Consider the following 60809-nt stretch of genomic DNA (forward strand, 5'->3'; position numbering starts at 1 on the left):
ATGTGGGTTTGTGTCTGTCCTTGAGATAAACCATAAGTGTTAACCATTCCTTAAATTTCCAACCAATATTAACTCGAGAGACGAGCAGTTTTTCAGCTGTTGTGTTCCAAAGCATTTACTTTGCACCTTGTAGCATTTTAAACACAGAGAGCTTTTTTTTTTGTCAGGTGTAGTAGGAGGCTCTGATGGCAGTCCTCAACAGACCTGCAAAATTCAGGGGGTCTGCTATCCCCGATAAACACACACAAAACAACACTAAGGCACAAAATTTGAAGGGATTCAAAAGGATTTTTTTAATGATGTGATATTTCTGTAAAAATGGTTTTCCTTCTTGATTCTTATAAGAAAAGTTGCAGAACCTGATTTTGACCTGGCAGACACTCCTTGACTCAGAAAACAACAGTGAGGCATATGTCTAGGGAACTGCCTTGAGGGGACAGCTGCTTACAACATACTGTAGAGAAATTCTCATATCAGTGTAAGCTCATAACAGCATTACTGTGTGTTGTCTGTTTTACTGCTCTGTGTCAGGTAGTTTTATTACCTGTCTTGCATCCTGGACATGCTTCCGGATCACCTCTTTTATAGTCAGGTTGTTCAGTCTAGGAGGGTGAAAGAGTAGATCTATATTTGTCTGGGGGTTTTCATGCAGAACCTCCGGCCACCCCAAATCCAAATTTGGGGTTTCCACATCTGAGTGTGTGGGCCAGTAGGTCCCTGAGGATGAGTGGGTGTCTGGTAGACTTGTGACTTCCTCTGTATGGTTTTGTGATGGCAGCTGTTCCGCGTTTGCTGTGATAAAGAGGATTTCATCTTCTGAGAGGAAGCTCCCAATTTGTTCTCCCTTCAGGAAATCATGGTAACCATTCCTGCCATCTTGCACCAAGCAATCAATTGCCAAGCGATATGATTCCTTATAGTGAGGCTGGATATAATCCTCTAATCTAAACTCTTCTCTCAGTGATGACAACGGGGAAAAGTCTGGAAAGTCCATCACTCCAGACTGTTTCTTAAAGACCTGCAAAGGATAATGGAAATCAATGACATGGTGTAAGAGGATCAAAGAACAAACACAGCAGAGTGGAACATGTTGACATTTAGTAAGCTTACTGTAATGAGGCAAAGTAAACTGCAAAACACACTTGTGGTTTTCATGGTATGAATTATATTTAAAGTTGTCAGGCCTTCACTTTAATTCCAAGTATTTCAAGGCGTCTAAACAACAATTTAGCTGAGATTTTTCTGCAGTATTTGGGATTTGAAACAAAAATTGTTGCTGCACAATTTTAATAAATAAGGCAGGTTATCAACAGGCAATAAAAAAGGGTTCACCCCTGACACATAATAAGAACTGTGTGTTGAGTTGACAGCTGATAGGCATTTCCTGAGTAGCACTGATTTACAAGGTGTGATAAGTTACTGGAGAACAGACTGACAAATATCAGTACAAGAACAAAATCATGTCAGTATTTGAATGTACATGTTTAAATGTGTTGGTAGTCAATTCTCAGTTAGCAGTTCCAGTAAATGGCTCATGACTCTGTAGATAAGCTGGTTCAGTTCCTCTTGGACTGATTGATCTGCAGTCAGTTGATGTATTATTTAGTTTTCTTTAATATGTAAACAGAACTTTGTATACTTTCTGCTTAAGCTTTCCCAAAACAAAACTGTAAAATTATTTAAATTTCTAAATGTGAAGTTTTAGATATCAAATACAAAAGATACACTGCAGCAGCTTTTACAGCATATCCAACCATAACACATCATAAACTTCTACAAACAGCCCATTTATGCATATGTTGTATTTCAAGCCTACTGTTTTGAGAATTAACATGCAAGGCGTTTGCTATCCTAACTTTGCTGCTTTTGTTGAACACTTGTTTGAGATTTCAAAAGCACAGTCAGCTATTTGTAACGGCATTATCTCATAGTCAACAACAGTTAACTTACATTTAGATATGGACCTTTGTAGAAATCCTCTTGACTGTTCCTAAAATATCCCTTTTCCATTTCTACACTGTTAGCTTCTGTTCAGTATTTGGAACAGCTGCTGAGAGCCTGTTTGAATAGACAAAAGACAAGGAGGTGTCTCAACAGGATAAGCAGTCTGCAGATGAAGGGTGTGGATTCCAGTTTTGACATGCAAATGTTCCGACTTGAAACTGGCTCACAGGCAGACATAAACCTGTTTGAGACTTTTAGCCACTCCCTCCCTCCTCTCCCTGGGAACAAAGTTCACACTGACGAAAATCAAGATAATGATGACATAAAGAGGCTGTGATGAATACTTCAGCATTACTGGATCTGGACTTGTCTGTGTTGTTTAGTGTTGTGAAATTTCCCACAAACTAAATCAATAGTGTTTTCCTCCTTTGTTTTTTTTAACTGTTTAAGTGGGAAAATGTTTACATAATCATTTCAACTGAAATATTTAATTGCAGACAGATTTTTCTCAAGCAATTACAGCCAGCTCCAATTAAAATTAGATAAATAAGAGATATTTATCTAAGTCTAACCTTAAAGGTGGCTGAAATATCTAGGTAGAACTTTTATAATTTAGCTTACAGGAGTCTATACGTGCAATCATGAATTCTCATCTGGCATCCTTAATCCTGTCTTATCAATACGTGTGATGGAGAGACTCATTAAATAGAAGCTTCATTCTTCCAGGGAAGTCTGAAATGGGTGTAACCATGTTCAGTAGCTGTTAGATATGTCTAAACAAACTGTGTATCCTAACAATAAATCCTCAAAGCATGAGTTGGATTTCTGGGCATGAAGTAATGGCTTTTTTCTTTTTCTTTTTTTTTTTTTACAATTATGCGCAGGCTTTTAAAATCTACAGTATGTTCCTGGCTTCGGGGACCACTAATATATATATATATATATATATATATATATATATATATATATATATATATATATGCTTTGGGGGAAAGACTTTCCACTTTTAAACACAGTTTGAATACAATCATGGGTCATTTTCTTAAAGGGTTGCACTTTGTGGAAACTACTTTACAACACAATTGCTTCTGATTGATTAGTCAGTGGCTTTTTATTACTTTCATATTCACCCTTGATTCAGCTTGTTGCTCCCATGCTACATTTCCTTCAGTTACAAACAGAAAAGATTACTGATTAAATTATACTGAAGCATGAGGGGAGGTTTTGTTAGAAAATTAGAGGGGATATGTCAAGATATTGTTTCTGGTATTCTCTACAGAATTCAGAGGGTTATTCATGTAATTCTCACCACCGTGGTCCTTTTTTTTTTTTTTTTTTTTTTTTGGCTCTAGTTTGAGTTTATTATTCATATTTTTTGGTCATTGAAAACAAAAAATTCAACCATGACAATATCTTATTCAAATTTAATTAATTTTCTTGCACTAAAGTGGATTCTGAACTGTTTTCAATGATATTTTTTTCCATATTCACTTTTTCATATCACTGCTGAGTTTACACTCGTGATAATCTCTTACTTTGTCAATTTTGTTTAGTTTTTAAAAAGGTTTTCCTGTAATATGTATGTTGTATATTTTATTTAAACGATTTATTAGCCCAATAGTTTAGTTGCCTTGGTCATTGTAAGGTTTTATAGGCCATGATGAGCATGAATCAGCAGTGTTATGAGTGTAAATTAAGGCAGATATCACAATTATTGCCAAAATATGGCAGTAATGCTATTGTGCTAAGCAATACAGAGGACTGAAAGCAGCAAAAGCAATGACTCTGTAATGTCATCTCATAGTGTTGCATATAGAAGTTACTAAATTACATTTTTAATTTCACCTGCTATTCAAACTTCTCTATTTAATACCACTTGCAGACATTAGAGTCAGTTTAAAGAAGACATGGTGTCATTTCTAAGTTCATTTCCAAGTACTTAGTGTACTTGGAGACATATAAAGGTTTGGTGTGTGTGTGTGTGTGTTCAGGTGGTAAAGATTACTACACGCATGTGGAAATATACATGTATGTACATTTTAAATAGCTTCTATATCTGAAACAGTTACTCAGATCATATAATATTATGATAATGTGAAATACTGGATTTTTTACATCCATAGCTGGGATTAAATGTTTGATGCCTTTATAGATCTATTGTGATCTGGAAGTTGTAATGCACATGGAAATGAGTAATTAAATAAATATGTTAATATGTCAAATGAATAAAATGTGAAAATAAAATAAATGAAAGAACTATATAGATTAAAAAATTATAAAATAGAAATATCATGTATATAATAAATTTAAAATATATTTCACATATATGACATTAATATTTATTTTTAAAATATTTAAAAAGGATCAATTAAATAAATAAATGGTTAAATTTGCATAGATTTTATATTTTACAGAATATATATATAAAAATATAAAATAATATAAATAACAATATTATATATGTAAAATAAAGTGACAAAATGATGAAAATGTGCAACTAAGTTAAAATATTGTTGAATCTGCACTTATGTTTCTCCAGAAATTTCAGGTTATTCATAAAATTTTCTGAAAAGATAGATGATCAAATGCAAACATCTTGGGGGGTGGCGTGTCTCAGTGGGTAGAGTGGCCATCTTGTAGCCTGAGGATTACCGGTTCAATCCTCGGCCTGTCGAGCTCACGCCGAGGTGTCCCTGAGCAAGACACCGAACCCCAAATTGCTCCTGATGGGTCATGGTTGAACGCCTTGCCTGGCACCTTCTGCCATCAGTGTGTGAATGACTAAATGTGATGTATATTGTAAAGCACTTTGGGTAAAAGCGTTATATAAATACAAACCATTTACCATTTGATAATGTATTTGTGTTTATTTTCACCAATGTGGAGTGTTTTTTATTATTCATAGGTTATTATGTTGTTTTACTGGTACGACACACTGGAGATCAAATTCTACTGAATGTGGCCCCTGAACTAAAATGAGTTTTACACCCATGCTTTAGGGGGTACTTGAGTAAAAAATATTTTATAGTGGAAACAATGTTAAAAAAAAAAAAAAAAAAGTTTGAGTGGCACTGAGATAGAGTATGCAATATAGAATTAACACAAATATCCACAAAAATTACACACGACTGTAACATGACTTGGCTTGTCATAGTTTTTCTGGAGAGGCTGCTCTGCGAAACAGGTGTTAGACTTAAATAATGTTTTCACCTGCATGTGGTAGATACACTTATAGTGTAGATGTCATCATCCCTAAAGCATTTTACAGATCAGTACAGGTTTGCATATCAAACTCTCCAGAAGCTCTAAAATTACACTGTAGCATTAGCACACACACATACACACACGTACACACTCTTACCTCACTGGGTTCAGTTATCAAATGACTGAATTCCCTCATGCACACGTCATTCAGCTCTACAGAGACCTGGTAATGAGCCATTAATTTGATTCAGATATATTGGAGAATGGATGCATCTAAGAGCTGCAGTATAGTAGTTTTGAGAACTGGATCTATATGTATTAATAATCAAAAGCATTTTTTCTTATAACAGGCCAAACTTAGCTTTGTGCAAATAATTTATTTTATGCCTTTTGTAGTACCTCTTTAAACTTAAACATTTTAGACATTTTTTTAATACTTGTTTGAGCTTGAAATGTTTCCTCATTTCCATTCAACCCAAGCATTCCTTCTAACACTTAGCATCTGGTCTTCAGAAGTTCTAAATAAGAGTTCTGCTTCTGAAGCGTCCCTGGTTGCATTCATTTAGCAATAGGCACCCTCCTGTTGCACAGGCAGAGCAAATTCTAGTCCTCTGCATGACTTTCACCTTTTCTAATTAATATTTAAAATCATACTTTGCATGTTAATAGTTTAAGCAAAAAGATATCTTTTTGTTCTTTCTCTTGTATCATGTGTATCACTGAATCAGATAATTAAATACCATTGTCATAACATGATAAATATTCTTTTATTAAGATTATATTAGAAAAAATTCAAAAGGCTTTTGATGATATTTGTATTTAATTCACAACTATTTTGTGCTTTGATTGGTAATAAAACACCCCAAAGTAGGTTCCTTCATTAAAATCAAAAGATCTGTGGTATGCCTGTTCTTGGCCTGACAAAAGCCACGAAGAATAAAATATCTGCCTCATTGTTGAGGTGCATCTTAAATCTGGGTGTTTGTTCTCCTGAAGCGCCTCCCAGTGAGTCACCCTCAGTGACACTCAATCTTTGTTGTCATCAGTTCTTCAGGCGGTTCTCAGCTTCCAGTGGACAAGTCTTAGCATGTGGTATGTAGAGAAGTGCTTTCTGTTGGTTTACTTGCAGCACTGATATTTGGGTAAAGAACAGCTTGAATCAAATCAAAACAAGGAGATTTGTTACTCTCAAAGGCATAATAATTTTAATAATCATTTTCATGACAGTAGCGTTTTGTTCTTTTGGTTCTTTTTGTGTTTGACACTGAAAAGTTAAATGTTTTGTATAGCTATTGGTGCTGAAAAATGTCCCTCAGAGTTTTAGTAACAGCCTAAAAACTGTTGATATTTTTTTTTTCCATTATGATAAACTTAAATATTTTCTATAATGATAGTAATGTTTACATTTAATTGTTGCATGTTTAGTCTAAAGGCTTAATGAAGGGTGTCAGCAAACTTCTGATTTGACAGTTGCCACCGGGACCCAACTATTATACTTAAACCTGTAATTAAGAGGCCAGATCTGCATCTCTTCACAGAGGCAACCATTTAAACCCAGGAACAAGACTTGTTTAACCAGTTTATTACATGTGCTTGATCACACCTTACACAGTGCTTTGTACTTTGAGTATCTTGGTTTGTACAATGTGTAAATGTGGGTAGATCACAGCTTTCAAACACTGCTGAAAACCACAGCTTAACATGCCACATCATAAAATTAACATAAAAAAAAATCCATAAAACAGGATGTGTGGTTTCTTGTTGACTTTATTATCTGTCTTTAATCACTCTCCTATATCCTGTATATTTTAGTAAGCAACCTAATTTGGAGGTTATTACTGACCAACAAGAGCTAGCTTAGCATTAGCTATTGTGACTGCACATAGGCTTATATGTGCATTTTCAAAATGTGTTTTCATGAAGTTTTAGGTTTTTTTTCTCATTGTTTCACTCATTTCTTCATATTCTTCAATAAACTAATGAAACAAAGACGTGTTCTTAAGAGACAAAAAAGAGACTTCAGTCTTATTGATTTTTAATAGTTAAAGCTTTACCTAGGAATTTGTATGATTAGCATCTATTATATGGTATAATTAACTCTAACTTAACTTTACATTAAACAAGTTAATGGATTCAAAAATTAACTTAAATCCTAGACTGAAGTTACAACATATTTATGTTAAGTACAAACATTGTATAAGATGTATATCAGAGATTTTCTCCCTGTTGTAATCCCAAATTTGTTATAATTAGCTTCCATTTAGCTGTTATTCAGCTATCTGGTTGACTGTCTCTAAGGTATGACTGAATAAAAAGTCACTGAATTTGCCAACCTCCTAGATAAATCGAGGAAAAATTGTGTGGGTTTGTTATGTGCTTTTAAATTTAACCACTTATTCAATTCAGAAATAACTTTCAACTCTTTAGGTCAAGAAGATACACTTGAAGACATTTAGAGGGAGTCAGAGAAGATGAGGAAAGTTTAAGTGTTGTGTTTAGACATATGTGTATTAACTTGTGACATTGCATGCTTTTAACCCTTCAAACAGCATTATTGTTATTAGTTTATTCAAATTATGCAGAATTAAACATCCATGATGACAGTGCATTTGTGGTGAGCCTGATCCCCAGAGAAGTTCCCCCCAATTTAATACTCTCAGCTTTCAACCCTTCATAACCGTAAAGGATTATTTTGTAATGATTCAATTTTAAACTCTAATCTCTTTAGCTGAGAGCAGATGGATTACAAAGTGAACTTTAGACATGGTGTTACTGCATGCAAAGTAGATAGACCTTAGAAGAGTGCATCAAAGCAGAAAGCTCTCACACATTTAAATTAGACTCATATAAACAACACTGCAGAATCTTGCACCATATATCCATTTAGAGGCCTTGGACTCTAAGCCTCTGTATGTGGTTTCTCTGTGTTCAGAACCAGTGAACAAGAACTTTGGGGAGAAAAAAAACTGTATTACGTGCAATAAAATATTTAATCACATTAATTAATTAATGTATATATATACACACACACATATATATGTATATATATATATATATAAACACATGTTTACAGAGGTGAAAGGGGGAACATAGCTAACATCTTTGTTTTCTGACTCTAACACTGGTCTTGAACACATTACCAATTCATTCTGTCAGACAATCTCCAACTGGGAACACTTGTTAGATAGCAGAGCATCAGAGCACACACTGACATTCAGCTGGTAGGAAGCAAATCCATATTTATTTGGCTGCTGACACCCTTAGATTTTTATTGTATGTTGTTATTAATGGCTAATCCCGTCAAATGCAAAACTCAAGCCTACTGTTCAGTTGTGTATCTGTGACAAAATAAAAAATAAAAAATTACAAATTGTTAAATAAAATGAAGAAAAATGTAAATTCCAGTACATTCAAGTGACCTTGAATAGTTAACGGGATTAAAAACATGTCTCTGATGTCACCATATCTTTCATGTCTTAAGAAGTCAGCTTCTCTATAATATTCCTGCAAGAACATGGCTTTTATTTCAATACCCTGCAGAGTCATTCAAATAGGGATTTGGCTGAATCTGGATCAAAATTAGCACTGCTTAAAAAAAAAAAGAATAAAAAACACAGTTTGGTTAAAAATTACACTGCCCCTGTTTCATTAACACATAAGGGTGTGAACGCAGATAGGCAGGGGAGAGGGTGGTAGTCTGAAAGCTAATGTTAAAAGCTTATACTGTGTTTGCTGTATACCCAGTCTTTTGCCATGTAAAAGTTTCAAAACTGTAAAAATTAACCAGAACCAAAAACAGCCACTACTTTAAACGTATGTACAGCAACGCAACACAGCAACGCAACACAGCAACAACACTTACAACTGCTTTGTAAAAGTTCAAAGACTATGGAGCATGACAGAGTTGTGGAAGTTTATCTAGCCTCATAACTCCCCACGTATCAAGGGTATGTTCAGTGAGGTGTGGTCAGGGTCGGCAGAGTCTTTGTGTTATAAATGTATTTTCTTTATGATTCCAATCATTTTTAACATTTTCTTAAGTAAATTTGCTGAATTGGCACATTTTCCAATCAAATAAAGGGCAGAGACCAGAGATGAGGCAGCGGCGAGCCTCCCCTCACCTCAATGCGCGATCCTACACACACTTGGTTGCATGGCATGTGCCCGTTTCTGTTTCTCAGCATGTCATCAATATAAAGTTTACAGAAAGATTCATTATTCATCATGACTTTCTACAGTCTGTGTAATGTCTTTAATGTAAGTGTGTTACATAATTATTCTTCGCTAATTCGACAATAAACTGCTCAGAAAAGTCATAAGGTGAGGTAGACAGAACTTTGCCACACCTTTAGGAGGCGCACATGAGCTGGAGCTGTTGTAGAGGCTGAGAGACTTAAAACTATGAGAAAATAGGGAGAACTTTAACAATCAACAGATCTTTATATTGAGCAGGACAGGTTATGGAATTCATATACAAATAAAGATAAAACCACAAATGGATGTCAGTTTTCTTCTTAAAGAATAGATGAGACTAAAAAAAAAAATTAAGTATTTGAAAACAAAAATTTGACCTGAAGTGAATTATTCTACTTTTTTTCTCATCATCCTCTTGATGAGCAGCCCTATAAAAGGTTCTTTTAAGGCCAAATATGTTCCTGTGTATGTGTTTGTGTTAAAGCGTGAGTGAGAGAGAGAAATGCTGATGAGATCTGAAACTTTTCCAGTGGTCAGTATGCAGGCTGCCAGTTAAAAAGATATTTAGTTCTTACTTTTGTAAATCTGACAAAGGATTCAGTGCCTCACCAGCCAGGAACCTCACCACAGGTCACTGGGTATGTTTCAAAACAAGGCCATCTTTTAGAGCCTATGACAGATATCAGAACAGTTGCCCTATGCTTCTTTGCCCTGTGGTCCTCAAAAAATGTGTGATAATGTGTGGCTCTATGGTGGCTCTCTGACTTGTGGAAAAACAGGTTCTTGGTTGACAATGCAAACCAGCTCTGAATCTGTCCTAGCACTAGCTCAGAAATAACATACGTATTTGTGCTGGTTTAAAATGTGTAACTAAGGTTTTTACTCCCCTCCATATCTATAACTACTTTCCTTCAAACAACCCCCAAAGGAAAATAACAGCCATTTCTGTTAAATGTCACATTGCCAAGTGAGGTCTTTAACATGTACAAAGCAGAGTTTGGTTGCCAAGGTTTCCTAATGTCTTCCTATACCTTATGTTCAATACCTTATGTTCAGCGACACAATGTGCATCAACTCATTAACATATCGTTTTAAGAAAATGACGATGATAAAATGTACCACATTCAAATTTATCACAGCTTACCAGCCTGGTTTGGTCTGATGGCCATATAGAAACACTTTATTATTAGATGGCCGTTATTTCTATGTTGTTTCAAATATTTAAATCTTGCCACAGCATTCACTAAAATGCTATTAGAAACGTTTGTGCATGCTGATGTAGCTTGACCTGCTCATGACCATGTTTGAAGGAGGTAATAGTATTTTTTACTAGAAGCACTCAGAGAGAAGGGGCCTCTACCAAGCCATTGTAATTTCCACTGCCAGTGATTGTGGTCATTAAAAAAGGTCAAAAAATGTGTAGCCACATACATCCACAGATAAAACATGAAAAATAAGACTTCATATACAGAAAACTATTGAATATGAATAAAATATATACATTTTAGAAGAAGTGTAAAAAGCAAGATACAATGCATAAACATGTGACAGGGATGGTACAGAAGAATTACTGAGTTAAGCGTTAGCTCTTGAAAACATAAGGTGTATTTTTAAAAAAAAAAAACAGACACGATTCTGCTATTAACTTGTACAATTTAAACACACTGCTCCCCATCTCTTCATTAGAAAGGCCCAATGATGCATACAATGTAGTCGAAATTAATTATCTAACTAATAGCTACTTACTTGTCTTTTTCTGAACTAGGTTGTAGGAAAATCCAATAATAATCCAATATTCATTTTCATTTTCTACTTTAAAAATGTATTATGTTTTAATATCATTTTAATAAATGACAACTGAACAAATTATGTAAAAACTGTGCCTGTATCTACAGTAGTATTCACTTATGCTTAACCATCTCAAATAAGTTTGTTAAATTATTTGCTTGAATCAATATAGAATTTCCAAATAATAAATATTGAACACATTATTTGTATTTTGTATATAGATAAATTTTACATTAAGGTCTTTTGTAAAAAAAAAAAAAAAAAAAAGGAAAAAGGATGAAAGGTCAGTTGTTTTGTTTTGTTTTGTTTTTTTTTTTGTTTTGTTGTCTTTTCTTTTACGTTCTGTGGTTTCTACCAAGAAACAATGGTTTATGTCAGTCATGGTGTAAAATATGACTGAAACAGAATACAGAAGTCAGTTACAATATTAATAATATCACAAAGATAGAAATGTTTGAACTGAGGAAATCTGTTTTAGATTAATTGAGACAGAGATGTTACCTTATCGTGTGGCAGCTCCTCACCTCTCCTAATAACATGATGTTTGGGAACAAAATGAGCAACTTGTTGTTTGACAAGGAAAAAAATCAGCTTTTCCCACTCAACAGTTAATGATTTACTTTGCTGTGTTTTGTTCCACATTACCCTCATCACTGTTTTCAATAGGTAACATGTTTGCACTGCACAGCTTTTCCTGAAAAAATACATAGTCTGTTTCTGTTTTGTATTTGGTTTCGTATTTGTGCTGCTTTCACTAATGCATTGCTGGAATATCACAGATTCTGGCTTTTAAAGTCTGCGTTAACACGCTGGATTATCCCACTTTAGCCCAGAGGATGCAGAGTTTTATTTTCAATAAGAATGTCAACTTTTGATTCCACCACAGGCAATTTTCCGCTTCACCTCAGTACATCTTGTATAATCCATTGATGAAGTGTGTTTACTCATGATGCTTGATGTTTTCCAGAAGTGCTGCTGAGCTCATGCAGGGATTCAGCATTGTCAACAGAACTTTGTTTGTTCTTTAATTTGGTGCTCTCTCATAGCCCGATGAACAGAGCCAAATAATTTAGTTTTTTAGCCTTGACTGTTACTCTAAAACTGATAAACATCTTGCTCCCTACAGCTTTTTTTCAGGCTTTTGTTCTACTTTTTTTCTAAACAGATATTTATTTGATCAAAGAATAACATTAATTTATTTTCTAAATCTGATATGAGTGCATTAATAATAATATTTATTAGGACTATAGGGGGGTGTGGTGGTTGAGACCATTGAGGTTCTTAGTTTGAGCCCGGCCTTTGTCTGTGGAGTTTACACGTTCTCTGCAGGTACTCTGCCCTCCTTCCACAGTCTAAAGACATGCATATCAGGATTTGCAGTCACTCTAAATTCTCCCTTGAAGAAGGTGTGAGAGGTTGCTGTCTCATAACAACAGACAAAGGATGGATATAGATTTTATATTAATCTTTTATATAAATATAAAGGTATATATATATATATATATATATATATATATATATATATATATATATATATATTCTTATTTATTTATTTTGAATGACAGAATTTCCATAATATTGCTGGACCTGACCGGAGGGGACAGTAAAAAAAAGGAGAAGCATAAACAAAAATGAGAAGGAGAGTAGAGAAAAGAAAGAGAAGACAGAGATACACTAGAAAAAAGGCAATGACCCTTCAGTCCAATCAAACACCAACCAGCTGCTACACCTATACACCTATCCTTCGGCTTTTACAGGAAAAAGATGATGACAATCATCATGAGCACCTATAAGAGATGAGCAAGCTGAAAACGAAAACAATCATGTATCACAGCAAAAACACACACACAAAAAACCTAAATAAAAGTAGCTCTTAGTGTGGAAACCCACAGGATAATACAGCGACTGTGTCAGCATGCAGAGTATGAGGACTCAAAGATTAGTGTGATCATGAAAATGTAAAGGCAGCCAAGAGACCCAGGCGATCAGCAGCAATACCAGAGCACAAATCCCAGCCACCCCACCACAAAGATTAGCCCGGACCTTCCCAGAAGGTGGTGGAGAAAGGCTCCAACCAGAATTATAATAATAAATAAACAGTTTTTTTTTATTAAACTAAATAAAATAAAACAAAGAAGCTCAACATGATGAAAATGCTCCCATTAACTGGAAATTTTAAGGTGGGTTACAGTTATTTCCTGTCCATTGATAAATATATCTTCTGTAAGCCTGGTTTAGCAGATTTAAGCATTTGTTTTATTTCCTTTTTGTTTTTTGTGTTTTGTTTGTTTGTTGTTGTTGTTGTTGTTGTTGTTTTGTTTGTTTGTTTGTTTGTTTGTTTGTTTGTTTGTTTGTTTTGTTTTTTTTTGTCATTTTCTTTTCTTCTTCTTTTCTGGTACACACTCACTGACAGCATTTGAGATTACTGCATGCAGCTCTGATTTGGAGCCATGTCCAAGATTGCCCTCTCAGCCACCAGAACCCTGTTACATGCCCCATGACTCTGATTTTGTCATTTGGCTCCTTTTTATCAAATGGCCGAAGTCCATTGTGTTCTCAAAACAATCAAAACAATGACCCATGTATTATTCTAACGCTTGTTCATATTTTTCATTTCCAAACTGTTTGACTAGACTGACCTCAGAACTGTGAAAAATAGGCGTAATAGAGTGTGAAGTCTGTCCACAATCATTTTGTATCTCATATTTTAAAAGTAATTAAACAGATCAGGTGAAGTTGACCCAGGAGGAAAAAAGGTGTAAATGTGAAAATACCTATCCTGCACTGACAATGTGGACAAATATTTCTTCTATCCAACTGAAATTAATCTGATCAGAGATTCCAGCTGACATGTCTATGTGGACGCTAGATGATCTGATAAGTTGTATGTTTACATGATTTAATATGATTGCAATGCTTTAAACATTTGCAATGTGTAGATTTGGAAGAAAAAGAACAAAAAGATTAAAAAAAAGATTTGATTGAATATTTCAACTGTTGAGATGGTCAATAATCTGTAATGTAGGTGAGAGTTTGTTCTCTTCTGCAGGTTGCTTTCTAATGACACCTACTCTGCATAAAGATTCAACATAAATTTGTTAAAACGCTAATCTGAAAACACATTTTTTAACAAAGTAGTGGCTGACCAACCATTAATTTGACCTGTTACACAAAAAATAAATATACAAATAACGTGAATTGAATAAAAGATACGTATTGGTTTATGCTATCAATACTAAGAAACAATGCCAGTCTGTGACACAAGAAGGGGCCCATCCCTGAAGAGCCTTGAAAGTTATCAGCTAGGTTTTAAACTGGATTCTAAAGATAATTTTGAAGTGAACTGGGAGTCAATGCAGAAAGGCAAAAGCAGAAAAGACTTCTAATCAGTGAGCTTCCTTGTCGTTGTATTTTGGACTGCGGCTCCATTTTTAAGACAAGTTATTAAAGATGTGAGAAGGCCTGATGAGCTGCTGATATAAATCTACAAGATGTACTGTAATAAAAAATAATTACTTTGTCCATATCATATCATGGACAAAGTGAATATAATTAAATATGATTCATTCTAATTAAAGAGATCGCCTGATCGATGGACCGACTGACTTCCAACACAGATATGAGTCAAAAACTTAAAAAAAAACTTTCTTGTTTTGTTTTTATCTGAGTTACAAACCAAAACAATGTGGCTAAGCCTACTGGCTTGATGATTGTGGCTTAAAAGGACAAAGGATGCTGTTACTATTGCTTCTTTTTACAGTATTACAGTTAAGTCTAGAAAAATGTGTTCCCCTCCATCATTTATGCTATCAGATCTAAGACGATAAAGCGGAGCCTGTATGCGTTTTACTGGATGTTCCCGTCCACTCGTCTACCTCCTCCCCCTGTTCCACCAGAGCAATGTGGCGATTGGCCTGAGAGCCCTCGCTAAAGAAAACCTTCGTGATCACGTGTGACTTGGGTGCACAGATCGTATTTTCCATCTTAATGGCTATCATGACCATCAACGGGTTTCCGACTGCCACTTTGTCTCCAGCTTTGACCAGCACCTTCTCTATGGTTCCAGTCATGGGGGCCACAGCTCTGCCTCGTCCTAAGCTCCCGATCCATCAACACCAGCCAGATACCTCGGCACAGGAACAGACACCTGGGAGTTTCTTTCCATGGAGAACAGGTGCACTATGTTGTCCAGGATCACCAGTTTGGGTGAAGACTTCACTCCATTTACTGAGCAGTGCAAGAAGGAAGCTCCACCTTACACCTCCACATTGCACTGTAATGGTAAACACTATCACACTATTTGAGTAATATAAATAGCTACTGAGATCGTCAATGGTTTCCCAGGTACATGTGGGGAGTCCTTGAGCGGCGGTTATAGGTGTGTATGTATGTGTCAGGTGGAACACCAGTGTCCGTGTTTGCCCAGGGGAAAAAGCTGTTTGTGTGTCCAGTTGGCAACATATCAAACAAGTGACTGGCTGGATGTGAGGGGTCTGAGATTATGGATCTTATCCTGTTGATGCAGCAGGTCATACATATTTCATCCGTGGAGGGCAGAGGGCAGCCGATGACTTTTTTGTGCTGTAGATATGACTCTCTGGAGAGCCTTCCTGTCCTCCACCATGGAACTGGTGTACTGGTGTGTATGTCACAAACAGTATGTGAGCACACTCTCTACAGAGGAGTGAAAAAAGGCCAGAAGCAATTTTTTTCTCCAGGTTGTTATTCCTCAGGATCTGATGGAAATGTAGCCACTGCTGAGCCTTCTTTACGATGGCTCTGATGTTAATACTCCATGAGAGATCTGCAGAGGTGTGGATGCCCAGGAAGTTAAAGGTGGAGACAATCTCCACACTCTCTTCATTGATGGAGAGAGGGGTGTAGTCTTCCCTGCTCTTCCTGAAGTTGATGATCTTTTCTTTGTTTTTTTTTTTTTGTTTTTTGTTTTGCTTTGTTTTGTTTTTGTGTTTAATGCCAGTTATTGGCCAAGCACCAGGCAGAGAGTTTCCTCACATTCATCTTCATCAGTGATGAGCCCAAACATGAAGGTGTCATCCGCAAACTTAATGATGGTATTGGATTGGTGGAATGGAGAGCAGTCATGCATGTACAGAGAATACAGAAGGCTCAGCACACAATCCTGTGGGGAGCCCATGCTGAGAGTGAGGGTGGAGGATTGGTTGCGGCCAAGGTGGACACGCTGTGGGAGGTCTAAGAGAAAGTCCTTCATCCAGCAGCAGGTGGGGAGGGGAAGCTGGAGGTCAGACAGTTTGTTAAAGAGTATGTCCAGGATGATTGTATTAAAGGCTGAGCTAAAGTCCACAAAGCACATCCTCACATAGCTCCTCCGGTGCTCCAGGTGACCCAACGCTGTGTGAAGCACGATGGCGACTGCATCCTCCATTGATCGGTTTGCTCTGTAAGCAAACTGGTGGTTTAAAAAGGGAGGAAGACAGACAGAAGACAGCCGCTGCTGGAGGCAAATGGGGGAAAAGGAGATCTGTATGAACTCCAGTGTGTGCTTTCTCTACTGGAGCACCAGGCCCAGGGCAGATCGTTGCCCTACAAGGCGCTCTCAGAGGGAAGAGGCCAGCTTAGTGCTGAGGAAGTGTGAGTGTTTGTGCGGCAGTGATAAAAGACCTACAGCAGCATCACCCAGTCATAAACTCTATCATTGGCTGTTTGCTTTACAAGTTTTTCGTCTTTTTTTTAACATTAGATGATCACTTTAGTTACAATAATATATTCAATATTTAATAAAATCTAGACCTAAAAAAAGATCTCATTTAAGCCCCCCTTTTCCTGGTCAGTGCTCCTGCCTGGCCCCCCATCAAAACTTTTCTAGACCCACCCCTGCATAACTGACGCATAAACCCTGTCTACCAACAGCCAACTACTCTGTTAAAGAAGGGTCCTGCCTAAAACAATACTAAATATGTGAGGGCATGAAACCACTAGTTTCCTTCTTGTCAGCTGAACGATAAACAAACGCAACAAGAGAGAAAAGCCGATCAGCTGATCACTGACAGTCGTCATGATTCACGGAACAACATGAGAGCAGAGGGAGGAAGCAGCTGCTGCACAAACACTGAAACTACCAGAGAGCTGCTAGAGCGGACATGTTTGTGCAAAACACAGGATAAGTTTTAAAAAAATGAAAAACACTTGAAAAGTGCGGGTGTGGAACCCTCTCACTGGGAAAAAGGGTGGGTTGTTAAAACACCCCCGTTCTCCACAGTGGCAACGCCCATGGGTTGCTCCTTTAATGTTATTTTTATTCTTAAATCCTTAAAGCTCTTCATTTCCATCTTACCTCTTTATGTCCTGCCGTCATAACAGAGAATGACGGAGGTATGGGGCTCGTTAATTGCGTTAAAAATATTAACGCAATGAATTACATAAACTATCGCCATTAACACATTATTTTTGACATCTTTGAAGTTTGTAGAATCTTAATCCATGAAACTTTTTTGTCATCAAAAAGTGGCTTTTATACCATGTGTGTGAGAACCTTGTCTTTAATTTTAATCACACTTACTATCGTGATTGTAAATATGTAAAATGCACAGACACGTTTTTTAAAATTGACCTTAACAGATTATCATCACTGTACATTCGGTATTGAAATTCATGCCCCACTCAGGTGGCCCCTTAAAAATTAATTCCATTTCTTTCTGATTAATTGGACATCAGTAGCCTTAGATACTACACCTGCATTGGTGTAACATTTATAAATACATGGTTGAAAGAAAAATCATATTCATACCATGAGTAGACCAGAGGAGAAAAGTTCTGTCTATGCCTCAATTCTTCTTGGAGTAAAAGGAGAGACTTAAAGGAATTGGTGCTAACAAGAAAGTCGGAGCATCCCAGAGGCAGCAAGATTCACCCTGCAGGCACCTCCAAACTGCAGACTAAGTTGCCAGCCCATCTGGCAGACAGTCTGACCCACAGCTGAACCGCACAGCACTTCTCTAACTAATATAGGCAACCTTCAGAACAGTGGCAGGAATACCCAATATTCCCCATAGGATGCTACATATAGACTAAAAGGAAACAGACTTGATATTTTCCTCTCTCTGCCTATAGGGAGGAGGCTGCAATCCATCAGGACCAAAACTTCACACCATGAGAACAACTTCCCATCTGCTGTTGGCCTCATCACTGAAGTCCGCCTCTACATAAACACACACACACATCTACACACTCACACACACACACTGTCTTCCCCAATGCTCAAGTTGTGCTAGCATAAAACTAAATAGTAGCACATTATATGCACATCTGTTATTTTTCTCTCCTGCCTTCATCACCTCTCTCAACCATTGCGGCACATACTTTATATTGATATTTATATTATATCTATGCTTGTGTAACCAAAGGTTTTAGCTTGACCCCAGTATTGGCTTTTGGTCCAAGCTTCTCTCAATAACTGATTCTGCATTGTGTATTTTTAATAAATGAGGAGGATGAAGGCTGGTTGAACTGATGGTCATTTATTCTGTACAAACAGGGAAATGCTGGTCATCTACATGTGACTTTCTCAGTCGGCTCACATGCAGCACACTCGAGCACATCCATCTCACCACTGGCAACGTTCTGCCACTCCCAGTGGTATTTATCAACCATCATAAGAGAAGGCACCCAGGAGTCAACATATCACATGGCTGGTATTCTTAATTATCCCCAGTGACAAGTGGAATAATACCTTTTTAACTCTGTTGCAGTTGTTCTTCTCCTAGTTTCTCATAGTTATTGCCTTTCTTGTAAATATAGCACTTCATTCTTTTTGCTACCTTTTCTCATATCTGGTTTTCCTCTGTTTTTAGAACCTCCATCCCAACAAATTCCCTTTATGTGCAAACGTACCGACATTAAAGTCTTATTCTGATGTAGACTCTTATTGGTTCTTGGATTGATCTCGCTCTTATGTGCCCCTCATGTGACACTGTTTTTGAAAAATCCTTATGAAAAAAAATATCTTTGTGAGAAAACGTCATACAAGTAGTGTTATTCTTTTCTGTCATTGCATTTTAGGGATATGGAAGTGTATAATTACAATATCGCTACACTTAAATATTTATTTATGTTTTTGTTGTGTATTTAGAAGAATAGCGAGGATGATAAAAGGTGTAAAATTAACAGTAAAAAAAAATGCCTAAAATATCGAGTTTATTCACATGAAACCAGTTTCTGAAAATGTGTCTGATTGACATTTTTTTTAATATGTTTTCTGTAACTGTGAACCTTAAATTAATCAGATCTGTGAAAATTTTCAGTAGTAAAATTAAAACAATCTTAATTGTTTACTTGATGGATTCAAGCTTAGATGAAGCCAGATGAAAGTGAATGTGTTTGCTTAAAATTCAGAATTTCTTGCCAATGTAATTTTGCATAAGTCACTTGCACATGTTTGTAACTGTCTCCGCAGGACAGAAAGCTAAGCAGTCGAAGGAAATATGGAGTGGGCCTGTCTTTACTAAGGAAATTAGAGCAAAGAAAGCACACAAACAGAAAATGCGTGTTTTGTTTTTTTGTTCTTTGTTTTTGGTTTTTGGTTTTTTGTTTTTTTCATGCATGAGTGACACATGCATAAATTACGAAAAGGGTCCATTGCAAGCAATATTTGTCAAATATGTCTAATCAGTTCTACTTGTGAAAGAAGCTGGTTAACAATGCTGGACTTACTCCTGTGTGGGAGCTAAATAGAAGTCAGCGGGTTTAAACATGCTCAGGTTGTTAAAAACCACCTTGACTTGAACAGAAACTCTCACATCTTTAGCTCCAGTTATTATTTATGCTTTTGTTGATGTTGGTGACTATTTCTGAATATGTCATCAAGACGTATTAATTTACTTGCATCTCTCTCAGAATTGAAAAAGCTTCAAGAGAAGTCTCTTCATTTACTTTCTGCCAGGCTGTTTCACGTAAACAGGCCTTCAGTGAGGATTAGGGCAGGTTGGTCCAGCTGGACCTGAAATAATTATAACATGCTCAGGAGGCTTTTCATCTCCTTCGGCCTGACTCTCAATTCCACACTCCTGCTTACTAAAGCCCTGACAGATGAGACCAGAAATCAAACCCAACAGCAGTGCAAACTCTTTTATAATGTCAATTAAATTGTAAATCCCATTTCTAATTTTAATATGAAATGCAGTGGTTATACAGTGGTGTGAGAACATGCCAGATTATCCTCAGACTTTATTTTTCACTCTCATTAACTCAAAGTTGTTGTGCCAGTCTTTTCAGACAACAGAATCCATTGATGCTGCTAGAAACAGATATAATTGGGTTCTTAAGTACATCTTGTGTCAAAAACACAAAAATAAAATAATGTGTCATTTTAACGATGTGAATAATTTCTTTTTTAATGCAGTATGATACACAACACACTGCTTCTGAATTCAGTTTTCCAAGTATGAGTGAAGAGACGAGTCTATAAATATTGAGATAGTTACATAGAATAAACTATTTATGCTACATGAATCGCACATTTAATTATGATAGTTTTTTCAGGGAAAATTGAGCTCAAATTAAGACCATAAGGAGATATCTTTGTAGAGAAAAAGAGGTTGGTCCTTTCATGTTAGAAGGGTTGCTTTGGAATAAATGCAATAAATTATGAATGAAAATTAAAGATTAGCCAGGATCCTGCATATAACATATAAAAAGTGTTACCCGTGCCACAGAATTAGGATTTAGTCTCAGTCAGTTTCTGCCTGGCAACCACCTGAGTCACACAACAGCACAAGAAGAACAGTTAAAAGGTAAAATATGAATAGCTTTAAACTGGCTACCCATGAGTCCCAGTTTAAATCTGATCCAGACTCCCCAAGAACACATGAAGTGGGTACATGGGTTTACAAGGTGTAGCGTTTCTTTAATCTCTGTTTTTGCAGGAACTGTCTCTCTCCCACACCTGCAGCAGGGGGTCAACACAGCTGACTGCTGTTCACGTTGTAGTGTTTAACCCTAACACTTCTTTTTAGCAATCCTCCAACAGCCATTGAATCACATGGTTAAATGTTTCTGGTAACTGTCTCTGTACTATATTGTACCACTGTATTTCTGTCTCTAGTAATTATATAAACTGAAAATTTGAGAAAATTGGGCCCAGAATTTTTATTTAATTGTTGGTTTTAAACAAGACGACACAGCAGTAAAATAATATATATATATTATATATATAATATATACTCAAACCAAGTTATAATATGAAGTTGTTCTGTAATGAGCAAGGAAATGCATAAATACCCCAAGGATGGCGAAAATCAAATCTGAAGGCAAGAAAACTTAAATACAAACTTTTTAATTTTATTCTTTTTTTTCAACCATTTAGTGTAAATAATAATAAAAAAAATCTATTCTATGTTTTATATATTTTATACTTTGATGCCTTTCTGTTTCAGAGTGAGTGAAAGACAACACTAAATGGATAATATTTGTTTCCATGGAGACCACTAATCTCAATTTGCTGTCCCAGAAGTCTGAATTTGGACAATGACAGTTTCTTTAAGGGAACTGGATACGTGGTGCTTTAATTAAAGAAAGAAAGACAAAGAGTTTATGTCCTTCATCACAATTTCTTTGCTTGCATACTGTTTTATCTTGGTGGTGCAGAAATGGACAGTTTGTTAATCAAACTGAGTCAACATGGACTTAAATTAAGAGACTGTTTGAGTTATTGCACAAATTTTAAATGGCTGGCAAGTGTTTGTACATCAAAATTGAAACACAAAAGGACAATTCTGCGATCATATGAATTTAAAAACCTGTCATTAAATACTGCCCCCATGGTCTTAGCTTTTTGTGATTTGTGATGTTGAAATTTAGTATTTCTCATCAAGAGTGGCAATACTGACAGAAATCAATGAGGATAATAATAATAATAATAATAATAACATTATTCAAAAATTCCTTTCTACTTTCTTTTTTGTGGTTTCTACATCTATCATGCTCTGGATTTGGTGGTTCTCCCCTGTGGATGCTGGTACTTTCTAAATTAAGGTTTGGAGTGACCTTTGCAGCGATGTCAGTTCTTTATTGGTTAATGACTGTTCACTGCTGTCAGTCTCTTTGTCTGACATATACATCAATATGATATAGCAAGGTACAGGACATGGCAGCTACAGTTGTCCTTTGTTTTTCTTGTCCACATATTCAATCTTTTGATGAAATAATGAAACAACAGACCAAATGCATGTGCCGCTGGTATTTGAATAAAATAGCTCTGCACAGCAATACATCCCCTCTTGAAACATGACATTGCAAGACATACAATAATATCACTCTTGTACTAATATTACCTGTAAAATTGTTTTATGATTTTGTAAAATTGATCATCTAATCCCTCATTGTAGGGTTGTAATATATTGATTTAACTGTCACACAAGGTGCCATCTAAAACATTGAAAATCTTTACACATTGATAAGATTTCAGTCAGAAGCCAGCACTAAAAGATCAGAGACCAACAGACACAGTTTGCATTTGTCTAATTAATGAAGCTGGTAAACGCTCCTGTCCACCTTGTACAAAGTTATGAACCCAATCATTTCAGAAATTCAAAAAATATTAAAAATGGTAAATATGTCTCTATTTATTAATGTAAATTGCAAACAAGCTGTAAGTAAAATGAGAAGATTGACAGACCATAACAGCTGCACTGAACCCCGAAAATAATGATCCTCCCCACCTTCCTCCAAGGCTAAGGTTCTCGGGTGTCTCAACTACAACTTGTCAATTACAACAAACAATCAAACAGAATCACTTATTTCTTACTTCTGGTAAGGTGCCATCATCTTGTCATTCATCAATGTCTGTAATAGGGTTTTAACAGATGATCATTCAGTGAAAAGAATGAAAAATTTAACATTTTAAATGTGAGTCTCAAAGGCTTCCATATGCTTCTCAGTAGTGCTGAAAGATGTTGGAGCTTCTTTGCTGAGATGATTGATGTCCTCACCGGGCTCTTTAATGTGCAGCTCACACACAGAGAATGGACTTCCTCTTTCAGGCATCCTCTCCTCATTAAGCGTTTTCTCACTTGAGCCTGCATACAAATCTCTCTGTCCCTCTTCAAGACTCGTATTTTCCCTCTGAAATAGAAAAATAACATTATGGACTGCAGGTTAATTACTTTTATATAAAGACAGACCAGGGAAAGTGAACAATTTGTATGTTTAAGGACAGTGGAATTCCCAGGAGATTAGTTAGTTCACATTTCTGGCTCAGACTAATTTCAGCATACCATGAAAGTGCTTATTTGTGGACTCTGGACTGAGCTGAACATTCATTGTGTGTTTTCAGATGAATGACAGATCTGGATCAGATTTTGACAGCAGCCCAGATGTTCGATATTTGCTCCGTCTATACACGAACATTTTAACTGACACACGAGTGAGGTATTTTAGCCCTTTATGTTCACGACACAGTTTAAACATTTGAAATTGTTTATCTGGCTAAGATTACTCTATTACATGATTTTACATTCATGGATTATTAGCAGCTCTAAACTATAACATTTGAGATGCTAAACCAGGCAGAAACTGTTATGAGCAGAACTTTTATATTTAAAAGTATTTGATTTTACGATTTCCTGCTGGTAGAGCTCTATGAAATACTATTTATTCCCATCCTGAAACATACATTTCAACCTTATTGGTAAATTCTTGTAACATTTTTTCAGAAGTTATATAAAACTTCCACATTTAGCCCAGTTCAACGTGTAGACGCTAACATCAAAGCTTTCTCAGAGCTTTGACGTTTCCAAATTAAGATGTGACATCTTTTGCATCTGATTTTGTGTAGAAACATTACCAGAAGCTGCAGAAATGAGCAAGTTCTTAGTTTTTGTTTTAGAGCAACTTTGCCTATGAAGCATTAACTCTGATGTACAAAACATGAGTGAGATGTTTTAAGCTTCAGGGGATTCAGAGGCTGGTATTTTTGTCAGGGGTTTGCAGAGGGTAAGAGCACAGAAAGTGAGCGTCATCTGAGAGAAAACAACAACAATAATGTTCTTAATCATGGACTTTTATATTGATGTAGCAGGCTCCTTTATCCAAAGTGGTTTTAATTTTTTTATTTAAATTTTTATTGAGTTCAAGAGTTTTTATTTAAAAAAAGAAAAAGGTTGGCTGGTGTACCCCCTTTTACAGACAAGTACAGACGTTTTCAAACATCTTTTTGGACCACCAGTTCTTGTTTTCATTATTTTGGGTGTTTTCCAGCATTTTGAGTTGTTTGGAGGTAGCACCAAAAGCTATCCCCCAAAGTGGTTTTAAAATAAATAAATATGTTGAAATGTGGGTTTCAGTGCCCAAAGGCATTTTTACATCTACATAGATCAAGCATTTACCAGTGAAATGCTAAATGTATGTATGATTCCAAACCATTTATATTTTCTATGAGACTAATTTAAAATCACTACCTGATGTAAGCATATTATGAATTTTAAATGTAAAAGTTCTTAGTGTTCGCTGTAGCAGAGATATACAAGCCTTTTAACAGAAAAGTTTAAAAATATAATATAGACTACACTATAGATAGACTTTAAAGTTCTGATGCTGGTCTATAAAGCTCTGAATGGTTTAGGACCAAAAATACACCAGTGACCTCTTGACCCAGTATGACCCTACCAGAACCCTCAGGTCATCTGGATCCAGTTTCTTATCAGTTCCCAGAGTCAGAACCAGACATGGAGAAGCTGCATTCAGCTTCTATGCTCCACATGTCTGGAACAAACTCCCAGAAAGCCTCAGATCAGCTGAAACACTCAGTGTTTTTAAATCCAGGTTAAAAACATTTTACTCATTTTTATTTAGAAGTCCAAATCTACATCCGGTTCTTTTAAGCTGGAATCATGTTTTAATATTGTCTTTCCCACACTGGAACTTTATTTCTTGCATTTTATCCATTTTATTTTAGCATCTTCCCTCTGTTTTTATTTCATTAATTGCATCTCTTTTCATCTTTGTTTTTTAATGCACTTGTATTGCTTTCTGCACCGTGCTGTAATTTTTATGTAAAGCACTTTGAATTGTCTTGTAAATTTGCCTTGACTTGCCTATAATATAAATATTAAAAGTCTGTTTTTCACAGTTAGAATTTTCTTTTTTGTTTGTTTTGTTTTGTTGTTTTGTTTGTTTTTGTTTTCATTGTCTTCAATGAAAAGTTATATCACATAAAGAAAACTAAATTACAACTACAAATCTAATTCCAGCAGCCCACTGAAAGTTTATAGAATATACATTGGTGAGGAAGAATATAAAGTGAGAGTCAAGATTGGATATAAAAGCAAAGACTTAATCTTTGCAAACGAGATGAGTCATGGCCCACCACTGTTTAAAACATCTATAGAGAATCGATAATCACTTAAAAATTTCTTTAGTCTTCCAAATCTACATTGCATACTATGAAAAGAGCCACATGCTACTATCAAGGTGATGTGCTTTCCCAGGAGGACAACAGCAGAACTTATTCTGCATGGCTTACAATCCGTTCCTTTATAGACAGAGTGTGTGCTTGACTGGGCTGTCTGCAGTCCAGATCCATCTTCCTATAGAAAATACATGGAGCATCGTAAAGAGGAGAATCAAACATTAATGACAACTGAACAACTGAAATAATGATTTCTAGAAATGAAGCAACCTCCTCAGATTCCAAACAATTATTGGGAAAGATGATGCAACACAAATGTAGACATGCATCCCAATGTGATTATTTTATTCTTTTGTTTTTTCTAATTCTAGATTTGTTTACATATTATAATAAAATGATGAGAAATCATTTGCTCTGTATTTGTCACTTAAAAAGACATTAAACTTTTGTTGCATTTTTTTAAAAGAAATTTTATAGAAATAATGTTTGTAATTGTACACCAGTTTAATTTCATTATCAGTACACTAACAAATGTCTGTTTATTTGCTGTTTGTCACTTTTCCTCTTGGCACTTTGATGATCACACATGATGTTTTCCTCTGGCTTTAACAGATCTTTTGCCAAATAACTCACACAGAATTTTTTATTATTCATGAAACAACACTGAATATTTGCGACAACCCTCACATCTAGTCTGACATTTGAAATTATGTGGCAATCACCAGTGTTTTAGCAAAGAAAGTAGACACAAAAGGCTTGGGCATTGTTCAGGAAATTGAAAAGCAAACGAAGCAGAAACATATTTTTAAGTTTGTTTGTTGATAGCTATACTGTTTCATTTTGCTTTTAAGATATGCCCCAATTAAATCAAAGTAGAGGAAGCTAAACTTTCAAGATACATACAACTGAGATATAAAATATTCATACATTGATGCTGATTAAATACTGGCACAATTTACATGAAGAAGGATACCAAACAAGGACTGAGAGGATGTGACAAGGGTGGTTATCATTTTATGCTTATTCCTTTAAAGCTTAGATTTATAATATGCACAAATTTTTCATATTTCTGAAAGCCATTTATGTTCATGTAATGTTAAGGTGTGGGACAATTTACACATCCATTCCAGTAATTAGCTTTGTTCAAAGCCAAGTCAGTGTCACTGTCATTTCTGTATTGTAATGGATTTCTTCTCAGAGACACTACATCATTTCACAGTTGAATAGTTATTCTCATAAAGTGATCATTAATCATAGTTTGAATATACACAAATCTCACACCTCTTCCTAAACTGTTGTAAGACACTCTGTGTCCAAAATACCAACTTATTTTCCATATATTGTGTTATATTTAGGTTCAGGTTATTGCAATATTTGGTGCTCAGTCATATTACTACTTCCAGCTGCTTGGAATGTGATAAGGGGTAGCAAGATAGCAACCACAGGTTTATTTGTCCCTCTTCTTCCAGAAGCATCGTTTGCAGCTGTATTAAACCCAGTCTAACTCTGATCCATCCATGCAAAGTGTAGTAAGTCACAATTACATTTTTACTGACAGGTTTTTAGATTTTTGTCTGCTGCAGATGTTTCCTTGATGTTTTACAGAGTTGAATTAAGTTGCACAAAATTAAACAGGATACGTTCAGTTGACGCTAGTAGTCTTTCTCAGTAACAAACTTATGTAAAGTTCCAGTGCAGGTTAGTTTCTGAGCGTTTTTCTACAGTTCTTTTACTGGAATGTAGAAGCTTGTAGAGCTATTTAGAAATTAAATCTTCAACTTTCTGTTGATTCTATCGGGTCACGGATGATATCAGCTGGATCCAATTTATGTCCAGTAGACAGTGGTGCTTTACTTTCAGCTAAGATGAACAATATTATTTAGAAAGAAAAGAATGTTCTTTCTTGTTATTCGCAATCAGATTTACATTGTATGCAGGTATGAAATTGTGTGGGGTTAATTGTACATCTCACATATTGCACTAATTTACATTACACCACATTTAAAATAAACTGTGTTAAGTGTTGAGCTTTTGAACGGATGGTAAGCAGTTAAGGCTGTTTTATGTGTATCAAAGATGAAAAACTAACCTCAGGTTGTACCCAAATGCAGACATGATAGTGTTATAAATTAACATTTGAAATAGTTCCTGTAATTATCACATATCAAATCCCACAATAAAAAAAATAGATTTATATTTCATTTTCCATTATAACTCTATATAGCACTTGGGTTTTTGTAAGAACAAATAGCATCGACAGTATGACCTTATAAACATAGACTCAGTGATGATGGTTAGTCTACCCTCTACCGTGTGACAAAACCATCAAGTTTCAGACTGCAAAGCTTGAAAACTGACACATTTTACATACAGAGCAGGGAAATAAGCTGCATGTATTAGAATCGTGCTACTGTTTCTGTCTCTGGAGGTAAATGCCTTTCTTTCTCATGGAAAACAGCGATTAACGTCAAAGTTGTCATGAAAAGTGACATTGTAAATTCCTTCTCTCTGCAGAGCGTTGCTGAAAGCATGCAATTTCTGTGACGGGTAAATGTTTCAATCTAATCAGTTTCCTAAGTCAAAGTCTTAGACATTTTTGTTGCTGACTAATTCAGTCATTGTTCTGATTCAAGGATCTCTGGTGTCCTTGGGAAGAGCACCTCACCTGCTCCCAGTCCAACCAGTCACCATACCTCTTCCCATTCTGCTAACATCCTGCTTCTAACCACTGAACGTACACAGGACTTTGCCTCAGCTTGCATCTTGTGTTTTGTTTTCCTGTTTTGTTTTTTTTATTTCTCATCTTGGATTAGCTTCCTGAAAAAGTCTTTGTTACTCATGTCTCATCTGTTCTGAATCATTTGGATGACTAAAAAACTTGTCTGGAAACAATCACTTTCTTTAGAAATCTGATGAGTCATAACAATAATTTGCATAAACAAGGTTCAGACTTTGTTTTTTAGTCTTATTTTAATTAATAATAAATAACGGTGCTTGACCTTATAGATTAGTGTTTATAAGACATATTTCAACCGGCTGCAGAAAACTTACATCGATTCATTTACATTAATTCTTAATCTCCAAAGCAGAATCCCAGAAGTATTAAAATGTACATATTTTACCATTTGATAGAAATCTGAATTTCTAAACCATTTTATTATTATCCTATTTCATGAATATACTCTTGAGGCTCACATAGTGCATGCTTTTTTAGACGTATCCTTCTTGTGAATAACACTTGACATTTTTATCAGGTCTCTTAAGGCGCTGTTTTCATCTGACATCAACATGTGTCTCTAATGAGCTGATCACAAGTAGACAGCTTTAAGTACATCGGTTTCAACATGGTATCAGAATGACAACTTATGATCCCACCTCACTTCTCTGTTTTATATGCAAATAAGCACATACCCATCATCATAGACAACCAGCTGCAGGATTATATTTAGCAGAAATTTCCTTAAGCTATTTTATGTAAACAAAGATGATATGATGGAGGCATTAACAAAGCAAAATATATGAATTGGACTGGGTGAGGCTGTTTGGTTTGTGTGTGTGCATCTTTGCTGCTTTTAAGATAGTAAAGCAAAGTAAAGTAAAAAAACAAACAAAACAAAAAAAAGTAAAGTAAATGTTTATTTATAGGGATGCACGATATATCTGCATTAATATCGGTATCGGCCGATGTTAGTCATTTTTTAACATATTGGTAACGGTCTGATGAGCAAAACTGGGCTGATATTAATAGCTGATATTTATTTCCGTCTAACTGCTGTTTGTATACATGTGTGTCAGGAGGAGGAGGGGGTTTGGCCATGCAGCCATGTTTGGACATGTGACAGCGATGCAGCACTACATTGTGGGATGTTACTGAAGCTAGAACAAATGTCAGCTGTGTGGTCATTTTTCATGGTGTCAAAAGAAGATACTCGAAAAGCAGTATGCAGTATTTGCAAAGTCGAAGTGATGTGAGGAGGATGCCATGTCAAATCGTTCAACATCACAAATGTGATATGTCATCTGAAAAACTACCATACAGAAGCTCACAAACAATGGTGGACGCCCCTCGTGTTTGCATCGTTTTTACTTTGTACAGAATTTGGTTGTCTTAAACCTTTTGAAACAAAATATACATATCAACTTCGGTAAATATCGGTTATCGGCCATAACAACAATATTAATATCGGCCAAAATTTTCATATTGGTCCATCCCTATTTATTTATATAGCAACTTTCAAGATGAAAATCACAAAGTGCTTCACAATAAAACACAAAACAACACAGGAAACAAAAACCAAACGACGCAAGTTGAAAAAGATGCATTTTAGGCTGTTTTTTATGAGAGATCACTGAGTCCTATGATCTCAGGCCAGGGGTTCCAGAGGGAGGGAGCTACTGCTGCAAGGCTTTGTCTTTTAAACTCTGCAGGTTTCGTTCTGACCCAGTCTCTATGCAGAAATATGAAGCAAAGCCAGAAACAATACGCTGTTCTGCTGTCTAACTTTACTGCCTTAAACGCACCAACACATTTTCACTTCTGATGTTCTCTGATGAGACAATTAAATACCAGGACTGATAAGAGAAGAACAGATGTGAAAATCTTGGTATCAGCTAAAATATAACAATTTATGAAAAAATGTCTCCAGTCCTTACCTTTTTTTTTTCTATTAAAGTCTGCTTGAGTAACTGTTGGAAGGAATTTGGATTAAATTTGTCTTCAACCTTTCCTGTGAGGCTCGGAATGGCCGTATTTGGGCGAATGATCCCAGGTTTCGTCTGATAACAGATGAACAGAAATACAGATAAAAAAGATGAAAAAAGATAACATAAATACAAAGTTTGACAGCTATAAGGGGTTCAGTCAAGTAGGAGAAGCTTTATGAGATAAAATAATGTGTACCTTTTTGGGATCCATCAGTTTTTTCTCCTTACCGGTGGATGGGTGCAAGCTGCACAAAGATGCCTGGTAATACGTAAGTATTATTAGATGCCTCTTATAGTAACTTGTAGTAGTTAAAATAAATTAATTGTAAAAGGTAAATTGAATATGTCACATTATGTTTACAGCAATTTATGTATAAGTTCAGGGACACAGAAAGGTTATTTATACAGTATATCCACAATTTACAGGTAAAAAAAAAAGTCATTTGTATGGGCATACAGGGGAATAAAAATTTATTTCAGTGACATCCTTGAAACCTGTGTGAATGTACAAGCTAACATTAATTTCATAACACAAGCATTTGAAATCACATTTATTTCATGTCTGCATATTTTAGAGCCTGTTTAGACCAAAGATGAGGTGAAACATAGAGGTGGAGCAACAGTCTGAAAAGTCAGTATAGAGATGCAAATTAGAGCGAACAAGTTCAAATGTTCTCTCCAAAGTGTACATTTATCAACCATCAAAAGACTTCAGTAGATAGATCTGTACTATAAACAACCACAATTAATCAACGTTTGTGACATTGTGAAAAGCTGACCACAAAACACCCTCTCAATAGGCTAAATTAGACTACTAAATATTTCTATGTGTTCATGTGCCACATGACTCATTTAGTTCTTTTCTTAGAATTATAGTCTGCACTGATGAAAAGCACTGATTTTCTCATCACTCACACAAAAACCTCTGATGGCAGGCATGATTTCCAGCCTGCTGAGCTCTTTCTTAAATATAGCTGAAGTGCTGTAAATTTGTATTGGCTATATTCCTCCTCAAAAGAAAAAAGTCTGTCATCATGTAAGTAATGCTCCACCTCAGATTACATGTTGACTTCCTATGCAAGTCTGGGAAAACTGGGACTAAAAAGCATTCATGTGATAAACATTGACGACTACAGGTTGTCACTATGTTTCAAAGAGGGAGGAGGGGATGAAATTCTGACAATTAAACATGCTTTAAATTTAACAGACAAGACTCAAACTCACATATTTGGTTTCACGCCCCAAGGACTTTGGGAATGATGAGTTTCTTTGCTACAAGTGAGGAAAAAAAAGTGAGAAACAGCATATCTTGTGGGAATGTGGAAAGTTTTAAATGGTAAGACTCACTAATTCAAAAAGTGATGGTGACTGAAAACAGAAAGAAAATAAGTCCTTGGTGGAAATACTTTGTGGGCTCTCTTTTATAATGTTTCTCAGCAAAATAAAGTGGTTTTACTTTTCTCTTGCTTATGGCATTTCTTTAATCTTCAACACATTTCCTCATCCTTGTTTAAATTTTTTACATATTATTCATCTAAGTCATGAACCCGGACAACATTCATATATACTGGACACCGTCTCTTGGATGACACTTTAAAATACTTGTTTTCTCTGCAAACCACAAGCGCCTCTCTCCTTTGATGAATAATTAATCTATTTCTCAGCTTGTGTGCTGATGAATATACACTCAGAATTCACTTTTATACCACTTTCATTTTATGTTTGAGTAAACTGAAGAACATATGACTTCATTTGTAGCCTGAGGGTTAGAGTAGCTCTTCTTTTAGGTTTTTTATATATATATATATATATATATATATATATAATATATGTATATATTTTGGGGGGGGGTTCAGTTTTAGTTGGTGGGAGGTGTTCAAAGCACTACAAAGATAAAGCATTTGGAGTCAAATTTGCTTCTATCTCTTTTGGGAATTAGATACAATCTAAGTGCAAAAAAAAAAAAATAGATAGATAAGATTTTTACCTATTTGTAATGTATTGCAACAGCTGTATAAGAAGTAAGTTTCAGGTCCCAGGTCAAGATCATCACAGTGGGCCTTGCCCATCACAATGCATGATAATACAAAACTTACTGCTCAGTCTGCTGCCTGACTTCTTTTCGCCTTTTCTCCTACAACCTGCCACTCAACATGTCACACTTTGATAAAAGCACATCAGCCAGCAGAGCCAGTACCAAGTGACACATACTTACATGTTATTTTAGAATGCAACAGTAAAATGCTATGCACATTAGATATTTTATAGAAAACAGACCAGCAGCTATGCATGCCAAATGCTGTGTGGGAGCAACATAGCAGATAAAAAAAATGCTCAGTAACAGAGCATGACATGAGAACAAAGTCAGGGAAAGCACATCTGTCTCCTCTAAGGACAAATCAAAGGTTCAACTACTTTACAGGTGCACTCCCTCAGGCTATCCCTAGTGTAAAGTCTGTTAAATTCTTTGGAAAGGCAGACCTTTATTCTTATTTTTCTTCATCTTCTGTTGCTCTTTTCTGAAACCTCTGTGTTGTTTTTGTTTTTGTAAACCAGTGTTTATAAGTTTCTATCTTACTGCATGGTGTGCAAATGTCTCTATACATACAGCAGTTATCTCTATAATTATCATGACCCAGCATGCCATGCGACATAATTTGCAGACATAAAATAATCTAATAATCTTTATTATATATAATTAATTTTACCATACTGCTTAGTCTAATTCAGGGTCACAGAGAAGCTGGAGCCTATCCCAACAATTAGAAGGCGAGTACATCCTGGACAGGTCGCCAGTCCATTGCTGGGCAAACACACAGACAGACAACCAGTCACACTCACACTTACTCCTGGGAAGAATTTAAAGTGACAAATTAAACAAACGTGAACCCACACATACACGGGAAGAACATTCAAATTCCACACAGACTCTACCACACCACCATCCAGCCATTTTGCAGGCTGGCTGAACAGGTGCCCTACGCACACAAGCTGAAGCTCAAGCTGAACACCTTTGGCATTATGGTTTTGGTCCAGTAGATCCAAAATGTCTCATTAAATGGGGCTTTCAGGATAAAGTTACATAATTTTCTAAATTTATCCGTCTAACCGTCTTCTCTATCTAAGTTGCTTTACACCTTTAGATAACCTCAGTATTGTTATTGATTGCTTAAATGGGGCTACCTGTATAAATAAAGGTTACATAAAAATTATCTAGCCTCTTCTTTTCTCATTATCTCCACCGAGCTTCAGCTGCAGATGATGCTCCATTCATGGTACCTCAGAAATGAGCAATTGAAATTCCTTTTTTTCTCACTTTTTGCTGTGCTATTAACGTCATCTCATTAGTTTTAGTTCACTTAGCTCAGGAAACAACATATACTGATATCGCTCTACCAGTGCTTTGTTTAATGTTTTATGTCCTAAACAGCATTATTTGGCATGCTTTCCTTCTTTACCAGTCAAAAATTAGAAATTCAGATTTCCCACTTGTTCCTGAATCCATTAGCAGTAAAGCACTGAATGTAGGCATTAAAAAACATTAGTGAAAATTAGCCATATAATCAGAAGCTGAATGGAGTGACAGTGAAGTCCAAACTACCAACTGTTTATGCTTGAGCTGCAGACAAGAGAAATGATAGGTACTCAAGAATAAACTTACAGGTCAAATATTCTTAGCCAGTTTGGTGTGTAGCTTGAATAAAGGTGAAAAGTGATGGAAGAACAAGGAGCTGCTGCGCTGTCTGTGTGAACTTGACCAAATCATGCCATTTTACTACATTTTATTAAAACCTCAGAAAACTGTGTCACCCTGTACTCTCTAATTAATAGTGTAGCCTATATCTTGTGGGGTAAGATTTTAATGACATTATAAGCTAAAAGAAAAAATCAAATAAAACCAAAAAACTAAAAGCTTATGAGCTTGTCCAATACAGCAAAAGAAACACATTTTACCTGGAAGCCAGTTTTGGTGATTGGTGATGTTGAGGTCTTCAGTTCCCAGGATGTTTTGCAATTTAAAAAAGAAAAAAAAAAAAATATATATATATATATACCATTAAAAATACTTTTAACTTGAATCAGCATTTGTTTAATTGCATATTATTATGGATAATGAATAAATTAACCCACTGCTGGAATGGAATTTGCCAATATCTCATCAATAACTGCATATAGTTCCTCTGACTGCTGCCTGAGTTGAGCTGGTGAGCACATCTGCAGAAAGAATAAAATTATTAACAAATTTCGGTGCATGTAAAAAACAGCAGCAATGTGTTTTGTAATACCTCTGCGTGGGTGTCTTTAACACATCTGTTCAGTGTGTCGTGGGGACTCTGCTCTTTCTCTACCTGCTCATCTATCACCTGTGAACGTAAACAGAAGATATAAGACTCCCTGCATGGGCTGCTGTTTTCTATCAATAAAAATACACATTTCATTGCAAGATTTCAATTTCTATTCCTAGCATCTAATTCTTTGGAGAATTCCTTTATCTGCAGCTCTGTATACAAAAACATCATTGTGCAGAGAGAATAATAAAATGCTTTGCCATGTTTTTAATGTCTCTGAGTCTGATTTCACTTTTACCATAATTAAAAATAAATAAATAAATAAAAAAACAGAAGCACTACATAACTTTCTGACTGTAAAATTTTGCTTCTGACTCATTTTGATGATACCGTGTCATTTGTTAGGTGTATTCCTGGAGCCAGAGACTGAGAAACTGCCACAGCGCATCATTTTACAGCACCACATCACAAGCTAGTAGCTATAAAAACAGTGGCCATTTTAAATGCACACTGAGGCTGATTAAGCAAATAAACCCAGGAGGAAATTATCAGAGGATGCAAGAAAAGGAAAGAGAGAAAAGGACAGCAAAAGATGCAACAAGTCAGCATCAGACTAAGCTACGAGACTTGGTATTTTAAGATCAGAATTTTTTAATATCTTCAAGAACAAATACAAATTAACACATTCTGGAAAAAATGGTAATGTTAAAATATCCAAAGAACATATTTAGGTTTGACTTGGTAAAACTAAAACTGAAAAACAAAAAAGTTAATCTGGATGCCACGCCTGTCAATCAATTTTTGTTAAGTTTATTGAATGAAAAAGAAAAGATTAAACGAATGATGCTGAATTTTCTAGGTTTTTCTTCTTCTTTTTCAAGGGTTGTCTAACAAGTGTCATAATAAAAGCAATCACAAAGGCAAAGCCAATGTAATAGCCAGAGATCACAATCATAAACTGTGATGGTGAGCTTTTCAACCTTGTGCATATTGTGGAAAAAAGACAGCAATTTCCATTATGCAATGGTTTGGTCTGAATCAACGATGCTGTTTTTGTTTTTTTTAGTTTTGTTTTTCACCCAAATTATACACTGCACCGTCAGTTAGGAAGTGCTCATGAGGTAAAGACCTAGAAGAACACCAAAGATGAAATAAAACAAGAAAAGTGTCAAGCAAAAATACTTATCAACAGAAATCATTTTTGGGATAATGTTCTTTGGTCAAAGGTTTATTTATTAGTAACTAAATGAAGAAAAGTTATACATGGTGGATAAAATGGTGATGGTGAAGGTCTTGGGTCTTTTTTCATGATTCATTTCTAACACAGAAGAATGGTTAAAAGTCTGAGCATTAATCCTGTAAAATCCTTTGGACATGGAAATCTGCCATTTCAGTAATTACTAGAAAACGTGCTTCCTTTGTATTTTTGAGACTTTCCTGTCAATCATTTTTATTGGCTCTGTCGCAAAAAATTGGTCAGGCTTAAAACAGCAGATATTTAACAGCCGGATAGAAGAATTGGTGGGATTAGAGTTAAATATGAGAACTCACTTGCTGCTCCAATAGAAGGGTATTTGTGGGAATTGCAGCGAGTGACTTGTAGCTTGACTTAATCTTGCGCACCTGGTGTTTGTGGAGAAAGAGAAGCAGATAATTAATTTAAATCATTAAAATAAAAATTTCTGCGTTTTATAAAAGATAAATTCATCATGCTTTTTTCCATTTGACCGTGCCTTATCTTACACTGCTGCAGACTGCCAATCATGCTGAATAGCCATCACTCAAGTTGCCCAGCAATAAGAAAAATACTGAAGCAAGTTAGGCTGCTTTCACAGAAGTGAAAACAAAATCACTTTGCCAAGTAAAAGGCTGTAAATGTCAAGAAATGGACAAGAAAAAAGGGAAGGATATATATTTGTATTTATATTTCCCTACTTGCTTTAAATAAATCTAAATCCTTGTGGTCATTAATTACTATTTTACAAATCACTGAACTTGAGTTTTGTAAAGCTGTGTTTTCTTAGCAAGACAGTTCGAATTATGTGGAAATATTTGCAAGCCACTATTCCAGGGCTCTTCAAATCCGATCCTCGGGGGCCACTGTTCTGCAGGTTTTGCGTGTTTACCTGTTTCAACACACCTGATTAAAATGAATGGGTCATTTTGCCAACCTTGACAAGCTGTTGGATCCATGTCGTTTGAGCCAGGTGTGTTAGAGCAGGGAAGCATCTAAAACCTGCAGGACAGTGGCCCTTGATGACCAGCAATAGAGTCTTGCACTAATCTACAAACGAAAAACCAATAAATGACCTTGGAAATACAAGTGAAAATGTAACAACAGTGCTACACAAAGAGTTTATATGGGTAAGATCAGCTATTAGCTACACCATGTGAGAACAATATGACAGAATAAGCATAGCCTATTAAATAATATCCTTTGTTAAAAACAAGCCATGCATGTGACAAGTAAAGCAACTACCTTTCTTTTTTTACCCTCCCTGTCACTGCAGTCTGAAATTCCACTCCCCGGCCTTGGAGAGGGTGTGGAGCGCAGAGAAAGAGAAGGAGATGGGGTGAAGTCTCTGAATGTTGGAGCAGGAGAGGGCGTTAGTGTCTGGGTGCTGGTGGGCGACAGCCATCCAGAAAGAGCAATGGGAGTGTAGCGAGAAGGAGATAAGTTGTGCGATTTCTGAAAAGCCTGTAAAGGTGTAACACTTCTGGAAACTGGGCAGCTCCTCTCTGAAGTGCATCCTCCCACCCTGCTGGTGTTTTGTGAAGGAGGGAAAGGAGATGCTGCATCTGTGTGAGGGTAGGAAACAGTGATGCGTGACTGAGAAGGCTGTAGATGAGGAGGAGAGGCAGGCAGAGATCTCAGTTGCTGAGATAGCGAGTGGAGCTTTGAAAGAGATGAATTTGGTTGGAGAGTCAATTTCTGGGGTGCAGAGGTCTTCGACTCATTAACAAGTTTTATGGATGGGGAGATGAGTTTTTTAAAGTTACCATCTGTGTGGCCCTTCATAAACATGTGTGTGTTGCTGGACTTGGAAATGGAGCTGTGTAGTGTACTTGCAGAGCCAGCTTTGTCAAGGTTCATTTGAGTAACAGATTTGGAGTTTGAGTACAGAGGCAGAGGACTTTGAGGCAGTGTATTGCTCTTTACCGGTGGAGGTGAAATGATGGGCTCCCTTCTAAGCTCACTCCTTGAGCCAATTTGCCCGGAGCACTTTTTTACGTCAGTTTGAGGGTATGTCCTTTTGTGCACACCTGATTCCACTGTTGGGGGAGCAGTGATGCACCTACTTGGTTCCCTGTGAACATGGTTTTGACTATCTATAGATGTTGATGAGGAGAACTGAGAGGAAAAATGGAGAGGAGTGGAGGCCACACTAGAGGCAGCTGAGCATGCATTGCAGAAAGACAGGGTCACAGGGTTAACAGGCCAGCAGGGGGTGTAAGGTCTCTGTGGTGTAGGAGACAGGACAGGAAGACGACCTTTCCTAAGGATGGCAGTGAGGAGGGAGAGCCGGGTGAGAGGAGGCCGGTGCCGAGGAGGGGAGATCTCTGAACACACAGAGGACAGGCTGTCACAGGATGAGAAACAGGTTTGAGGGATGTGAACCAAACTAGAACCAGGTGCAAGAAAGTGCCTCTTAATCTGGATGACAGCAGGGGAAAAAACACCAGAGCGGATGGACGAGCAAGATGAAACAGTGCGGCTGAAGGAGGCAGGAGAGGTTACAGACGAAAGCGGCATGGCGGACCAGCTTCTGTCTTTATCCGAGCCCTCTGAGAGGATGGATTCCCTTGATGAAGCTGGAGTGGGAAACAAGTCTGCAGAGAGCGTGGGGCTTGTCCTGTCTTCTGACATGGAAGTTATGTCTGCAAAGCAGCCCAAGCTAACCTCAGCATGTCTGGAGATATCATGAGACTTCTGCCGGGAAATGCCCCTTTGTTTATCAACAGCTGTTTCCATAGGGACCGTGCCTTTGGTTAGGTGACTGGGTGTATTTTTGGACCAAGCGTTGACTGAAGGAGAGGCTCTGGTTAGAGAGAGGCTCACATGATCATGTGGAGACTTCAGCTGAAAAACAAAGAGGTTTGTGTTATTCTGTTTTTTATTTATTTATTTATTTTTTTATATAGAAATTACTGAAAAGAAACTCCACAGGGGAATTTTTTAAAAACTAGGGTGTCAAAAACAGATTTAAATTTGTTACAGGTTCTGTCAGTTATGGAGGATTTGTGAGAAAACTTTAAAGAAGACTGAAAAAGTTTCAGCTAAAATAAAATCATCAGGAAAAAAGGCCCTATGAAATGTAACACTATGTGCATTTTAATGTATAAGATTCCAATCGAAGAGCTCTGAAAGGCACTAAATGTACTTCCTGAACAGTGCTTTTCCATTAATTACATCACATTACATAGTAATAAATTAAATGAAATGTATAGACACAAATCAGAAATCCATATACACATTTATTGTAATATGTAAATTACAGCCTTTTGTTGTGCATTGACAGCACACATATTGTACTTACATTGGGTTCTGCTGTATGTCCCTCCAAAATGTCCTTGATAAAGACAATCTTTGCTTTGAAAATCTGACCGTCTGACATGGTCTCCCTGGTTGTTCTCTTACGGGACAAAGCTATGTTCTGAAAGGAGAAAGTGAAGCAAATGTTTAGATGGAACGGAGCAAGGGAAATCCGAGAAAAGCAGAGGTGAACTTCAAGGAGCCTCTCTGAGCTCAGGGCTGTGTTTGGTTTCACCACACCACATGCCCTACACATATAATTCACATGCACGAGCACATGTCCTGCTGACATTTGTGTAGCACATGCCTCATCTGGAAAACCAACACAGGCTCACTGTTCTCACACAACCTTTAAATGTAAAGTATTGTATAGAGTGACAACCTGCTTATTTTAGAGTAAAACAAATCCAGTCACCTTTTTCCTGTAGTTGAAGGTGCTTATCATCAGGTATGGACTACTTTTCTAAGTGTCTAAACTTGGGTGAAATGTTAACATTTAGGTGAATATAAGCAACATGTTTACTTACAACACAAACTGTCATGTAAAATGTAAAAGTTGTGGAGTAATACAAGCCATAAAAAACTGTATTAAACAGAGAATAGAGCTCAGTGGTCACTGAAGACAAGGCAGAGGACATAAAGAAAAAATATTTTTTGCTATGAGAATGAATTTAGTGAAATCCTGAAGATCCATTCATTCATTCATTCATTCATTCTGTCATATTGTTAACAATAATAATATTGGTATGAAGACTTTCTCAGCTTGTTCAGATAGTCTCTTTGGTAAAACTTGCTTTGCTCCACAGTTCAGGGTTGCAAGGGTACTGGGACCAATCCCAACCTCGAACAGGTAAGAGGCAGGATGCACTCTATACAGGTCACTAATCCTTATTTATCTATTTATTTATTTCCTAGTGTATTTCTTTGCTTGTTGATTAATGCATGTCTGGTTTAGTAAATAAAATTAAATTATTCCTCATCTTTTTATCCCCTCCACTACTTCACATCAAGTGAGACACTGGTTGTGTTTTACAAGCCCTCCAGTCAAAATGGCCACATAGGTGATTTGATCCTTATCAAAGGTAAGGGTGATTTGATTCCTGTTGCTTGTAGATATCACACCTACAGGCAACAGGAAGGAAACATGACTCTAGTTCTTGTTTTCTTCAAATGCAAACTTCACTATCATGGGTGTCATGTTGTCGCCTTGGTTACGTCTTACAAAGAAACGTTTGTCTCTTTCTAATGACAACCTCTCTGGGTAAGACTTAGAAATCAAAACTACTTACAGTTCATTACAGTTTTACTATTGCTCTATTTAAGGTTGACTATTCTTTTAACATAATAAATTAACCATATGACTGTATTTGGGAGAAGGATATTTTTATTTTTATTTCATTTTTTTAAGGCAAACACTATTCATTCAAGCACAAAACCTTCCTTATAAAAGAGTGAAAGTTTCCCTGAATTCAAAATTTTTAGTTTACATCAATTTTTCTAACAGAAAACTTCAAAATGTGCATAAAACATTGAACAAGGTATTTCCCTCCTATGTGTTTCATTCACTAATATATGCTCACTGTTTGCAAATACATTCAAGCCAAACCAAAATATATATGATTGCTTATGTAAATTGCAGCCCACAAAGCATTAGCTTTATGCTTAGCAATTATGTGTCTATATTATCAAGCAAGGAGGGGCATCGATATGGTCTGTTAAAAGAGTGATTTCAGATTAAAATACTTGTACTTGAAAATATACACCATTTCACAAACCTTTGTTTTCAAAGTCCTCTGAAACTTTAAGTTGTTGCTTCATTTACAATAATATTCACAATTTCCTTACAAGGAAACTGGGCCTTTAAATATGGGCTTAATTTTCAACTATAAATGTGTGAGACATGCTGGGATAATGTGCATAACAACAGGTAAATAGCTGAAAAGTATAACTGCTTCATGTTTCATTATTGACATGAACACCCACATTTATTATAATCCCCATTCTAAAATTAAATAAGACACAATTTTCCTATGGCAGGCTTCAGTCTTCTGAACAATTTACAAATTCTTTTAGGGCTGCTACTTTGCTGTTCTCTAAAAAGGCATCAATTCGACAGACAACAAAAGAAAGAAAGAGAGAGAGAGGCTGTCAGAACAGCTGCTTCTGATATAAATGGCAGTTTTTGTCAAAAATGTCACCCCATACATGAATGTCAAAAAGTTGGAACTTGTGAGTCATTGAATGTCTACCATATCTAAACCAATGTCTGTTTGAATGTACATAAAACATAATGAGCTGGAGTTTCAAAATCTACTTAATCATTTGCCACAGAAAAGTAGTTAACACCTAGTGACAGAAAACTGAGAATGTTTGGGGATATCTTCTTACCTGCTTTTCATTTAAACACCCAAAGGCAGTCTGTGATGAGCAGTGGGCCAAGTGCAAATTCTGTCTAGAAGAAACCCTCTGATTTGAAATGAAATGGTAATTAAATAGTTTTCTCTTGGAGATGCCCATTAATTAAACTGGTAATTATCACCTAAGATTACTCTAAAAAGCTTAATATTTTCTGAGAAGATTAAATGATTAACAGAAGATCAGATCTAACATTTTAATACGTTAAGCAAGAATACTTGTTACATCTTTTTTTTTTCATCAAATGCAGTGGGAAAAGCAAAGACGGAAAGAAAGAAAAACAAATATCTTGTAGGGTCTGTATTTCCAAACATCCCTGCAAGTAGACCCATCACAACTCATAAAAACTTTTAATGGACGTTCTGAGTCTTGTCTGAGGGATTTTCTGCATGCAGTCTCTGGTTATATGAGATTTTTTTATCTTGCTTGCACCGCTCTTTGGGATGTATGTTCACATTTTTGATGATGTTAAGGTCAAGGGACTGGGAGGATGAAGGCAAACTTTTGAGCTTGAGTCTCTCGAGGTAGACCACATTGCATTTGTGTTGGGGATATTATTCTTTTATAGAAACAATCCTCTTTTATCTTCAACTTTTCAACAGACAGTGTGATAGCATTTGCCCGAGATTTGCCTCTGCCATCGTCCTTTCCTCCTATAGAACCTTTGCAGTCAGACCATTTTGATTTGTCTACAAAGACTTTCTGTCTTTACCTTTGAAAAGTGGACACACAGATTTCAACTTGAGTCCCACTGGTATTGCTTTATTATATTACAAGCTTTGGAAAAAACTAATTGAAAAGAATTAATTGTCGTCTTTTCTTATCTTGTCCTATTTATAGAGGAAAATTGATCAGATTAGAAGAACTTGGTTTGAGTGATGTGAGAATTCAAACATCTTGTGGCCAAATATTTGCATAGTGTTCCTGCCTTTTACACTGTGATATTGCACAAAACCCAAAGTATAATATTACTTTTGCTTATTAAGTTTAGAGGAATGTAGCATTATTATAAGGGCTTGCGTTTGTAAAATGAACTAATTACAAACTTTCTTAGACATTATAATTATTCTGCATTTTGCAGCCAAATTCCAGCAGGTCTAACAAAACAGATGCAGAAGTGATTTGTTATAGGTTGTTTAAAAAATATGGAAATTTACTAACTTAAATTTGGTACTTACAACTTGAAGTTGAGTCAGAATGGGGTTTTTGTTTCACCACTGAAGAAGAAAGTCATGCTTAAACACTGCAGGTGAGATTGATTACTCTCAAGTAATGAAGAACTTTCATTCTCAAACTTTTGATATGATTTATCACTTGAGACAAGAATCATTTTAAAAGGCTGAGAAGTTGAATAATTAGGTTTTTTGCCTCATGAACCTTTCATAGTTTGGGTTTTACTATCTATTGAGAAGATGTTAACGTTCAGAAAATCCCATTTTCATAACGTTGTAACCATTATTTGATGTTTTCTGCACCATCACATGCGTACATACTTTTCTCTTTCCTCTGTGAGTGAAAGTGTTGTGCATTAGAAAACCATGTGTAAAGCTTGATAAGAATGATGTGATATGTATATGAACACATACACCGCGTAAATATGTAAATAAATGACCCAAATGCAAGCTGTTGTCATTTTTTGTCCTTTAATGCTTGATTCGATGAATGGTAGACAAAAATTATTTTATAAGTTTTGGTTGTTTTTTTTTTATCTGAAGTTTGGCTCTTTATAACTGTGCTGCTATGTCAGAATTATAGTAGTGCAAAAGGCATCCACCAGGGGGAAGAAAATGATCAGGTTGTATACAGCAGGGTTTTGAGCAAGGCTTACACCATAAAGGGATGCAATAGGTTTTAGAAACTGTATGTAATAAATATGATACATTAGGCGCTAAAGTGTTAAACAGAGACTGTCTCTTAATATTTTTTTAATCTTTACAATTTTCTTACAACACTTGGGCTAAACTGGAAGAAAGGTTGCTTTATTAATGAGCTGATGCATCTGCAATCCTCATGAATGACTATTCAAAATAGCAAGTATATCAGTATGAGGTATAGCTATCTATCACTTTCAGTTTATTCACACATACACACACAGAGAAATTCAACGTTTAATGTTTGCATTTTTACAGTGGTCGGAGTGTGAATGGGTCACCCCAGGATGCTACTTAGAGCTTATAATAGGGGGCCCTGTTTTCAACAAATAAATTGTAATGGGCAGAGTGTGGATGAATTATTCTCTGGTTATATCAACTAAACAAGTAGGCGTGCAAGAGAAACACAAAAAAATATATACAATCCCAGTGTTAAAGTACATTAAATTCATATTTATGATCTTTTATTATTATTATTATTATTATATTTATAGTCGAGACATAATAAAACAATACAACATAATAGAGAGAAATCATAACAACACAGATACAAGTACTGTAATCTTGAAAGTGAATAGACAAATTCCCAATAAAATTAGGACCTTGCCAAGTATTAATTGTATTGTGATAAAAGTTTTTTCTTGAAGATGGAGATGAAATTAGCCATTATTAGTTTTTCACCAAGCTCCTTCCAAATCTATGGTCCCCTGCAGACAAAGCTAAAGCTGGTACATTTAAGTCTTCGTTTTTTTCCCAGTAATTCAGAGTTTATTCTTGGTGGCATAGGTGGGCGTAGGAAGGAAGACTGGCATGAATTTTACGAACAACCTGGTATATTACACAAGCATCTTGAAGAAAATTACACACAGCAAGCCTTAAGAAATTAAAATGATGAAAAAGGGGTCTTGTTGGAGAACTAAACTTATAACTTTCTTTTGAAGAATTTCCAGCTTATTTGGGTGAGTTGAAATTGCGTTACACCAGATGGTATTGCAGCAGTGTATATGAGGCTCAAACAGAATTTTACATAGTATGACAAGTACAGAAAGTGGAAGAAAATATCTCAACTTAAAAAATGAAGATGTGTATTAATGGACAATAAAGATGAGCATTAACTGTACAAGCTCACACTCTGAATTGCCACCATAAATTTAATTAATTAATAAATTTAGTACATATATTTATCCTGAACAGTAATCATGTTAAAGTTGCTGAAAAACAGCAGCAGAAATTATCACTTTGTCACATTTTGTGGGTGTGCTGCTGTACCTGATCTGAATCTCCTGTCAGGCTTTCAGATCGCTCCTCCTCAGTAAGAATGCCTTTAATGGGTAATTTCTGTAGCACTGGTACAAATGTGAAAGTGGCAGGCTTAGTCAACGGTCCTACTGATACCTGTAAACCAGAGAAGAAAAGAAAAAAATTGTTCTTGTGTTGGACGTTTGAAATAAAAGAAACTCCTTTGGAATTGAGGGATGACTTGCCATAAATGCAGATTTAATTTTAACAAGACATCTCTAAAAAAAATTATTCCACACTTTAAGAATTACATAACATGTTCAGCCTTCAATTCTAGACATGTTTTCTCACAGCTGAATTTCTTTCTGCTTCACAGGGTTATTGCAGCTCCACCCTGCCACTAATGATCCATCATTACACACATACACGCGCACAAACTTGGCAATTAAACACTGAAGTTCAAAGCCACGCATGAGGAGTGTTTGGCTGAAATCAGCTAATGTTCATTCAGTCCTTAAAATAAAGATATGGTGTCACATACAAAATAGATCTTTTTTATGTGACACCCAGCATGACTTTCAAGGAAAATATTATAACATGAGGTCTGTTTCTTGATTGAAACAAAACTCATTACACTGTAATCTATATAAATGAGATTTCGAATGTGCAGATGCTGTGAGTGAATCTGTTTTCCTCAATTAATTGTTAATCCTAAACAAACACTGAGTGCAAGCACAAGTAAGCAGCAAAACAAAAATGAGGTGTGAAGAAGAATTAAGAGTAAACAGTGTTGCATCAAGCAGCAGACAAACTTAAATATCCTGATTGGTCCTCATGTAACTCCACTGCAACACCCTTCAGCTTCCTAAAAGGGTTTTTTTTTTTGGTTTTTTTTTGGTTTTTTTTGTTAAAACTGGTGACAGTTTGACAAAATGCTGTCTGTATTCCTATTTCTAGTCATTTATTGTCCAAGCAAAGAAAAGAAACTTTTCCAAACAAGCAATATTTCTGTTTTGTGACAGTTAAACAAGCTGTTTACAGACTGTGTTTTCTCATCTCCACAGGGACAGTGAGACATTGTCCCCAGGCTGTGGTGCTAGTTTCAGTGAAAGCTGATGTAAGTTGTAATTACTTCAGCAGAAGAAAAGATGCCCTCAGTTGGTTGTCACAAAAACATGAGCTTTTATACTGCAGAAAATTGAAAACCTGGGTAAGGACGTAAAACCTGGGTAGCATAAAATGCCCACATAAAAAGTCACAAGCTCTGCTTTGGCTTGAATTTGTCTGTGATCTGTGAGCATAATCATGGACCAAATTTTAGAAAATGCGTTTTTTGTGGTGATTTTAGGTGATTTGCCAAGGGCTCATTCATGTTTAATGTAAAATGTGTATAGCTCACAGGTGATCTGTAAACACAACAAAGAAGACAATAGAAGTTAAACTTTTAAAAGCAAAGAGAACCATCACTGTGTTTGTTATTTTCTGAAACTGACCTGGAACTAAGAAGCGAACTCTGAACTCTATCCAGTGAATGTGTTGTTAAACAACCAAGCCAACATAATGCACACATCGGGAGTATGTGAGTAGAAGTGTCTGACAACATTTGAAATGGACATGGCTATTTAATATGTAAAGTGAGAAAAAATGAGCCCTTAGAGATGTAAACCATATTTCCTCTGGCAATGATTCCCCCTTTCAATAACAAAACCTGTTACTACGAGATGAATGCACAAAGTCTGTATTAGGTTGTCAAAAGTGAAAGGATTTTTTTTTTTTTTTTTCCGAGGGGGGGACTTTATATGAGAACATTAGGTCTCACTCACCAACATCTTCTCACAAATCCTCTTAAATTGTACTTAAGAAGTTTGTTACAAAAACCCTCCATCATTTTCACAAATCTGTTTGTACATCAATCTGTTTGTGCATGGTGGTTAGCACCGCAGTGTCACAGCAAGAAGGTCGCTGGTTCGAATCTCGGCTGAGGGGGGGTTCGAACCTTGAGGGTAGTGGCCTTTCTGTGTGGAGTTTGCATGTTCTCCCCGTGTATGCCTGGGTTCTCTCCGGGTACTCCGGCTTCCTCCCACCGTCCAAAGACATGCATGTTAGGTTAATTAATGACTCTAAATTCTCCCTTGGAGTGTGTGCGAGCGTGAGTGGTTGTTTGTCCCTTATGTGTTGGCCCTGCGATGGACTGGTGACCTGTCCAGGGTGTACCCTGCCACTCACCTGTTAATGCTGGGATAGGCTCCAGCTTATCCGCGACCCGTCATGGAATAAGCGGTACAGAGAATGAATGAATGAATGCTTGTACATCATAAAATTGTTTGTGTCTTTCCTCTTAGATTGGTGAACACAAATCTCTCCGTAAGTTGAAAGGACATGCTAGCTGCCCCTATTTTGCATAGGTAAATGCCCAAAAACCTCCTCAAACATCCATGGTTTATCACTATATTTACATGTCTCTAAAGTTACTTTTCAGCCAAGACAGATTAAAAACTTTTCTAAATACTACCTTACACATGGACACATGAAAATCTCTCTTTATAAATATGTTTTTTGAAGAAAAAAAAAACAGCCTCTGAAGCTCACATACAAAATTTGCATCTTGTTACCACATGAACCAATAAACCAGGCTGTTTACAGCTCTCTGATTCATATGCAAAGGTAATCATCTGCTTTTTTTAGCATCATGTTTGGTTTATAAATGTGAAAGTGAAATTTATCTCATTTTATGCTGTGCAGAACAACTAATCAACATTTTTCCCAAAAGGTTTAGTTATTCTTTGGATTTAAGAAAGACATTTTACAATGCACAGTAATGTCTCCTGTGAATGTGGGACATCAGCCTCTCAGATTTTACTTGGCCAGTGCACATCATCACAGTTACCACCATTTATTATTGGTTATTCCTCACATTGGCTGTCGATGCTGACTTTGTGAAGAGGTGAAGCTTCAAATTTGGAAGGGAAAATATTTACCTCCTTAAATGACAGACAGCAACATCTCTTGGATTTAGAAGCTGTAAAGAGAAAAGTAATTCACTTTGACTCAACAGCTAGCATCTTGACAGCTCTCTGGCAAAGTGTGCTGAGCCACTCATCCAATGCAAGAGCTTACTTTAGTTTACTACAGTGGCAACACAGTTTCATTTGCAATTCGGATTCAGTGCCATCAGCCATGGTGGGTGAAAATGTCCCCAGCTTTCCCTACTGCAGCAATCACAGCACATACTCATCAAAAGAGCTTCTCCTGCTTCATTACATCGCCTTTCTCCCAATGTTATCAGGTCATCTACGAAGTGCAAACTGGCCACTGAAAATTCCTCCTATACTCAGTTGATTAGTATGGGTTAGTGTGTAAGATACTTGAGGCCCTATTAAAAATAAATTGCGCAACATAGACTACTGATGTAGACACATTAAATGAATTTGCATAGGTCCAGTTTAATTGTAGACCCATGTTGAACCAACTTATATTTTAGATCTAGTAGTAACAGCTTCTTGTATTAATGGGAGAAAATAAAAAGAAAATTGACTTCAAAGCTAAACAATTAGAAAAATTTAAATCAAAATTAAGCAAATCAAAAATTACACACAGGAGTGAGATTTTCTTCTTTGTGGTATGTCCCCCCCACCCCCCCAAAAGAAGAGTGTCTTTATTTGAATAAACTCTAGGTCAAGGTTGACGTATTTCCCACTTTGCCAAATACAGAATGTCCATGAAGGAGAGGCATTTGAAGTTACTACAGTGGAATTAACATGAATGTTAAAAGGAAGGTTTTTCAGAATTAACAAAATGTTCTCATCAATAACATGATGATGATAGAAATGCCAAAGACAGAGTGAAATAGTTGTCAGTAATCTGCCAATACATGGCAATGTGTCCTTGTCATTTCAGCCTGCTGTGATGTGGAAACAAAGGCCCCACAAAAAAAACTGTATTTGGAGTTCTATGCGACTTTTATCCCGGCTTCATTGATGAGGATTTTGTGGCTCATTAAAGTAGCACATTGTAACTTTCCTGCCCTAAAACTCTGCATTTCTGACTCATTTGGATGGCACTATGACATCTATTATGTACATTTCTGAAGCAGTCACTGCCCAGCAGCATCCAAAGATAAACTGCACTTTACAATTTTTACTTCTGGAACACAGCGGAGTATTGCTTTACATGCTAGCAACTGGATATCAACACACCAGCCATTCTGAATGTACTCTGTGACATTGTAATGTAGACTTTTGACATAATATTTGCTGAATCAAAGCACAACAAAAAAATTTGTTTCATAGTTTCAACAAGGATGAAGTTCTGATGATATTTTTAAAATGTATGAAATATCAATACAGATTCTATGTAAAATGACTAGATTTGAACCACAAGAAGTATTTATCAATTGTGGAATAATCACTTTTACTTAAAATTAAAAATCTCAGTACTTCTTCTACCAATTTCCTGCACTCTGTTTATGTTTAGTGTGACAGCTCAGACTTCCTGGAGCTGTGAGGAGTTGCAGTTATATCCAGTGTATCTGCTCTAAATAAAGAAACCCAACAGATTCCACAGCAAAAAATAACCACCTGCCATCTTATAAACTTATTTATATCTTTCTGTTATTACGAAACCAGCTTGTTTGCTTGTCCTCGGTAGCCATAGCAGAATCATTTTACACCATCAAAGATTAAAATAAGCATTTCCTACTTGCCCACTGAAGTCTTCTTCAGTATTTAATCACTGTTGAGTGTTGCCGAGGCCATACCGTCCTCATAGTTCTCATTTCTAGTTGGTGCTAGTTTACTGTGTTACACATCACCTCACAGTGCTCGTGCCCTCTCCCACTGATTCCATGTAGCATGTCAGACCTGCCTCAAAGTCCAAAAACAAGCAGCATTAAATCACTTTATGAAGGAGACCACCCTGTGTCAGGGTTTTCAGAGGGTCAAACATAAACAGTAATCTACCAGAAACTGACAAACGTACTTTGAGGAAAACAAAAAAAGTTACTATTTTATGTAGATGTAACTTCTTTTGAAATTTGCCTTATCCCCTTATTATTATTAGCCATTTAATCTTTTATTTCCAAATGTTTTACACTAGTCATTAACACATTATCTGTGCCTGCTATTTGGTGCACACTTCATTTCTGTAATTATAGCTTTAAGTCTGAGATTGCTAAGCTCCATGATGTTAAAATGTATATTAGTGTAGTTGTACTCCATTGCATGCATAAATAGTTGGGTGTATCACCAAGTGAAGAGTTTAATTACAGACAAACACAAAACCTCTCCCTCCGGACTAGGTAGTGCATTCAAATATAGACCATTACCAGCTGCCCTGAGCACATTTGGCTCTCTAAGGGCTATAAACAATTATTGAAATTGCAAGTCACATACACAAGGACAAACTAAACAGGAAAACACATTTCAATCAATGTCATTTTCAGTGTGCACGTACTTATAAAGATATTTATACAGACAGACAGACAGATAGATAGATAGATAGATAGTTTGAGATAGATAGATAGTTTGAGTATCAAGTATCAGTGTCTGACTGTAATCAGTCTATGTGTTTATGTGTGTTTTCCTGGAGGGGGGCAGTAGCTGAGCCCTTGTGAGGAAATTATCTCAAACAGCAGAGTGGATGCATTGAAACAAAATTCCTGGTTTTATTCTTCTGGCAGAATTTAGCTTTAAACTAAAATATTCAAATAACCACAAAAATTAAATCTAGCCCATTTGCAAGAGTGAGTACAGAGCCAAGGCAGTTACTCTAAGACATATTTTCCCACTTTATATTAAATACATAAGAGATGATTAACACAGAATTAATAGAAAAATATATTTTTAAATGTTCTTACCTTTGTTACACTTTTATTAAAATTGTTCATCTCTGCTTCTTATTTGCCTCCATTAAGCAGTCCAGGATTCATAGGCAAAACTTTAAATTTGGTCAAAACAAAGATCCAAGCTGATATGGAAAGTAAAATCCTAACTTTTCAGTCCCACTCAGGAAGTTTAATGTGTATTACAGCTGGTCTGCGTGCATGGACCAGCCAGTTCCCTTTTATAGATGCCTAATAGCCACAAATAACTTGCAGACAGCCGTGTGCATGCTGGGAACCAGAAACAATACTCACATCAGCAGCCACAAGCAGCACCTCTGAGAAAAATCAGCTCTTTTTTTCCATGCTACCATTTTCTAATAAGCACCCATTTATTCACTTTTTCATTCTAGATGTTTTGTTTCTCTTTTTCTGTATAAACCTTTCATGTATTACAATATGAAAGACAGACAGTCAAACAGAAAATACAGCAAACGCCTTGCCTCACTGAGGTTCCAGCACACAAAAGAAATGGCTAAGAATATGAGCAATGGAAAAGATTTGTCTTATCTCTCAGTAATGTGAGCGTGACAATTACCTCATTATATGGCTTGCACTCGTCTGGTATTGTACAGGGAGGCATTTGTGGTGAGAGAAAATAGAAAAATTAATATGGCACCTTGTGTGAACTTGGCATGTGTGGCAGCTAACCATCACAAAGTGAAAACACATAGAGGGTTATTTAGAAATGAAGACAATCAGTTTGTATTTAATTTCAATTTAGTATTTTTAGATAGAGCTATATTTCTACATTTATGCAAATAATATTAGATGTTTATTTAGCTTTCATATAATCTGAATCTTTAATGTTTAATGTGCCAGATGTGTGTGTGTGTTTCCAGTAATGAGTTATCTTGTAGCTTGAAACAAATTCTATTACTTGCTTGTTTGTCACTGGATCGACATGTCTGTTCCCTTATCAGTGAGTGAAAGCAGACCTCTGGAGTGGCTGCTAATCCTTTACGTACACTGCATTCTTCATTCCTGTCACAGCTGTTCTTGTCCATTTTCACCTCACTGCTTCCCGTCCCCCCATGTGTCACGCAGAGAAAATTACAGTAAGACACAGCACAGTCAACACGGCCTCCTCCTCTATGCTTCCTCTGGTGTTGCATGTTTGTAGGAAGGGCTGTAATTTTGTATTCATCCAGAGGTGTTGAAGATAAGTGCCTAAAGTGTAAAGATTGGAACATGATTTCAGCAACAAGTTTTAAATTATAGTCTTAAACTAACAACTACTAAGAATTCCTACTGAAAAACAAAGCTATGAGTTTGATTAAATCTGTACATTAATTTATTTATCATTCACTCTTTTGTTTTCTATAATGCTTAGTCCAAGTCAGGGCCGCAGGGGGCTGGAGGCTATCCCAGTATTCAGCAAACGAGAGGCAGGGAACACCCTGGACAGGCTGCCAGTCTATTGCAGGGTCAACACAGAGAAACAAACAACCACTCACTCACTCCTTGGGAGAAATTAGAGCAAACTCTTCACAGAAAGGCCACTGTTAACCCCTCCAGCCGAGGCTCAAACCAGCGACCTCATTGTGGTGAGGCAATCTAGGTTTCTTTCAGGAAGAATCACTGATATGAATATTGGTTTAAATACATGTTATTGCTTAACATTAAAATACAAGGCCAATATTCTTGTTCGTGTAAGCTGATACAAAGTATAATTGCATTTGAAGAAAAGATTGCCTCTAGTTATTGTAAGAGCAATTACAAGTAAACTGTAAAAATAACATCTATAAAAGCAATAATTAACTTTCTGACCTTAAAAACTCTGTGCTTCTGACTTATTCTGACAGCACACTAACATTCATTGTGCACATTCCTGGGGCCGTCATTGCCCTGTAGTATCTTGGGGCCTGAGGAACTGCACTTGTGTTTCAGCCCGGAGCATCATGTGACAGCTTCATTTTGCTTTACAGCACCGCATCACACACCCGCATCTGATTATCAATGCACTGCCTGGAGATATTGGAGAAAATTAAAAAAAAAGAAAGAGAAATAGTGACAGAGCAAGAGATAAGACAAGAGTCAACGTAGGCTTGACTTTTATTGACTAGAGAGAACTGAGAAAAGAAAGAGGATGCAAGATGGATGCCTGATTTCGTGGTGACCCAGAATTGTCACAGCAATGCAAAAGCCACAACACTCCATAATTATAGTGGAGTAACTATTATATGATAGTTGTATTCACAGACACACTCACAGAAATGTGCATGCACACAACACACACAGAAGCCAAAAGCACATGTTTAGTCTAAGCTACTCAGCTGATAATGTGTTGTTGCCCTTGATTTTCACTGAGTTAATAAAACTCAGTTCAGCTGCAACTGAAATCTATTCTTTTTCTGGTTACATAACTAAATAAAATAGAAACAGAAACAAATACAAATTAGAAATAGCTGTTTTTCCTCTTTTCAAACCTATTAGAATCTCAACCCTGTCATTCTAGTCTCAACACTGTCACATGTTCATTTTATACATCTTTTTTTTTTTTTTTTTTTCCTACATGAAAAAGTATTTCAATATTTTGATTCCAGTCTGAAATGTTTAGCGCTATCAAACAATTACTGAGTTTGGTTAAAATTCAAACATTTTGGATGAAAAATGATGAGACTGCTGTTATGAAAAGGTTCATTTCAGGCTTTAGCATAAGAAAAAATAGAAGATTTTATGTGAATTTTGTGTTTGCAATTATTGAATTAGTGTGAGGGACATTTGTTTATTAGAATAAAAACCCAGCAGAGCTCTTAGATCCAAAGACTCAGGTTAACTAGTCCAGACCAGAGTCCAACTGTAGACACTTTTAAATCCAGGTTAAAAACATTTTTTTTCTCATGCACCTATGCATGAAATCAGCATTGTAAGTTTTAACTTATCTTGATTTTCATTATTTGAATCTAATTTATGATTCAAATGATTTATGATTCTAATTTGTTGCCATTTACTACTTTTTAATGTTTTCTTTTCACCATTTGTAATGCTTCTAATGTTTTATGTAGAGCACTTTGAATTGTCTTGTATATGAAATGTGCTATACAAATAAATAAGCCTTACCTTGACTTGACATCTCTTGTCTTTATGAAAATGCTGATGTCTTAGAAAATGGCGCAGGTTTAGAGCGCCTAGTCACAAATGGCGCAATAGAGTCCAATATACCCGTGCATGTGTAGTCAAATAAATCAGCAAAATCATCAGCATTAATAGTACAGCAATCAATCAAACTGGGGAGGACAGAATCATGTACAGCAGCAGAAAGGCACGACTCAGTCAGAGAATTTAACAGCCGCCGGCGTCGCACTGGGGAGCACGGTGTAAATGGAGAAGGAGGCAGTGACATGGAGAATAACACAGGCAGATGTGACATTAACATTTAAGTCATGAGAGAGCACAAGATCTAACATATGTCCCTTCTCGTGAGTAGGGCCAGAGACATCTTGTATGAGATTAAAAGAGTCAATAGCTTGCAGAAAGTTTCTAACCAAAGGTTTAGATTCACAGCAAACATGGATATTAAAATCCCCTATAATTAAGAAACACTCATAATTGAGAGCAATTCCAGCCACAAAGTCTGAAGAGTCTTGACAAAGTCCATATTAATTTTTGGAGGACGATAGATCAAAGCACATGAAACAGGACTGCTGAGCTCGATTACAAAAAGCTGTAGTTCGAAACTAGAGTAGGGGCTTGACAACGGTCTCCGACAGCAGAAGCTAGACGTCCACACAGAAGCCAGCCCACCACCTTTACCAGTCGACCGGGAAGAGCTGGAGAGACAGCAGTGGGGTGGAAGAAGTTCAGAAAAGGCAACAGGCTCACCATCATGAAGCTAAGTGTTAACGTCCTCACTAGTCTAGGGGAGGAGGACGGAACACAGAATGAGTCGACCACTGGATAAAATCAAAACAAAACAATTTATTAGTCAAACACTAGTAACAGAATCGGGTTCCAGAAACAAATAAAGGTTACCCAAGTGTCGACGCAAAGCAAAGAAAAACAAACAATCAAATAATAATTAGTAAACAAACTGAAAGTGTCCCTCAAAAGGGTTAGCTTTAGCTCTTAACACTATAAACAAGATAATTTAAACAATAAACGAACACAAAATGTCCCAAACAACGGGTACCAGCTCCTCAGCGGTAAATACAAAACAAACCAAAAGTATAATCAAAACAGAAAGGCCCTTAGCACTCAACCAGGGACGCTATTTCAGCCAAACGAAATTAATTAAATTGTCCAACACCAAAATGCAGAATTCCTTTACACTTGGAATGAAGTCTCTCCCAAATCACCAAACACACAAACTGTCCCACAGTCCAGTTTGTTGGCAAAGCTGCGTACAAAGGTCCACAGCCCGCCCCGATCTTTGGAGTCGGTGACGCTTTATATGGCGACGTCCTCAGGGATTGGCTGGTTTCCCCGGAAGGACGTCGTCTGATGGCCAATCCTAGACGGGAGGCGGGAGGTCGATCCGTCAATCATAATAACTCCGGCTGCAGTCCCTCAGGTGTGATTAGTTCCTTGGCAGCAGAGCTGTCAGCCGTAACACTCCCCCCCTCAAGACATGACCTCTGGGACATGTCAAATCTTTTCCTCACAAGGAACTGTGCACAATAAGACAGATTAAGTATACTCACACATAGTCATTCACATACTCTTGATAAAGCATCAGCCACAACGTTGTCCACTCCCTTCTTGTGGCAAACGTCCAACTGATACTCTTGCAGCATTAGAGCCCAACGCATGAGCCTCTGGTTGTGGTTATACATACGAGACAGGAATGTTAAAGGATTGTGATCAGTGAATACCTGAATAGGCACAGAGGAAGATCCCACATACGCCTCGAAGTGCTGCAGAGCCAAAACCAGGGACAGGGCCTCCTTCTCGATGGTGGAATAGCGGAGTTGGTGCCTGTTGAACTTTTTCGAATAGTAGCAGACGGGGTGATCAATCCCATCTTGTCCAACCTGTAGGAGCACAGCGCTTGCTCCCACAGCGCTGGCATCGATCTCCAGTTTGAATGGTCTGTGTAAATCTGGAGCGCTCAACACGGGGGCGTGTACCAACAACGCTTTTACGCTTTCAAAAGCGTGCTGACATTCAGGAGTCCATTCATACTGGGTCTTGGGACTTATCAGCGAAGTTAACGGATGCACAATGGTTGCATAATTTTTGCAAAAGGACCGATAGTATCCCGTCAGTCCCAGAAACCGACGCAAAGCTTTTCTGGTCTGAGGGGCAGGAAACTCATTCATCGCTGTTACTTTAGCAGCGATGGGACGCACAACTCCATTCCCCACCACTTTTCCTAAATAGACCACCGTAGCCTTACCAAACTCACATTTAGCCAAATTCAAAGTTAGGTTGGCTTCGGCCAACACCGCAAAAACTCGCGCCAACACATCTAAGTGCTCCTGCCAAGTGTTGGTGTGGATCACAACATCATCTAAATAAGCGCTACAGTTTGGGATGTCTCGGAACAACATGTCTACTAAGCGTTGAAAGGTGGCCGGGGCATTGCACATTCCAAATGCCATGACAGTGTATTGAAGGAAATGATCGGGGTCACAAAAGCAGAAATTTCCGCTGCCCTATCTGTAAGGGGTATCTGCCAGTACCCTTTTAACAAGTCTAATTTGCTCACATACTTTGCAGTACCAATCGCGTCTACATAGTCATCTACACGCGGCAAGGGGTACGCATCAGGGACTGTTTTGGCGTTCACCTTTCTGTAATCAGTGATAAATCTGGGAGATCCATCCGGTTTTATTTCCACTAAGCAGGGTGAACTCCACGCACTACGACTTCTTGTTGCTAATCCGTTGTCAAGTAAATACTGAGCCTCACTTTTCATCATGGCTCTCTTAGTAGGATTCGTTCTGTACGGATGTTGTTTTATAGGGCGCGCATCCTCAACGTTTATATCGTGCTTGAGAATATGGGTTTGTGTCGGAACGTCATTGAATAAACAGAGATTCTGAGATACTAAAGACAAAATGTCCTCTCGTTCAGTGGTCTCTAGATGCTGTAGGTTATCTGGTAATGCTTTCAACATCTCGGAGTTCAGCAGTCGTGGTTTCATAAGTGTGTCTATTCGGGTGGACAGATCCGGTTCGGACACCTCAACGTCTGTTACAACAAGAGCTATTTCATACGGAGGTGGAACGGCGTCACGGTCCACATATGCTTTCAACATGTTAATGTGACAAACCCGAGTTTTCCGTTTTCTTTCGGGTGTAGCGATCACATAGTCAGTATCACTGAGACGGCCCTGCACCGTATATGGGCCCGAAAATCGTGCGGACAAGGCAGTACTGCTTAAAGGCAACAGTGCTAAAACCTTGTCTCCTAACTGAAACTCTCTTTCCACCGCCTTTTTTATCAAAGTTTCGCTTCATCTTGGCCTGCGAAACTTTCAGATTATCTTCGGCGAATTTTCGTGCGCGTAATAATCTTTCTCGAAACTTTGAAACAAAATCCAGTACATTCCTCGGCGGAGATCTCGGTTCAGTCAACAACCCTTCTTTCAAAATCTTTAAAGGTCCTCTAAGTTTATGGCCGAATACAAGCTCCGCAGGGCTAAATCCTAAGGATTCCTGCGTGGCTTGACGTGCAGCGAACAAGGCATACGGAAGTCCTTCATCCCACTGGTTCACTTCTGTACAACAGTATTTACGTAGCATAGCCTTTACAGTCTGATGCCATCGCTCTAGCGCACCCTGGCTCTCAGGATGGTACGCACTGGAGGTAATCTGCTTAATACCTAAATCCTACAACACATGCTGGAATATGGCAGACTTAAAGTTCATTCCTTGGTCTGTTTGAATTACACGAGGGAGACCAAAAGAAGAGAAAAACTTAACTAAAGCTCTGGTTATCGTTTTGGCTGTGATGCTTCGTAACGGAATCACTTCCGGGTAACGGGTGGCAGTGCACATTAAAGTTAACATAAATTTGTGTCCAGTTCGAGTTCTTGGCAGAGGCCCCACACAGTCTATGATTAGTTTCTCGAAAGGTTCACCTACAGCGGGTATAGGATGTAAAGGAGCTGGTGGAACTACCTGATTGGGTTTTCTGGTCATCTGGCATACATGGCAACTATTTACGTATTTTACAATGTCAGCTTTTAGCAGAGGCCAATAGAAATGCTTCAGTACACCGTCATACGTTTTGTTAATGCCCAGATGTCCCGACCACAGATCATCATGAGCTAGTTTTAACACCGACTCACGATACGCAGTTGGCAAAACAACCTGATTTACAATATTCCAATCCGCTCCTGGTATCACGACAGGACACCACTTCCGCATCAAAATACCACCTTCTAAATAAAACGAGCCCATCCGAGCTTCCGCTCTGTCAGCACTTACCACTTTATCGAAGCATTGACGCAAGGTGGGATCCCCCCTCTGCGCGATCATCAGCTGATTTCGTGTAAGCGGAAGCGGAGACTCCGGGGGAAACCCCATGGACCCTGATCTTTTACGTCAGGTCTCCCGGTTTCTCCCTTCACGGAGTTCCGTTCCTCTCCATCTGCAAAAGGTGACAGAAAACTATCAGAGAGATCCACCTCAGTACCATGCAACATGGGTTTCTTTTTGTGTGCTCTTGCTTGGGAACGCGTTGTCATGCGCGTTACTGCCGCGGTTGGGGGAGCGCTGTTCCCTGGCGGAACATGTAGTACTTCCAGCACTGGGACTACATGTCCGCCGGCAATATCATTCCCCAATAGCACAGTGACATGCTTTATCGGGAGTTCCGCACAAATCGCCATAGGGAACATTCCCTCAACAGCACCAGCTCTTAAATGCACATTGTGCACAGCTCGAGGAGAGTAACCCATTTCTACTCCTCGTAGCATCACATCATAGCCAGTCGATGAAATCTCAGAAAAAGGTAAAGCATTCGACAGGATAAGCGTTTGTGAGGCACCAGTGTCCCTTAAAATTGACACTTCCCTCTCATCCTCAACTTTTCCTGTCAGGGATATCTTTCCTGTAATTACAAAAGGTCTGAAACACAGATCAACAGATCCGTTAGTATCTTTTGATACGGAGTTAGTCACTTTGACAAACCCCACTCCTTTTTGTGAGCTGCCATTCTGTTCCTTCTGTTTAAGCTTTTGGCAGTTCGCAATATAATGACCAGGTCTATGGCAATAGAAACACACTCGTTCCTCGTTTTTCTTGGAGCGACCCTCGAAGGACCTTTTAACAAGTGTCCTTTCGTTGAACTGAAACACAACTTTATGCGTCAGCACATATTCATCTGACAGCGTTGCAGCCTTAGCCACTGTTTCTACTCTGTGTTCATTTAAATGGACCACAAGTCCTTCTGGTAACCGATTTTTGAATTCCTCCACTAAAATCAGTTCTCTTAATTTTTTAAAGGAATTAACACCACACGCTGTACACCATCTATCAAAGAGAATAGTCTTTTCACGGGCATATTCTCCAAAAGTTTGGGAGGCTTCCTTCCTGTGTGTCCGGAATTTCTGTCTGTATGCCTCAGGGACTAAAGCATAAGCATTTAGAACCGCCGCTTTTACCACATCATAATCTTGGCTTGCCGCAAGAGGGAGCACTGCTACAACCTCTTGGGCTTTGCCTGTTAAGCGGCATTGTACCAATAAAGGCCAGCAATCTCTTGGCCAGTTTAACACATGCGCAATGCGCTCGAAAGCCGGAAAATAACAGTCCACCTCTGATTCCCTAAACATTGGCACCAAAGAAATGGATTTGGATATGTCAAACGGGGCCGCAGGACGCTGTGAGCCTCCCGGCACCCCAGAGGTTCCTGGTGTTTTTGGGTCTGCTTGGGGGCTCCGCTCAAGTTGCCGCAAGCGTACCGCTGTGTCGGCTTCTATTTCCAGCTTGCGAACATCGAGCTGAAATTGCCGCTGCAGGGCCTTCTCTTGAGCCTCAAACTGAAGTTTCGCCAACTTCAGCTTCAATCGGGCTTCAACCGATGAGGCTCCGGTACCGCTGTCAGATACCTGTGCTTCCGCCCCATCGTCGTCTGCTTCCACGCAGCCCGACGGCCCCGCCACCACGGGTTCTTCAGCAGCATTAGCGTCAGCCACAGCTGATCCTGTAAGCACCCCTCTTTCCAGCAGCCCGGCCAGAACCACCGCTCTCAACTCCTTTTTCTTAAACTGCCGCCGCCACGGGATATCAAAGTGATCTGCTATCACCGTCAGATCATCCTTACGACAGGCATCAACCTGATCCTGGGTCGGTTCTTCCAGAAACCGCTCCAGATCAAAGGCAGCCATTTTAAAAGGCATGTCGCCACCCAATTCCAATATTCAACAGCTTACCAGTGTTCTTAACAGCACAATGCCACTCTCCTAAGGCTACTTACCGTCCGTGTTTGAAGTGCACACTAAAGGGCAACACAACGTGGGAAAATACTCACAATATTCCCACGATAAGAAATAAAGATCTCCCGGACGAGCCCCCACTATGTTACGTCCTCACTAGTCTAGGGGAGGAGGACGGAACACAGAATGAGTCGACCACTGGATAAAATCAAAACAAAACAATTTATTAGTCAAACACTAGTAACAGAATCGGGTTCCAGAAACAAATAAAGGTTACCCAAGTGTCGACGCAAAGCAAAGAAAAACAAACAATCAAATAATAATTAGTAAACAAACTGAAAGTGTCCCTCAAAAGGGTTAGCTTTAGCTCTTAACACTATAAACAAGATAATTTAAACAATAAACGAACACAAAATGTCCCAAACAACGGGTACCAGCTCCTCAGCGGTAAATACAAAACAAACCAAAAGTATAATCAAAACAGAAAGGCCCTTAGCACTCAACCAGGGACGCTATTTCAGCCAAACGAAATTAATTAAATTGTCCAACACCAAAATGCAGAATTCCTTTACACTAGGAATGAAGTCTCTCCCAAATCACCAAACACACAAACTGTCCCACAGTCCAGTTTGTTGGCAAAGCTGCGTACAAAGGTCCACAGCCCGCCCCGATCTTTGGAGTCGGTGACGCTTTATATGGCGACGTCCTCAGGGATTGGCTGGTTTCCCCGGAAGGACGTCGTCTGATGGCCAATCCTAGACGGGAGGCGGGAGGTCTATCCGTCAATCATAATAACTCCGGCTGCAGTCCCTCAGGTGTGATTAGTTCCTTGGCAGCAGAGCTGTCAGCCGTAACACTAAGTCTCTGTTATAAACATAAAATCCAACTTCTGGGATTCAAAGAAGTCTTTGAGCAGGAAAGATTTGTTTGCCAGGGATCTGGCATTGACAAGTGCCAGATGCAGAACAAGGTCCTGCTTTACCCGTAAATCCACATAATCCAGAGGACGAAGGTTGGAGAAATCCACTCCGCGCTTGCGAA

At 37.4% G+C, this 60809-nt stretch overlaps 2 protein-coding genes across 4 annotated transcripts in view; both read right to left on the reverse strand.

Moving 5' to 3' along the window:
* The window catches only part of fam83b (family with sequence similarity 83 member B), an 8233-nt gene extending 6112 nt beyond the window's left edge, over positions 1 to 2121 (reverse strand). Inside the window, exons 1-2 of the mRNA XM_042009450.1 lie at positions 1951 to 2121; positions 545 to 1018 (exon numbers count right to left, since the gene is read on the reverse strand). Coding sequence (XP_041865384.1) covers positions 545 to 1018; positions 1951 to 2010 — 534 coding nt within the window. The 5' untranslated portion in view covers positions 2011 to 2121. The remainder of the gene's footprint in view (positions 1 to 544; positions 1019 to 1950) is intronic.
* Positions 2122 to 21266: 19145 nt separating this feature from the next.
* LOC121655152 (muscular LMNA-interacting protein) lies at positions 21267 to 50571 on the reverse strand. Of its 3 annotated transcripts, none has more exons than XM_042009601.1 (12): positions 50417 to 50571; positions 44593 to 44718; positions 39042 to 39158; positions 38405 to 38584; positions 36055 to 36126; positions 34501 to 34578; positions 34346 to 34429; positions 34169 to 34204; positions 31439 to 31486; positions 30411 to 30473; positions 30164 to 30286; positions 21267 to 23226 (listed from the first exon to the last, which is right to left on the reverse strand). In XM_042009601.1, exons 1-12 carry the CDS (start codon positions 50444 to 50446, stop codon positions 23005 to 23007), a joined length of 1179 nt encoding a protein of 392 aa, XP_041865535.1. In that variant the 5' UTR covers positions 50447 to 50571; the 3' UTR covers positions 21267 to 23004. The 3 variants fall into 3 exon arrangements, with proteins under 3 accessions (XP_041865535.1, XP_041865533.1, XP_041865534.1); XM_042009599.1 differs by having other exon boundaries at positions 36983 to 38584; XM_042009600.1 differs by lacking the exon at positions 50417 to 50571 and adding an exon at positions 49261 to 49365 and having other exon boundaries at positions 36983 to 38584.
* Positions 50572 to 60809: the final 10238 nt, after the last annotated feature.

The sequence above is a fragment of the Melanotaenia boesemani genome, chromosome 16, assembly GCF_017639745.1.
Source record: "Melanotaenia boesemani isolate fMelBoe1 chromosome 16, fMelBoe1.pri, whole genome shotgun sequence".
Taxonomy (NCBI): Eukaryota; Metazoa; Chordata; class Actinopteri; order Atheriniformes; family Melanotaeniidae; genus Melanotaenia; species Melanotaenia boesemani.

Bases quoted from the DNA above. Each gene is read 5' to 3' on its own strand.
- LOC121655152 (XM_042009599.1), bottom strand. From the start codon at position 50,446: ATGAACAATTTTAATAAAAGTGTAACAAAG. The intron at 34,430-34,500 runs GTATTACAAAAC...TTCTTTCTGCAG, and splicing joins TTAAAGACACCCACGCAGAG to ATGTGCTCACCAGCTCAACT. The intron at 23,227-30,163 runs GTAAGGACTGGA...TTTCTATTTCAG, and splicing joins CTTTAATAGAAAAAAAAAAG to AGGGAAAATACGAGTCTTGA.